Genomic DNA, 72089 nt, shown 5'->3' on the forward strand with positions numbered 1-72089 from the left:
AGCAGGGGTTATCGAAGGGTGTGATCCCCTTGCCCTGACTAGAAAAGGTGTGTCCCTATTTGTCAGAAGTGCATACCTCTGCCAACTAGAGACAGCCAGTTCTAACATTGGATGCAGCGGTGAGGATTTGGACCTTGCATTTATGACCCATGTACAGTGATTAGTGTGCGCTACATAGTGAAAGCAGACCATAGCGCAGTCACAATCTAATTGGGAAGGATCCTATTTTTTGTTCTCTGCTTTTCGGAAGCTTGATTTTTTTTTAACACTGCCAGTTTTGACCATGAGTGACACCGGAGTCACTACCCCTGTTGTTGTTGTGGAGGAATTCTACAGAGCGAAGATAAACGACTACGGCTTGAAGAAACTGAAAGCCTTCTGCAAGCAGTTTAAAGTTCCTACCAAAGGCCTCTCGTTGAAGGAGGAATATCTCAAAGCTTTGGATGCCCGGTTGGAATCCAGAGATCCCACTGATCCGGTGGTGGTACCGCCAGTGGAAGGGGATGAGGAGGCGCCAGCGAATGGGCCTGAGTCCTCTCCCGGAAGCAGTGTTTCCTCCAAAGGTCTTTCCCCTGAAGAACGAGAAGAAAGGGCGAAAGAGCGAGCATACAACATGGAAATGGCAAGGCTAAAGATAAATGGGCAGTTGGAGTTAGAAAATGCAAGAGGTAGAAGAGAAGCTGATTTGGAGACCAAAAGGTTAGAGTTTGAACGAGAGAAGTTAGCTTTGGAGCGTGATACCAAGTTGAGGGAATTGGAGATCCAAGCTAAGAAGTTAGAGTTGAATCCCTCTGGTGGCAGCATCCCATCTGGGCCAGCAGAAAGTAGGTTTTATTTCCCGAAAGATGTGATAAAAGATTATAATAGGAATGAAGATATTGGTCAATGGTTTAAAGCATATGAGTTAGCATTGTTGGCCCACCGGGCCCCTGAGAAGGATTGGGGAGCGGGGCTGTGGGGTCGCTTTGTGAATGAGGGGAGCGATACCCTGTTAGACATGCCTGTGGAGGATAGGATGTTGTATGCTCATATGAAGGATGCTTTAATGTTACGGTATGGCCTAACCCCCGAGAAGTACAGACAAGCTTTTAGAGAATGTAAGAAGTTGCCTGGTACGACGTGGGTTGAATATGTGTCTTATTTTTGCAGAGCCATGGATGGTTGGGTAAAGGGCAGCAAAGTGGAAAGTTATGACGCTCTTTATGATTTGTTTGCTTGGGAGCATTTGTCGAATAACTGTTTTCCAGAGCTGCGCCAGCACCTGATTGATAGCAAGATATCTAACCCTAGAAAACTTGCTGAGGAGGCGGACCGCTGGGTCAGTACCAGGGTCCACAAGGGTCCAGTGGGAGACTCAGCCAAAGGTGGGCAGGGTCCCCAGCAGAAGAGTAGGGGGGACAAGGGTAAACAGAAGGAGTCTCAGAAAGGGCCCCAAAGTAATCCCCAAGGGAACCAAGGGAAAGGTTCCCAGCCTCCCCCTGAGAAGAAGCCAGGGGCCCCGACGGGTAAACCTGTTCATAGGGGCCCCCTAACCTGCTACGGTTGCGGGCAGGTGGGACACCGGTTTTACGACCCCCAGTGTCCCAAGAAGGATTCGAATGCACCACCGCGTGCACCCCCCCGTCAGTTGCCTTGGGAGGGGAGGAGATGGTTGTCCATGGTGGGAGGGGTCCCGCAGAAATGTCCCTGGTCTCGCTAGGAGACATGCAAATGGTCCCTCCACCCCCTCTGCCTAGTAACACTAGTAAATATAGGCAGTGGGTGACCATTAATGGCCATAGAGTGGAAGCTCTCAGAGACACCAGAGTGAGTGTGACAGCTGTCAAGTGTCACTTGGTGTCCAGAGAGCAGGTGGTTCCCCACGCATTCTACCCCGTGATAGCTGCCGACAACTCCCAGAAAGAGTGTGAGGTAGCTCAGGTTTCCTTTGAATGGGGGGGAGTTTCAGGTACTCTTCAGGTTGCTGTGAGGCCCGCCATGCCTGTCGATTGTCTCCTGGGCAATGACTTAGAAGACTCCCCTTGGGCTAAGGTGGAGAGGGAGGCGCACTTGAAAATGTTGGGTGTGCCAGAGTGGGTGTGTGCAACCACTCGATCGATAACAGCGAGTAAGGGTGTTGATGGGGTACCGGAGCCTGAAAATACGGCCCAGGACCCAGCTGTGAAGAGAAGAGGCAGGAGGCGCGGGAAACCGGCCCCCATAGTTCCCGTGGTCCAGGAGGAGGTAGACCCTGAGGGGGATGCCCTGGAGCCCACAGGGGAACAAATTGCCGAACTGGGAGACCTGCCCGAGCTGACCCATTGGCAGCAGGATGGTGGTCCCTCCAGGGAGGAATTCTGTGCGGAACAGAAGGAGTGCCCTTCTCTTGTGGGCATGAGGCAGCAGGCCTCAGCCCAATCCTCCGGTGATCAGTCAGGGTCACATTTTGTGTACTGGGAGAACGACCTCCTGTATAGCGAGCCTAAGGCTGCTGAGCCTGGGTCAGCCCGTGTGCTGGTGGTACCCCAGCGCTTCAGAGCCTTCCTACTGGGTTTGGCTCATGACGTTCCGTTAGCTGGACATCTGGGGCAGGGCAAGACCTATGACAGGCTGGTCACCCATTTTTATTGGCCTCAGATGCGTAGGGATGTAGAGATCCATTGCAAGACTTGTCGCACTTGCCAGGCAAGTGGGAAAAGCGGAAGGAAGCAGAAGGCTCCCCTCCAACCTTTTCCAGTGGTCAGCACCCCCTTTGACCAGGTGGGTATTGACATTGTTGGGCCCCTGGACCCCAAGACAGCCCTGGGCAACAGGTTCATCCTGGTCTTGGTGGACCATGCCACAAGGTACCCGGAAGCCATCCCTCTCAGAACAGTGACGGCACCCGTGGTGGGACGGGCACTGATGGGTGTTTTCTCCCGGATGGGGTTCCCCAGAGAGGTGGTGTCGGACCGAGGCACCAACTTCATTTCGAACTATATGAAGTCTCTGTGGAAGGAGTGTGGGGTAACCTACAAGTTCACCACTCCTTGCCACCCTCAAGGAAATGGGCTGGTTGAGAGATTCAACCAGACCCTTAAAGGCATGATTATGGGTCTCGAAGAACCAATGAGGCGGAAATGGGACGTCCTCTTGCCATGCCTGTTGTTTGCTTACCGTGAGGTGCCGCAGAAGTCTCTAGGGTTCAGCCCCTTTGAGCTCTTATACGGTCACCCGGTAAGAGGGCCTTTGAGTCTGGTCAAGGAAGGCTGGGAGCAATCTCCCAGGAAACCTCCCCAGGATGTATACAGCTACATGCTGGCCTTTCGGAACCAGACTAGGCGCTTCAGAGAACTTGCTCAGGCAAATCTGGAGGCCAGCCAGGAGGAGATGAAGCGTTGGTATGACCGGAATGCCACTCTGGTAGAGCTTCAGCCTGGTCAGGAAGTGTGGGTCATGTCCCCTGTGGAATCTTGTGCGCTCAAGGACAGGTGGACTGGACCGTTTAAGGTTGTGGAGAAGAAGAGCGATGTCACCTACTTGGTGGACTTGAAATCTCCCAGGAACCCCTTGCGGGTCCTGCATGTCAACCGTTTGAAGCCCCACTTAGAAAGGTCCGAAGTGGGCATGCTCCTAGCTACGGATGATGGAATGGAGGAGGAGAGTGAGCCTCTTCCTGATCTCCTGTGTGCTAAAGAGCAAGATGGGTCAGTGGATGGTGTTGTCCTCTCTGACACACTGACCCTTTAACAAAAACAGGATTGTCGCCACCTGTTGGGACAATTCCCGGATCTGTTTTCCTTGGTTCCGGGTGTCACTCATTGGTGTGTCCATGACGTTGACACCGGAGACAGCCCTCCTGTGAAGCACAAGGCTTACAGGGTGACTGACAAGGTCAGAGCGTACATTAAGGAGGAGGTCTCCAAAATGTTCGCGTTAGGGGTGATTGAGTCCTCCAGCAGTCCTTGGGCCAGCCCAGTGGTCTTGGTCCCGAAGGCTGCAGCGCCTGGTGCTTCACCCGAACTCCGGTTCTGTGTGGATTACCGAGGACTCAATTCGGTCACGAAGACTGACGCGCACCCCATCCCCAGAGCTGATGAGCTCATCGATCGGTTGGGGGCTGCCCGGTACCTTAGTACGTTTGATTTAACGTCTGGGTACTGGCAGATCGCCTTGACTGATGGGGCAAAGGAGAGGTCAGCATTCTCCACACCAGATGGGCTATACCAGTTCCGGGTGATGCCCTTTGGGATGAAGAATGCCCCTTCCACCTTCCAGAGGTTGGTCAACCAGGTCTTGGCTAGACTGGAGGATTTCAGTGCCGCCTACCTGGACGACATCGCAGTGTTCAGCACCAGCTGGGAGGAACACTTGCGCCACCTCCAGGAAGTGCTGTTGGCCCTGCGCGGAGCAGGCCTCACAATCAAAGCCAGTAAGTGCCAGATTGGGCAGGGTTCTGTGGTGTACTTGGGGCACCAAGTAGGGAGCGGCAAGGTTGCCCCCCTGCAACCCAAGATTGATACCATCCTGGCTTGGGCGTCGCCCAAAACCCAAACGCAGGTGAGAGCCTTCTTAGGACTCCAGGTTTATTACAGGAGGTTTGTCAAGGATTACGGTAACATTGTGCACCCCTTGACTTCGCTGACTTCCAGGAAGCAGCCACGAAATGTGATCTGGACTGATGCCTGTCAAACGGCCTTCGACACCCTGAAATCTGCAATGTGCACAGCACCTATACTCCAGGCACCCGACTTTTCAAAAGAATTTATTGTCCAGACGGACGCTTCGGAGCATGGCTTGGGGGCTGTTCTAGCTCAGGTGAATGAAGAGGGCCAAGACTTGCCTGTAGCCTTCATCAGTAGGAGGTTACTTCCCAGGGAAGCGAGGTGGAGTGCGATAGAGAGAGAAGCCTTTGCTGTGGTGTGGGCGCTGAAGAAGCTAAGACCCTACCTGTTTGGGACTCACTTCCGGGTTCAGACAGACCACAGGCCCCTCAGATGGTTGATGCAGATGAGGGGTGAGAATCTGAAACTGTTGAGGTGGTCCATTTCTCTACAGGGGATGGACTTTACGGTGGAACACCACCCTGGTACAGATCACGCCAATGCTGATGGTCTGTCCAGATTGTTCCGCCTTAGTGATGAGGACTCCCTAGGTCAAGGGTAGTTCTCCCCACATTTCAGCTGGAGGGGACACGTGTTAGACCTGACATCATTGGCTTGAGTCTCTCCTCCATTTTTTTCTGTTTGCCTCCACTGTTTTTCGATGTTTTTCTGGTATATGCTTTGGGCGCTGTGCCACTGCTGATCAGTGCCACAGCGCAAGTGCTCCCTATGTTAAATTGATGTATCTATTGTATCCATGTTTGGCTTATTTGGTTTACTGTCAGTCCCTAGTCTAGTGCACCAGGAGTGCCGGGGCTTGTAAATACAAATGCCGCTCGTGGGCTTGCAGCACGTGTTGTGCCACACACAGGAGCGGCCTCGTAAAAGAATGTCTACGGGTCGGTCATTGCGAGACCCACGTGCAGTCTGGTACTGTCACGCCGGCTGCGCAAGTATACCTACTGGCCAGCCCCTCAAACCTTCCCTTGACTTCATGTTGGTCACCCCTATGGAAGGCCCACGGGCCGGGTGCATTGTAAGTATAAGGTAGGACACGCCTGACCAAGTTGGCCTGTCCTAATAGTGAACTACGGCCATCTTCGCTCTTCACTATTGCGAGGTAGCCTGCTCTCCATTAGTTAGAATGGGCCGCCGGGATTATTAATGCTATGATCCCAGCTGGCTCGGGGAGCATGGTGCAATGTCGAGTTTGGTATCCCTGAACTCGGGGTTTAATTACGCATCCGTTGGTGTGGATGGTTTTTGGACTCTGGGTTCGAAATAGCACTTTTAGAAAGTGTCTATTTTTTTGTCTAACCATATCTGGTTCCTGCTGGTCTTGCGTGTGTGTGACAGGAGCCGGGTGGCTCCACAGGTCTGGATGAGTCAGGGTGGGATGAGTGGGACATTTATGTTGAGAGTAGGGGGAGAGTAGTTGTTGATAGCCTGCCTTGCCTGATACAATGCTGGCTCCACCTCCTGCCAAGCGGCTGATGGCTCTGTGCCTGCCATGGACGATCCTAGCCCCACCTCCTGCCAGGAGGCCGATAGCTCTGCTCCTGCCAGTGACAATGCTGGCTCCACCTCCTGCTGGGCGTCTGAGGACCCAGCCCTGCTCAGTGAATAAGCCAGGTGCTTCTGCCTGGCTCCACCCACAACAGACCCAGGATGTTGGGAAAGTCCCCGGCATGGACAAAGGGATCAAAGACGAAAAATGGTATAAGAGAAGGACCCCTGAACTAAGAAATCAGATCACTTCTGACAAGGAACCCTGTAACCAAGGACAAGAGGCCTGCTGATCTGAGGACTTGCCTACCCCTTCTGCCAGTGTGCTGTTGTTGGGGGAATCCTGCAGTGCTTCTTTATTTTTGCCAAGGAACCAGGAGAGAGGAACTGTGTGTGTACTCTCACGCTTGCTAAGAAAATCTCCAAGGACTGGAAGAGTGCCAGTCTCCTGCTGAAGTCACAGGGCTAAAGGACTTCATCTGCTTAAAGTGCTATTTGCTGGAACCTGTGAATCCAGCACCTCTGAACGAGTCAGCAATCTCGACGCCGACGGACGTCGCCGAATCCAGCTCGACGTAGTGGATAACGGCCCCAGTGTCCCACTTCCTCGACGACCGGCCGCCGGGCCCGACCGACGCCAGCAGCAACGCCAGTGAGTGGGAGTACGGCTCTAGCTCCAGAGGACCTCGTGTCTGCACCGCTGCTGATCGCATCAACTGTGTGCCCTTCGACGCCGTGAGCGCTGCTCACTCTGTGCAACCGCATCATCGACGACACCTGCTGAGGCCTGACCGGCACCGAAGACGCGACGCCGGATTGCTCGACGCCGCTGATCAGCGTGTGCTTCCTTTTCTTAAAGGTACTGTGTTGTTAGGAGTCCGTGTGACTCCGGGCTCGACGTAGCGCTCCTCGCGGTCGACGCCGAACCTTTGGATTAACTTTTGCCTCGACGTCGTGTAGCCCCCGTGTGGGTTACCTTGTTGCTAAGAACTGTGTTTCCAAGAAGAAGATTTGCTTGATACGAAAGACTTTTTGCTAAAGAAGAAACTACCTTTGAACTATCCATTTTCCTTCCCAACATATTTATTCCGATTGTGTACAGTTTTGTCGTTATTTGGTCTTGTGCTAAGCTTTATATAAAAATACTTATTTTTATAATACTACTGTGTCGTGTCCATTTGTAGTGTATTCACTTTATTACTGTATGTGGTCATAATTGCTTAACACACAGCCTCTGAGATAAGCCTGTCTGCTCTGCCAAGCTACCAAGGGGGTGAGCAGGGGTTATCGAAGGGTGTGATCCCCTTGCCCTGACTAGAAAAGGTGTGTCCCTATTTGTCAGAAGTGCATACCTCTGCCAACTAGAGACAGCCGGTTCTAACACATTATATTAAGCTTTTTGCATTTTTTAATAAACGAATATGAACAGATCATATATACATCGATATTTAAATATATATAAGTGCATAAAACATAACTTCTTTTTTAAATGAAAAAAAATTAAAAAATCACAAAACACATTCACTAAAAATGTTAATAAAAATTTACATTTATACATATATTTATATAGTATATATTCAAATAATATACAATTGAAGAACAACACATCATAATATTACATATGTTTAAACAATGATAAAAAACACTAAACTAGGCAAAACGAGACATACTATTTCCACTCCAAAGGGGTAACATTTACAATTCCCTCTTCAGTCTGTGCAACTGTAGGGAAAGTGTTGCACTCCTGAAGGGTAAATTTGACTAATCGCACTCTAATCTGTGCAACAGTATGGAGAGCGTTGGGTTCCGAAGGGGTGAAATATATACTATTCCCATTCCAGTCTGTGCAGCAGTAGGGAAAGCGTTGGAAGGGTCAGAATTAACTATTCCCACTCCAGTCTGTGAAACAGTAGAAAAAGTATTTCAGTTTGAAAACATACTTTATTACCAATAATATTTAACTAAAATACTAAATTATAAATATATTTTATAAATAAATGTGTATCTTTTTATTATTATGAATTAATTATTAAATACATTCATTATTAGTTTTAAATTTACAATTTTGTAATTAATTGATATTTCCAAAATCTACTCCTCAAACATAGCAACACAAAAATAAAATGTATTTAAAATTACAAAATGACACAATTAACATATTAAGTAATATGTCAAAGAAGTATTAGTAAATCATTAGATATGTGTTAATAATTTGCAATTGAATAACTTCCCATTGTATTCCCCAACAAACACAACAATAAAAGTATAGTTGCTAAATGTTTCTGATAATTCTTAATTAATTAAACATTTAAATAAAAAACATAACTAATTGGAAATTGATTATTATAATTATTTTCCCACCCTATACCCATACAAACTAAAGAACCAACACCTAATAAATACCATAGAAAAAATAAAATTACACAATGTATCTATTTAGTTATCAATTAACTTATTAATAATAAACAATTATTAGATTATTAATGAATTGTTACTGCACTGCCTTCCTGCCCTAAACCCCTACAAAGAGGATACCCACACCTAAAATATTACTTACAATTACACAGTCACATAATTAAATATCAATTAAATAATTAACAATAATAACAAATTAATAAATAATTAAGTATACTTAATTAACTTCCCACCCTGTACCCCTACAAACCTGACAACCAGCTACCATGCTATGGATTACTATTAACAATTACATTAAAAATTACAAATATTTATAATTAAAAATATATTTAAAAATGTTCCCAACAATTATACAAAAATATATACCATCTTAATTAGGATTTGAACTAAAACACTCAAAAATAATTTTTAAATGATTGTTTTACAACAATATTATTGCGAATGCTATTAAAAACATAGATATTCTTGTAAGCTATATTACTTATCTAAAAATCGATATTTATGTCCACGATATTTCTGGATCACGATAATAATGTATCAGGATAATAAAAACTTGATATTTGAGTAACTCGATATTAAGGATTCTGTATTATGTCAAAATACCAAAAATTCATTTCTCCGGTTTTACATATTGGATTTCTGTCATTTTGGTCTTGCTTTACTCATAAAATCATTGTCTATTTTCCTAAACCTGTGTGGAGTCTTTTGTGGTTTTTTCATTGGGTTATTGTGTTGTGTTGCATAAATACTTTACACATTGCCTCTTGAGATAAACCTGGCTGCTCTGTGCCAAGCTACCTGAGGGTGAGCACATGTAATCTTTTATGGGCCGATTACGATGTCGTTAGGAATGCTTTCCCAACTAAATGGGTTAGGAATTCTTTCCTAACTAATCATATTCGGGGAGTCCTAGCAACCGATTTTGATGTGTATGTATGCTTACGGATTCAGTTTGCTCGTATTCCCATTGACTTGAATGGGAGCCTGTGTACCACACGTGAACACTGTCTCCCATTGAAAAAAAGGGGAGGTTGGGGAAAACCTTGCATCCTGTGGCGTCCCGGGCACCCCATGGTGTCTGCCGCATTGTGCATACTTGGGAATAGACGTCCCTTGGGTATCCCCCCACCAGTCACATTCGGTCACCTACGGGAGAAGGGGGGCCTGCTGTGATTCCCAAAGCCATTTAATCTCAGTAAAACCAATTTGGAATGGCTGACTGAATCGGTCATCGTACCCCCTTGTTCATATACCATCTTCATTAAGCTGTACAATTCGTCTCTGATTGACTCGGGCTGCGTAAAGTGCATTCAGAACAGTTTCGGACAGCCTGGATGGTTTTCTAGCATTGTACTCGGTTGTCCGGAAGTTTGACCGATTCGGTCAGATATAGGGGTTCCCGATCGTATTCGATATTAACGAATCCCATCTAGAGCCCTTCCAAACAACATCGTAATCGGCCCCTAATTGTGTATCTGGTGTACCCTGACTAGAGTTTTGGTTCCCACTGGGACAGAGTGCAAACCTCTGCAAACCAGTAACCCCTGTTCTAACACACATGTTGTGGGAACAAACATTAAATCAACAAAAACAGCCTGTCGGAAACACAGGACCTGAAAGTAATTGGAGTGGCCAGCTTATTACTATAAATTATATCTGTCACAAATAGCAGAAGTAAGGGCAGCCTGGTTGGGAATTGTGGTCATTATTATGGAGATGGGAAAGAGAGTCCTAAAACTCGCTATCGCTAAATACAAAACCACAATTTGCTATTGGCAAGCACTGGCTACCACATTGGCCGTCACTGATGATATCAGTGAGCCAGGTATTGTTCCGGGAAGAATGCTCCAAACCACATTAGAGAGACATTATTGTAGTTTAGAAACCTAATCCACTGCCATTCAGCATTACGGCAACTCTGGGGCCTCTAGACAGGGGAGGAAGGAGAGGAAAACGCAAATCTAATGATGAAGAAATAGAGATGTTAGTGCAGTTGTGCATTGTGGAGAGCGATAGATGGCTTGTGAAGGTCACTCTCACATTTCCTGAGTAAACAAAAGGGCACATATGAGCCAGCATCCATCATAGTATTCACACTATTGGGTAACAAATAAGAGTCAAGACTAGATATGCAATTTCTGGTATGACCCCTGGTCCTGTACAAAGGAAAGCCTTGCTAACAGGAGTCAGGCAGCTGATGCCTCAGGATATGGACCACGTACTGACTCCAACCATCCACACACATGACGACATGATAGAGCTGATGGCTTGAGCATCAGACACATATTCAGCAGTACCTTTCACAACAGGTAAGTAAACCATACAAATATCAGGGAGGCAAAAGTATAAATTGAGGTACAGGCCCACATACATCTGTTGTAGCACTCACATGCAAACATACTAGGCCCAAACACCTTGTGTAAACAAAAAAGAGGCAACATTTATTCCATGTCAGAAGCTAACACTCACAAGTCTAATGCATCATAATAAATGTAGCTTATAAGCAAATGATTGCTCTGCCTACTCATACTCATCTCACAGTAGCTCTCAGAAAGCTATCTTCTGCAGTATTGCATCACTACAGTGGCAACTCACCTCACTCTCTTGACTAATTGTAACTTTTAATGAAAGCAACAGCATATAAGCATTAGAAATGAGGGCCCAAAAAGTTTGAAAGAGAAATATTAACTGTATTCTGTGTATGTTTTCTTGCATGTTACTGCTCTGTTGCAATACAGGGCCATCAGTTTGTGTGGAAACAGATGTGCAGCCCACTGAGGAGGAAGATAACAGCCGAGACAAATAGGCCACAGTAAAACACCAAGGTGATGGGTGGAATGCTTGCAAAATATCTCACCCACTGGTGGCACCTGTGCTACGTTTCAGATCATTGATTCTGGACCACTGCTCCCTTTCAGACAGAGAGAAGTCGTATACAAATCAGCTTTTGTCCTGAATCTATAGGAAGAATGCACTGAAGGGCCACATCCGCTTTGAACAGGAGCACAACAAAACTCAAACTAGTAGGCCTGAGGGCACAATCTGGGGAAAGTATCACATCAAGTCAACTATTGTTCCCAATTAACTGAGTCAATGGAGCATCAACTACAAGAGCTAGTGCAGATTCTACCACTACAACCTCTCCCTCTGTCAATCCTCATCACATTGCACTGCATCCAGTTCCTACAGGTAAAAGGCAATGTAGCCAAAGGACATCATTCAGTGAAAGTGTAAGTGTGGTAGGAACACCACAGCAGCACTAGTTCAGAAACTGCAGAAACACAAGACGTTCTTGCAGCAGAGTCAACACAAAGTCACGTGTGGATTGAACTAAAGGGTGGAGATCGTCAACCAAGCTGCAGTGAATGGACAATGGTGCTTCAAGTTCATGTTCACCTGTCAATAAATGTGTTAGTTCTATGAAAATTCTTCTTTTTGTGTATTATTTTCGTATTGTGATTAGGATAGTCGTCTCAAAGGCAGTGACTGGACATACTGTCCTGCAAGTCCTTACCTCTGTGGCTCTTGCAGTGTCTTGGCTAGATGGTGGTGAACGGAGGGCATTCATCATTGTCATACTTTCCTGTTGCTGTGGCAGGCACTTCCTCATGGCATGGAAATCTTCTGAAACCTTACAGAGGTTGTTATGATTTTTGCAATAGGTGTTAGGTTTATATTCCATTTTTGTATTTTCCCAGGATATCTTGCAGCTAGGAGAGTGATAATGCATGTAGCATTACATACCATTTGTATATTTAGTGTGTGCAGGCTCTTTCAAATGTTACACTTTTTTCACTTCCAAACAGGGGCATACCAGCATATGGGTGCTATCTGCACATCCTACCAGTTGTGGGCATTCAACCATTGGGTAAAATGAGATGGCTCAGTGACCTTAAGCTTGGCAGGGGTCAGGCCCCGGACTGGCCGTAGCGGGCACAGAGCAATCCCTCGGTGCGCTGCACAGGTGGGGGGCCGGTTTGGGACCCCTGGGGGCCGTTTTTGTTACAGGGCCGTTTGTGCAGCGTGCAAAATCGGCCCTGGCAAAGAGCTCAGTGGCACCCACAACCAGGGCCGGACTGGGAACCAAAACCGGCCCTAGCAAAGTGCTCGGCCGGCCCCCCTCCCCACTCGGGGGGGGGGGGGGGGTTGGAGGTGCGGCCGAGCGCTTTGCTAGGGCCAGTTTTCGGCCGATTTTGTTGCAAAAACGGCCCTGTAACAAAATCGGCCCCCAGGGGCTCAAAACCGGCCCCCACCCTTGCGGCGCACCAGGGGATTTCCCGGTACACGCTATGGCCAGTCCGGGCCTGCCCACAACCCCCTAGGGTGGAGGGGGGCCGGCCGAGCACTTTGTCAGGGCCGGTTTGGCAGGGGTGCTGGGGAATGAAATGTAGAAGTGAATTCTAAATACCCTGGGCTGTATTCACAAAGGTAAACTTACACTTTTGTGTACGTTTACAATTGTTTTCTAGTCACAAAGGAATTTGTGAGTAGTAGCTGTATGAGTGCGTATTCACTGCACATAAAAAGATAGGCATAAAAATGTAAGTTTACCTTTATGAATCAGGCCCCCTGTAGTCCAGAAAAATGCTAAACACACTTGAAAGGGCACTTTGTGGAATCCCACCTGTGACATCTACCATCTCATTGTAGCTACCCGAGCCAAGCAGATTCCAAAATTTGTGTTGGAATTGCTGGGGTGCATTGTGCTTGCCTGTTTAGCAAGGATGCTTGTCATTGATCAACTCGGATATCAGTTGCCTCCTCTGTCTGTACTTTGAATAAACCTATTTTGTCTGCTCAAATATTTTTACCTTTTGCCTGAAAATTATTTTTATTCCCATCATTCTCCCCTTCACCATCTGCCTTACCTTTCGTAAAGTGCAACTATTGTGAAAGTTTGCGTGGCATTTTGGGCCTCCTTTAATACTTTGCACCTGTTCATCCCCTGTCTCTACTTGATGATATGATAGTGGTCTATACCTCAAATTGCTGCTTTTGCAAATGTTCACTATTGGCGATGGCTATGTACGTGGCATTTGTGAATCGCTATTTCAAAATCACATTTTCGGAATCTCAATACAACTTTAACAAATGTAGGGGCATATTACCAACAACTAGCGATAATTTTTGTCTCTAACTTGTTTAGAGACAAAAATTATCGCCGCACATCGGCGATTTTTATCGCAGATAAACCTTGCTATTAGCAAGGTTTATCGCAAATGCGATAAAAAACGGCCGCAATGCATGAATATCGCTGAAAAGTCAGCGATATTCATGCATTATCGAGCAAATGCTCTTAGCCATGTTATCCACCTCCCATTGGATAACATGGCTAAGAACTGCTCAGGGCAGGTGTTAGCTTTTGGAGATATTCGCGCTTAGCACGAATATCTCCAAAAGTTGGTAATAGGGGATAGCGATGTTAGGGACTGTTTCCAGTCGCTAACATCTTGGCACGCCCACTTTGCATGTCATTAGTGATAAATATCACTGACATGCAAAGCGGGGCCCAAGATGGTCGCTATCTCCTTTTAGCTGTCACTAACTGGTGTTAGCGACAGCTTGGTAATAGGGAGATAATTTTATCTCCGCTTTCTTGGCTTTTAAAGCCAAAAAAGCGGAGATAAACCCCCTTGATAATATGCCCCGTAATTTTCTCACTTCACCGTGCTGTTTAAACAAACCCGTACTTCGGAGGCTTTTTTGTGCATGGAGGGCATCTTCCTACAATTGTAAGTTAGTTTGGAACTGCTTTATGATTCACAAAGATTTTGTACATCAAGGTCATTATTCTGTAGCACTGTAAACACTTTTTGAAAATCAAGACTTCATTATGTCGCACTGATGCAATTGAAAGTGATCAATTGCATAAGAAGCCAAACTGGGGAAGTGTCAGATATGATTATGGCCCATATGCTGGCTGAAGCACAAAATACAGCTGCACACATTTGAATTGCATATTCATTCAGAATGATAGGTAAATTCAACTGTTACAATTCTGTACACTCATGCCCGGTCCACACAGGTGACTAAGCCAAACTTCTTAACGTGAATCACATCATACCCTTTCAAAGGTGGAAGAGTTTTAGCACATCCTCTGGCATTACTGAGTTTATCTATGTAGTATTTAATTCTCTCTACCGTTGCCTCACCAGATTAGGCGAGTCTTTCTCGTATATGATTGTCTTGAGCTGTAGTGTGTTGTACAATATGGAAAAATTACAAACTATAGATATTAACCCGAAAGTTCAGGTACATCACACTCAGTTCCTGCTCCCATGACAGGACCAAGGATGGACATGAGGAACTGCCTGATGGAATCACTTAAGTTCCAAAGGATTTTTCTACCAATGACATCTGATAATGTATGTCAATGATTAAATTTCTGGCATACCAAATATGTTATCTTCAGTTGCTCATGCCTCCATTTCAGAGCATCCTGAACACACTTATATCTCACCCTCATGCAATACTTAAGGATTTGACCCATCAATCAACATAGTCCTTGCACAAACCACCTACAAACAATAGTTATTTTCTTAAGTAATTAATCCAATGGAGTACAATAAAGTGTGTGCTTTGCTGTTTACAATTCTCACAATTTGTTTAGACACGACCATAACGTTGTTTTGTTTATAGCTTCTTTTAAAAGTGAGAACAGATTTTCGTCACACTATACTTTATAGCACTGCAAAATAGCACAATGCATTTGACAAATTGCATATCGATCATGCATCCAAATAATAATTGGTTTATATTGATTATAGACCAGCAATTAAAATACAAAAAGTATGATTTACATTAATTAAAAATCCAGTGTTGACTAATTTGATTCATGCAACCCCTTGCATTTACCAACTGTAACATAGGGCTAGATGTAGAAAGTCGACAACGTAATGATTTAAATGTACGAAACCACTGCAATTCGTTGAAAACATTATATTGTCATTCAAATTCTCAGCTAACTATTATGTTGATTTTTCTTTCTTTCAGTGATTTTCTAGTTTTTTTTAACGAAAAAGTAATAACTTTTTGTCACACATAAAGCCTACCCCCGCCATGTGCGGCCTAGGGTTAGCCGCAGGGTCAGGCCGCCAGCCCCCTGCAGGCAGCCACCCCCACACTGCGCATGACCTTCAGCTTTGAGCTGCTTTGGGGTGGCGGCAGGGCATGGCCTGTGGCCAGACCCTGCATCCAATCCATTAGCGAAGCCTAACTCCACAAGCCACTTTGTACTCCAGGAAACCCATCGACTAAAACCTTTTAATGGGGATTAGATGTGCAGTCCCCCTTCCCGAGCCTCTTTGGGTCCCGGGGATCACATCCGCAAGGTAAAACAGATATTTGGAAACAGAAGGGGGTGAGAGGTACCCCTACCCAAACCACCAGGAGTCCAGGTGACCCCAAACCCCACTGTGTTTAAGGGGAAGAGGCACACGGCCCAGCTCCCAGAGCCAATAGAGGACCTGGGGACCCGATTCCCCCAGGCCATAACTTAAATATATGGGAGAAGGGGAGAGTGGCCCTCCACCTAACCATAATAGGCCCTAGGGACCCCATACCCAGGTCAGTATGCCATTAAAAAGGGAAAGGTCAGGGAGGCTGTGAGGGCCCCCTCTCTGAGCCTTAATAGGCCCTGGGGTCCAAACCCCTGGGCCTGGGTGGCATACAAAAGTGGAGGGGGACCCTTCCCGTAGCACTTATAGGCCCCAGGGACTCAATCCTCCAGTATCAATAGCCATTAAAAAAGCAGAGGGAGGCCATGCGGCCGCCCCTCCAGAAGCTCATTCTAGCCCCAGGGAAACTAGTCTCTGAACCCTGCATTTCTTTTAGGTGGGCCGCCTTGTGTCCACCCAGGGCACCCACAAAGGAGAAAGTTTGGGGCCAATGGCCACCGTGGTCCCAGCTGGTTGCCTGGATACTGCAAAAGACATCATTAGTCCCACCTGGAGAAGCCATTTCTTCATCCTCCCCAGCAGGTGGGAGTACTGCGTGTTTCTTCGTCTGAGGGAGAACAGACAGGGAAAAAAGTCTTCTCCCACCTGGAGGGAGCAGTTTTTAAATCTCCAGCTGATTGGGAACAGGCTTTCTTTCCCTGCTCTTGCGGGCCGGAAAGGCATGTTTGCTTTCCCGGGTTTGAGTTTTAAAAATACTCCTGCTGGGTGAGAGCAACATTTGTTTCCCTGCCTGCGCTGACATGGGCAGAAAAACTACTGAGTCCCGGGGTGAGCTTCTTGGGACATAATAATTGAGCCAGACCCAAGGGATGGGATCCTGGGTCCTTTACTGGCTCTCCTCCCTTTAAAATTGTGATTGGTCTAGGGGATGCAGTCCCCAGACTCAAATATGTATTGGGGAGGGGATCTGAGTGGCACCCCTCCCGTTTATAATGTAATTTGGACCCAGTGGATGGCGTCCCTGGGATCTAATAAGGTTCAGGATGGGGGCTGTGTGCCCCTTCCCCACATATTACCCCTCAGCCCTGAGGGATAGCCCAATGGCTTCACAGAAGCTCGGTGAGAGGGCCTAATGCCCCACTCCCCAAATTAGATATATTTTGCCATCCTCAGGACCCTGGCCCACTGCAGCAGCATAACTGCAAAAAAATCTGGGCCCTAGGCAGGGTACCACTGAGAACCCACCATCAGGTCTAGGGCGTCAGGATATCCTACCTTGCCCCCTAATGTCTTTTTTTATTTTTTTAGAACTGGGAATGAGTCCTCATTCCTAAGATGGCTGCTGATACATCCTTGTTGATACAGCAGCATCAGTTCAAATCTGCCCAGAGGCAAACACAGAGTGCATACAATAAAGGCGGCCCTGATTAATGCTCACTCGGTCGCTAATCATTCCCAAAAAATGTTTATCTACTCACCGACGAGCCTTTAGACTTGCTCTTTCTCACAGAAACCTGGCTAATGGAGCACTCTAACCCTGTGATTAAGATGGTCATCCCTGATGGCTTTAAAATCTCCAGAGTAGATAGGAAATCTGGGCATGGGGGTGGTGTAGTTGTGGTAGTGAGTGAAGTATGGGAGTGTCAGTGAAGTGAACTTAAGGAGCTGCTAAATGTTAAAGCCCTTAACGTCTGCATCAAAATCTCCCCTCACTATTCTTCGGGGGGTATACTGATGTGTAGACCTTCTGGTCCTACTGGCCCTTTTCTTAAAACACTCAATGAGGTGATCACCCCTCGTGCACTCCGCTACTCTCACTTTGTGCTCCTTGGAGATTTCGACATCCATGTGGAGAATGTTGAGTCAGGGGAAACACATGATTTTCTTAATTCTCTGCAGTCGACCCACTTCATCAATGTGTTCCCTCTCCCACATATAGCAAGACCCACATTCTGGTCCTAATCTGTTCTAGCATCCCACTCACTGTGGCTGCCCCCTTGCCAGTATCATGGTTAGACCACTACTTGATTCACTTCTCATGACAACCCGAAATTAATCTATGCTGACTTGGCCACTTATAGAACAAAAGGGTGAAACTGTCCATAGAATTCACCCAGTGGCCCTCAGTCTCGCTCTAGCCAAACCACAGCCCATGGTCACTGACGATCTGAATATTGCACTGAGTAATTTCAATAATTGGATTCAGAAGGCGGTGGCGCGCCTCACCTCTGAGTCGCGGCCTAGGCACTTTAAAAATCCTCACTCAACCTTGCTTTTCTAACTCCTTGAAAATGCAGAAACAACAATGGACAAGGCTGGAATGGAAAAGGAGACAGGATTATTGCCCTATGGCCAGAACCTCCCTTCAAAAGGGACAAAAACATTAATATGCCACCATTGCTCAAACTAAAAGCTCCTACTATCCTGAGCGTATTGCCATGGCGGGCAATGACGCCAAAGAAATCTTTAATATCGTTCAAAGCTTTGTAGCTACTAAAGGAAAGACCGGCAGCCACACCCCATCTCTTCCCTAGTGTGAGGAACTGTCTAGATTTTTTATTAACAAAGGTTTAGGCTCTGTAATCCTACTTTGGTGAACGGGATCACCGTCCAGTAGCTATGGTACCTGCGCGGCTGCCGTTTCCTCCCTCCCTTGTCAAACTTACAGCCTTTGAACCCATTCCTGCGGCGGACATACTAATTGCTCTCACCACCCTCAAATCCGACTCACCGCCAATCCGTGCCCAGCCACACTGCTGGCCGGCTCCTCTGTAGTGATTAATCCAATGATGAATGAGCTGACGAATGCATCCTTAGCATCTGCTACAGTTCCTCTTTTTGGAAGCAAGAAATGAATGTGCCACTTCTTAAAAAAATTTCACTAGAGCCCAGTCTTCCAGCCAGATATCACCCTATTTCTCTTATCCCTGCTGTGGCCAAGGTTTGTGAGAATCTAGTCAATAAACAGTTGTCTGCTGTTGTGGAACAGCATGACCTTCTGCACCCGGCACAATCAAGTTTTAGAGCCTCTTACAGCACGGAATCTGTGTTGGTGGAAATCTCTGAGTCCATACGCAAAACATTAGATGCTGGGGCAGGGCAGCACTGGTCCTTTTGGACCTGTCGGCAGCATTTAACACAGTTCCACACGCCCTGCTCCTGTCTTGTCTTCAGGACATTGGCATAACATGTACTGCATGGAATTGACTGAAATCCTTCCTTGAAGATAGAGCTCAGAAAGTCTGGATCCCAACCTTCACAGCTAACTCCCAGAATCTGCTGACCGGGGTTCCACAGGGCTTGGTCCTGAATCTGCTATTGTTCAACATCTATTTGTCTCCCCTCATTCGGATGACAGAAGATTTGGGTGCCAAAGTCATCGCATTTGCTGATGACACTCAACTTCTTTTTACTTGGAAAAAAAATGAGACGTCCTCCTCCAATGTCAAAACCTCTATGACAGCAGTGTCTCCACGGCCTATTCCTAGTTGTCAACCCATTAAGAACTTAGGGATCTGGTTCAATGGAAAGGTAAACTTCAGCCCACAGATCAACAAGTTGACTGGAATGTGCTTTGGCATTTTCAAATCACTAAAAAGGTTCCTGTAGTTACTCCCTCTTTCTGCAAGGGAAATGGTCAATTGTGCACTCATTACCTCTCGCATTGATTATGCCAATTCATTATATATAGGTGTGCCTGGCTATCTACTGGACAATTTTCAGGTAGTGCAAATGTCAAGACCAGAACCCTTCTCAACCTCCCTAGGAGGATCAGTGTAAGGTAGCACCATCGTAACCTGCACTGGTTACCAGTGAAGTTAAAGGTGAAATTTAAGTCCCTGGTAATGGCACATGCTGCCCGTTATGGGCTCGGCCTGGTGTACTTAAGGAAACGGTCTCAGTTATATGCTCCTACTAGGCAGCTTTGCTATTCCACAATGCTGATGGCCTGCACCCCCAGGTTCTACCTTAAAAGTGTAGGTGGCAGCTCCCTCGCGTACACGATGGCAGTGGCCTGTCACCAACTCCCTTGACTTACTAAGCCTTCAGGATCCTAAAGAGAGATCTAAGACCTTACTTTTCAGTTAAGCTGTCTTTCCTTTTCTTTTTTCTCTGTCTCCACACTGAGCTCACACCGGGACACTGAATGGGGACAACTGATTTGGGATTACCCATTTTTCTTAGCCCCCACTTGACAGATACTCCCTGAATATTTCCAGGATGGAGCTGAGGTGAAAAAAAAAGGATTTTTGAAAGTTTTGTGAAGATTCATCAAATTGCACCAAACATCTAAGCAAACATAAAAATGCATTCCATATGAAAATACGATCCTATAACTACCCAATGGGGATATATATATATATATATAGAACTTGGTGAGCATTGTGATAACGGCAGACACCGCCCACTGGGGATTGCACTTGCCGTAGGATGTCTGCTCTTCGAGAATCCATCCCGGGTTTTCGTTATCTCAGTGCTGTAATCACTTGGAGTGCCCTGTCCTATCATATTTAAAAAGAGGGTCGGAGAACTATTTTAGTCAAACCTCAGCAGCAGTGATGAAGTTTGCAATGAACGAAATGCGTCTGCATTTTGCCACAATAAAGGATTTGTTTGCAGCTTTTCCTGGAGTCTGTGGATGTTCCCCTCCTTGCAACTTTCAGGGGGACTGGTGCATATATATATATATATATTCACTGAAAAAACCATAGGTTATAGTCGATATATAGTTAGGAATTTGCATTTACAAAACCTTGAAAATTCAATGAAAAAACCATTGGTTTTAGGCCATATATAGTTAGGGATTTGCATTTACAAAACCTTATTTTACTCGCATAAAACCATTGAAATTCCATATATAGTTAGATGCGCTAACTATATATCGCGCACCCGCAATCCACTGCTGATGATGTCGCATATTACATCATTCATGACATGGTCAGTGACATCACTGATGACATCACTGATGACAACATCCAGTGACTATGTTTCTGTAAAGTTTAAATATGTTTTACATATTGAAGAATGAGTGGATGTATAAGTGTCTGGATGAAGAATTTAGTAGGTGCATGACTGACTGTATGAAAGAGTGATTAAATGTGTCTCACTGAGTGCATGGGTTAGTGACTAAACTGTCTTAATTTGTGCATCAGTATGTCTGTTGTTGTGTAAGCTACAGCATGTGTTGATCAGTAGCTATATGAATAACTATATGGGTTATTGATTGGTTGCTCAAGTATTTGTATGGGAGACTGAGTATGTGTGTGGGTGGCTGGGAGGTGTGTCAGTCTGTGCATAGATGTGTAAGCAGTTGATTCACTAGGTGTATGAGTTCAAGAGTGCATGTGGAAACAGCTATATGGGCGGTTGACTGTGCATGGGTGTCTTGGTGAGTGAATGGATATCTCAGTGCTACATGTGCAAGTAAATACGTATGTAAAACACAATACATCTGAGAGTTGACATATATAAATAACTGTGGATAAGAGCCAGTGAATGTGTGAGTGGCTGTATGGATCACTGTGAGCTTGTATCAGGGATTGTATAAGAGAGTAAATATGTGTTAGAATATGTTTGAATAAGTAAGGTGTGTATAACTGTATAGTTGAGGAAATGGAGGTGTGATTGATTCTTTCCATGACTGACTAGGTGTGTGAGTAACTCCATGGATGAGTGACAGTCTGTGAGTGTCTGTTTATACTGAGTGTATGTAAGATTATATTAGAGTCTGAAGAGGTTCATTGTATTATCACATGACTGATGTCATCAGTGATGTGATCAGTGATGTCAAATGAGATGTCATCAGTGATGTAATTTGAGTTGTCATCAGTGATGTCATCAGTGATGTCACTGACCATGTCATGAATGATGTAATATGTGACATCATCAGCAGTGGATTGCGGGTGCGCGATATATAGTTAGCGCATCTAACTATATATATGGAATTTCAATGGTTTTATGCGAGTAAAATAAGGTTTTGTAAATGCAAATCCCTAACTATATATGGCCTAAAACCAATGTTTTTTTCATTGAATTTTCAAGGTTTTGTAAATGCAAATTCCTAACTATATATCGACTATAACCTATGGTTTTTTCAGTGAATTTCAATGGTTTTTTAATAGCAAATATGAAAAGCTTTAAAATGTCAAGTACGTGATAGATAAAAACTTTTTCGTGTTTATGCACGCTGATGTGCTTTGAACGCTGCCCCCCTCCCCTCTTTTCTCTTAGTAGTACTCTCTCTTTGCAGATACTGAAGAGTAGTTAACGCAGGCCTTTACCCCCGTTGTAATCCGTCCTGCCTGTTTGTCTCTCCATTTGATTGATTATTATCCAAGCATTTACTGTTTTACAATTGATTCTCTTTGGTTCATTCTCTATTTACAAACAAGCACAAAGTCGCAATACTCTGTTTAGTCTTTGCAGATCGGGAAAAATCGTGTAAAAAAATAAAAGTAATCGAGCAAAATCAGTACGCCACTAATTGGATCTTTTTTTGACCTCGCTAAAATAGAAATATTATAAACAACCCTTCATGAGAAATACGAAAATAGTGAGATGAACTGAGCTCCACACCATGAGGGCTGCAAGACAGCTCGGCTCCATCACCCATCCCGCCCAAAATAACGACAAACCCTATGCAAATATTAAAAATATAGACAACACACCAGCAAAGAAACAGGGTAAAACATTTTATTAAATAACTATTTACATAACGTTGGTTTATAAGATGATGTCAGTAGTGGACCGATGTGTGAATAGGTCGGAAGCAGCACAAGGCGCCAAGATCCGGATGGCAAGTCCTGGATGTTGGGTGCCATAGTTCAGAGTTCTGAGTTTGAGCCTTTTTCAATGCCTGTGCTTTGTTGTTTCCCCTCCATCAAAAACAAAAAAAATATATAAAACTGTGCAAAAATACAAAAAAAAACAAAATATGTTTACAAAAGCAGTGCTTGTAAGACTGTCTGAAGCTTATTTCCACCTACTGCAGCTTCACTATTCTCAAAGTAAGTGAGGGTCGTTTGTGGACCTGACTGCATTTGAAAACAATGTTATATGGTACCTCCCTAAACCGCTTGACGGTGTGATGGCACGGACTCGGAGAAGACGCTTGGCTCCGACCCCCTCCCCAAGTCTTATAGCACTGGTGTAGCCTGAGATCGCCCCCGACATAGGCGGCCGGCTCCCGGGTCCGGCGGAACTTTTTGCCTTTTGATGACTCTTCTATTCTGGACTTTGTCCCACAATCCGTTTCACCTGAAGACACGCTGTAGTGGGGCGCCCCTTTACCGTTTTAGTTGCCATTCCGCCCGCTTTTGCTACACTGTGCATCTTCCGCCATTCAGCTGTTTACCGCCCGCTCTTGCTACTACAGCGTCTCGCTCACCATGTAGTTAAGTTGCTCCCGCTCTTGCGGTGCAGCGATAGGCGGCTGCCACAGGACTCTCAAAATGGCGACCGGCTCTTCGGTTTTGGGCCTGGTCCACTAAAATGGCCCTGGGACACCTTGGAACTCGGACGCTTCCCTGATAGGGCTTGGGTCCCATTCTCGAAAGCGTCCCCTCAGCCGTGAAGATTCTACAAAAGTCTTGGGGGCCCCCGACTCCCGCAGGCTTCTGGTGGGGAGCGGCTGCCATGTCTGCTCGTGGAATGGCCACAACGGAGCTACGAGATGGTAGTGCTCTCATGCTGACGCCAGCTTTAGTCTGAAACATCCAGAAACACTGTAGACTACCAATTCGATCAGTTCCGGTAGCGCCCCAACATGACCCGGAAGAGAAGAACTTGCCCTCCCCTCTTTGACTGATGGTTCTTGTTGCCTGTCCCCTCTGTTATCATTTAACAGAACTTTTTGGACTGCTGAAAGGGGTTGTGTTCCGAACGCTGGTTGGTGGAGACATTTTGACTATATTCTTGACCTACGTTGTCGCGTAATGCGTTATATGACACGCCGCGTTAGCACACCCGGAAGTGATCCGGGGCGCGGCGCGCAGCGCGCAACGTAAGCATAACAGGTCATGTGACTTGTTAATAAAACTTTTTATTGGTTCATTTTACTTTTGTTATTTTAATGATGAAAAGCTTGGTCATATGACCTAAAAATTACGCTTTTTATTGTTTTCGAACATTAATTTTTTTTAAACATATAGGTTATAATATTCCAGGCTAATGTACTTTCCCGGAAAATTTACAACTGTCCTGCAAGTAAAATATATTCCTTTTTCGAGAAAAAGGGCGTTTCTTCGTCCCATGACGGAGCCGTTGAGCAAAAGAGGCTCGGCCTGCTGTCTTAGTCGCTGATACGCCTGAATATCAGATTCTTATCGATCACTTTATGTTGCAGGAGTGAAAAACACAACTGCCCTTGACCATTTATCTTTACTGCGTTCCTACATATTATACCTTTTATCCGTCATGTAATTGGACTACTTTATTTCACTTGCCTTTTACTGATTCGAAAACAGTGACTAAAAGTAAAAACTTTACCAATGTAAATACTACTACCATGTTTTGTTTTAAAAACCTTTATTGTGAAAATGTCAGTATACAAATACGGGCCTATAACCACGTGGGCCGGCCACGGAGCAAACTGGAATCGTATATGATGAGGAGACATTTACATTGTAGAGGAACGTAACGAGTGGGCCATTAGGTTGCAAGAACTAAGGTGTCTAACAGTTGCGGAATCGGTGGACGTACATTTTGTAATTAAAATACGACAGGGCCACTTTCAAAAAAGTTATCTAGATATACATTTGCGTGCAAGTACCATGGGGGACGTTAATTCGAACTTTCAATAGTACAGTAATCAATAACACATCAGAACTTAATATCAATAGGGATGTCGAAATATTCAATCAATTCTCGTCCCCGCCCGCCATGAGCATCAAAACTGCATTCATATCTCATGATATCAAGGTTGTTCACCTAGTACACAACAATGAGTTACGAGTCCCATTTATACCGGCGCCATTTTGGGCGAGTCCGGGCAGGTCCAAGATATAGTCAAAATGTCTCCACCAACCATCGGCCAGACCAGAATCCCTTTCGGCCCTTTATGCTACAAGATGGTGTCTTCCATTCAGAAAAAATTGTTGGCAGCATTTTGAAAGGAAACAGAAACAGCCGTTCTCCTAGTGAGTTTCACATTGTTACATTTAGGAAGAATGTTGAAGAGTAGTATGTGGAAAATCTGAAGCCATTTTTCTACAAACTCTCAATCAGACTTGGATGGAAAAAAAATCCTGAAGAATGTACAAACTGAAAACCAATTTTTGTCTGTATAGCATCAACAGCAACGCTTGAGTCAGCTTTGTGTCAAGCCGCCATTTTCATTCAATCAATAGCGTCCCCCTGCACACATTCAGGGACCTGGTCGTGTCTTCAGATGAAACGGATTGTAGGAAAAGAAGCAGAAAGGAAAAGGAAAAAAGTTCCGCCGGACCTCGGGAGCCGGCCGCCTATGTCATGTGCGACCTTTGGCCACACCAGGGCAATAGTGAAGCTGCAGCAGGTGCAAATAAGCTTCAGACAGTCTTACAAGCACTGCTCAGAACTCTCAACTATGGCACTCAACATCCAGGACTTGCCATTCGGATCTTGGCGCCTTGTGCTGGTTCCGACCTATTCACACATCGGTCCACTACTGACATCACCTCATAAGCCAACGGGGCACCCCACGCCGACTTTCGGCGCAGCATTGTAGGATGGCCACACCAGTGCGGCAACTTGCTGGACACCACCTCGGTGCCATCCGGATCTCGGCGCGTTCGAGTCACTGTACCGCAAAACTGACCGGAACTCAGCTGGACACGCCGTCTTTCGGCGCAGCATTGTAGGATGGCCACACCAGTGCGGCAACTTGCTGGACACCACCTCGGTGCCATCCGGATCTCGGCGCGTTCGAGTCACTGTACCGCAAGAGTGACCGCAACTCTGCTGGACACGCCGTCTTTCGGCGCAGCATTGTAGGATGGCCACACCAGTGCGGCAATTTGCTGGACACCACCTCGGTGCCATCCAGATCTCGGCGCGCTGTGCTGCCTTCGGCCTACTGTAGCCGCAAGTGCGGATGCAACTCAGTTGGACGGCGAGTGAAACGCTAAGGGGCGCCCCACTGCAGCCGAGGAGCCTCCATCTTGGGGGAGACGCACAGCCCCCACTGACTGACGCGACCTCACAGGCCAACGGGGCGCCCCACGCCGTCTTTCAGCGCAGCATTGTAGGATGGCCACACCAGTGTGGCAATTTGCTGGACACCACCTCGGTACCATCCGGATCTCGACGCGTTGTGCTGCCTTCGGCCTATTCGCACATCGGTCCGCTACTGACGCCGCCTCACGTGCCAACGGATTTTCTACGCTTTTTGTAGCCCTATGCCGCATAACAGGTCATGTGACTTGTTTATAAAACTTTTCATTGGTTCATTTTACTTTTGGTTTCCTAAAGATGGAAGGCTTGGTCATATGACCTAAAAATAACACTTTTCATTGGTTTAGAACATTTTTTTTTCCCAAACGATGAAAGCCCCACCTTGTTTCTGGATCATTCAGACTGAAGCTGGCGTCAGCATGAGAGCACCACCATCTCGTGGCTCCGTCGTGGTCATTCCGCGAGCAATCATGGCAGCCGCTCCCCACCGGAAGCCTGCGGGAGTCGGGGGCCCCCAAGACTTTTGTAGAATCTTCACGGCTGAGGGGACGCTTTTCGAGAATGGAGCCCAAGCCCTAGCAGGCAAGCGTCCGAGTTCCAAGGTGTCCCAGGGCCATTTCAGTGGACCAGGCCCAAAACCGAAGAGCCGTCTGCCATTTTAAGAGTCATGTGGCAGCCGCCTATCGCTGCACTGCAAGAGTGGGAGCAACTCAACAACATGGTGAGCGAGACGCTGTAGCCGCAAGAGCGGGCGCAACTCAGCTGGATGGCCGCCACCTGGGGAGGCCCGTTCACGCCGCCTCCCCCACGCCCCCCCCCCCGGGCCGCCCCACGCCAATTTTCGGAGCAGCATTGTAGGATACCAAAACCAGTGCGGCAGTTTACTGGACATCACCTGGGTGCCATCAACATCTCAGCTCGTTCTGCTGCCTTGGGACTATTCGCACAACAGACCGCTACTGACGAGGCCTCCCCCCGCACCACCCGGGACGCCCCACGCCAATTTTCGGAGCAGCATTGTAGGATCCCAAAACCAGTGCAGCACCCAGGCGACATCACCTGGGTGCCGTCCAGAACTCTGCACGTTGTGCTGCCTTGGGACTATTCGCACAAAAGACAGCTTCTGACCATTGTTGCTTTTTTGGGTGAAAAATGTTTAAATGTTTTTACAGTTTTTGTTCCGTTCATTATATTTAAAAGTTAATAAAGTTTTATAATCTTACTTTGTTGGAGTGTTATCTATTTTTTTTAAAACGGGTGAATGGGGCCTTGAATCGGGTTATTGTCATGTGTGGGCTTTGGAAGTGTGCTGCTGCAGGATCGGACATTTCAAACTCAAATGCACGTTCTTTTTCTTACCTTTCCGAAGCATGGAGCGCAATAGCAGGCAGAGAAAGGGTGATGCACGTGTTGAACACTACCTGACCTGGCAAGTTGCTGGCAGTGCCCCCCCGCCCGCTCCTGAAAGAGGGCACACACACACCGCCGCCCCGAGTACTTCACAAATCTTTAAAAGACCATGCGCTTGTTCATGAGGCTTAAATGGTTTATCACCTCTTCTAGAACCCCTGCATCGACCCTCTGACGTTTCCTGGAAAAATTACCACGTAACACAATACCAAGCCCTGTCAGCTGAAACCCCCGAGGAATCGTGGGGCATATTATCAAGGGGGTTGATCTCCGCTTTTTTGGCTTTAAAAGCCATGAAAGCGGAGATAAAATTATCTCCCTATTACCAAGCTGTCGCTAACACCAGTTAGTGACAGCTAAAAGGAGATAGCGACCATCTTGGGCCCCGCTTTGCATGTCAGTGATACTTATCACTAATGACATGCAAAGTGGGCGTGCCAAGATGTTAGCGACTGGAAACAGTCCCTAACATCGCTATCTCCTATTACCAACTTTTGGAGATATTCGCGCTAAGCGCGCATATCTCCAAAAGCTAACACCTGCCCTGAGCAGTTCTTAGCCATGTTATCCAATGGGAGGTGGATAACATGGCTAAGAGCATTTGCTCGATAATACATGAATATCGCTGACTTTTCTGCGATAATAGCAAGGTTTATCTGCGATAAAAATCGCCGATGTGCGGCGATAATTTTTGTCTCTAAACAAGTTAGAGACAAAAATTATCGCTAGTTGTTCGTAATATGCCCCCGGGTTTTTGCTTGCAGAAATCGGGAGGCGGGAGACTAGCACTGAAATCAGTAGTCTCACGCCTGAATCGGGAGGGTTGGCATGTCTGGATTCTCTACAGCTGGGGCCATAAACTACATCCGCAGGGGTAGGTGATAGCCTGGGACCAGCCTGGCATCTAAAATGGCTGCCGTGCACGACAAAATTGTGGCATTGGAAAAAAGGCAAGATGGCGCAGACAATGTTTATCAATAAGGATTCATTTATAACAAAATATTTTATCGCAGTGACAAATTGGCGGTCAACACTTCCTGATTTCCATCGAATCGAACGTTAACAGATGACAGGCAGCAAAAAAAAAAAAGCTCACGCACATCCGCTGGAAGAGATGTATCAACATATATGAGCCTCCTCAGCCACCCTCAGGAAACATAGGGGATTAGGATACGTCTCCCGCACCCCCTTATACCTAGTAATTTAATTAAAACAAAGCACAAAATGGCGAATTCCCGTTTCGCTACCAGTTTGCGGCCCAGTTCGCGGCCCGTGAAGCGCTTCTACCGTGAAAAATAATTATTTTTTATTTTCCCCACGGGACCCTTTAATAACCCCAACAACATTCCTAGGAGGTCAAGAGGGGTATACCTTGCCCCCTTTCATTAAATTCCCCCTTCGTTTTTCACCTCTTCTTCTCTCTCGATCCTACTGAGAGATAAGATGGCGGCCGCTCCGGACTGTCACGCAGCAAAAAAAAAAAAAGCTCACGCACAGCCGCTGGAAGAGATGTGTCAACATATATGAGCCTCCTCAGCCACCCTCAGGAAACATAGGGGATTAGGATACGTCTCCCGCACCCCCTTATACCTAGTAATTTAATTAACGAAGCACAAAATGGCGAATTCCCGTTTCGCTACCAGTTTGCGGCCCAGTTCGTGGCCCGTGAAGCGCTTCTACCGTGAAAAATCATTTTTTTTTTATTTTCCCCACGGGACCCTTTAATAACCCCAACAACATTCCTAGGGGGTCAAGAGGGGTATACCTTGCCCCCTTTCATTAAATTCCCCCTTCGTTTTTCACCTCTTCTTCTCTCTCGATCCTACCGAGAGATAAGATGGCGGCCGCTCCGGACTGTTTAGAATGTTGACAGACACCGGAGAGCCAATCAGCTTTCTGCACGCAAAGTTCCGTTTCGCGAAAAGTAAGCGAACCGGAGCGCAGCCTGGAGCGCTGTTACAGATATATATCTTGTTTTGAACGTTAATTTCTCAAAAGCTACTGGAGCACATATATTGAGACCTAGCAAAGGCACATCGGGCTAACAGTCCCTACAATTTTGCCAAGTTTCGTGCAAATCCATTCAGCCGTTCGAGCTAAAAGTGAGTCCAACCGCCCTATGGAAATTAACATGGGAAAAACGCGTTTTGGGACCCCCCTTTTTTCTCGGCCCCCCCTTGATGAAACCCCCCCAAATTTTCAAGGGCTGCTCAGAAACAAAATGTGCCATTTTCCTGAAAATTTCAGCCGATTCCGTCCACAAACGCCAAAGTTATTAGACATAGAATTTTCAAAAATCCCATAGGGAAATAATCCTAACTATATGTACCTACTGGCGATAGCCATTAGGTAATATATGTATACACACACATATATATATATATATATATATATATATATATATATATATATATATATATACATCCAGCTCGAGTCCCTGCAAGTTGCATTAAAGAGATCCAATCTACTGATCGATAAAGACCATTCTTCCGTGGATAGAAAGAACGAACAAGGAAAATTCCGGCTGGTAACTCCTTATTCGGCGGAAGCAAATTATCTGAAACGCATGCTCAGAAAGAATTGGCATATTTTAAAAACTGACAGTTGTATCAAGGATGATATCCCTGAGTACCCCTTGGTAACCTTTAAGAAATCAAGATCTCTTAAGGACATGTTAGTTCAAAGTCACCTAAAGAAAATCGAAAGGAAACCCAATACATTGGCAGATCTAAAGGGCTTCCATCCATGCCATCATTGCAAAGCGTGTGCGCACATCAAAAGAGTCAAAACCTATGAGATTCCGAACACTGGAGTAGTGAAAACAATCAACAAATACCTCACATGCAACACCTCCTACGCAGTATACTGTCTTAAATGCCCGTTTGGACTAATGTATATCGGGAGCACGATTAAACCCTTGAAATTAAGGATTTTAGAACACTTGAGAGCTATTGACAAAAATGATCAGTCATATCCTGTTGCCCGACATTTCCAGCAAAAACACTCAAGCAATAGACACCAATTGCAGTATTTCGGATTAGATCATATACCGGAAAATCCCAGGGGTGGTGACAGACTGCATAGTTTGAGGAAACTTGAGTCTCGATATATTATCGATTTAATGACCAAACATCCGAATGGTTTAAATGCAGGGGAGGAATTGGCTTCTCATATAGGTCACTAAAGGGAATAAGTTATTTGAAAATGTACAATCTACAAATAACCCTGAACTGTTTCTCTGTGTGAATGTCGTAGAATACCAAAGCAGACCAAATGGCATGTGATGTTCAAAATGTACGAGGAATTAACATGAAAAATATTATTCCAAGTGAGGTACTAGGAAGAAATGATAATGTCGTGAGGATATAAATAATTTGTGCAGCTACTGAAGGAAAACTAGTAGTCAACTCTAATGGTCTATGTATTAATAGTTTTTTCGTTTAAACTTTGCTCTTTTGTAGAACTTCCACAGTGTGAATTTTGAAATTATGAAAGGATATTGTTATTTAAAGTTTAGTAATGGGACGGAACAAAAATGAATCAAGGGTGACTTGCCGATCCACGGCGTTATGTCTTCTACTCGTCACTTGTTGTGTTATAGTACAATGGCTTGTAATTTATTGACATAGTGATTTAAAAGGGAGGCGTAATGCCGTCCCAATATGGCTGAGAGGTTGCCAGCAAAGCGAGATCCTTAAGCCGATACACGGCTAGATACCATGAAATGTGACAGCTATTATTTTTATGCAAATCATGTTTTCTCTTAATTTAAATCACGGCTGTCAGTAAATATGCTCGAAATTACCGTGAGCATTTACTGGGGCTAAATGAAGTAGGAAAGCCTTTACATTGTACATTAATTCACAACGTGCCGTATATTGTGAACAACTTCCAATATGGTGTAATGATTTCTAGTCCCTTGTTTGTTTCACCCTCTTATCACGAGTGCACGCTGTTAAAAACATGGCGCCCACCATCAATGTTTGTAACATTGAGGAAGGCGGAGCGCCGAAACGCGTCTGTTGCGAACTTAAAATAAATCAACTGAAAACGACCCCGGAGTGCGTGGTTTATTTTGCGAAAACTGGTGGAAACTGTGAGCTGAATATATATATACATATATATATATATGTATATATATATATATATATATATATATATATATATATATATATATATATATATATATATATATATATATATATATATATATATTCACTGAAAAAACCATAGGTTAGAGACCATATATAGTTAGCTGGACATTTTATTGACATAAAACCAATGAAATTCCATATATAGTTAGTTGCACTAACTATATATCGCGCACCCGCAATCCACTGCTGATGATGTCACATATTACATCATTCATGACATGGTCAGTGACATCACTGATGACATCACTGATGACATCTCAAATGACATCACTGATGACATCATCTAGTGTCTGTGTGTTTTTGTAAAGTTTAAATATGTTTTACATATTGAAGAATGAGTGGATGTATGGAAGACTGAGTGTGTGTGTGGCTGGCTGGGAGGTGTGTGACTCTGTGCATATCAATGTGTACTTGTATCAGTGATTGTATAAGAGAGTAAGTATGTGTTAGTATATGTGTGAAAAGTATGGTGTTCTGTGTTTAACTGTATAGATGAGGAAATCGAAGTGTGATTGATTCTTCACAGGACTGACTAGGTGTATGAGTGCATATGATAGTGTTGTAATAATGAGTGACTGTATGTATGAGTGATTGTATGGGTGAATGAGTGAATGTGTGTGTAGACGTAGGAATCAGTGAGTGCGTATGTAGTAACTGGTATTGGTGTGTCATGATATCATCAGTGATGTCATTTGAGATGTCATCAGTGATGTCATTTGAGATGTCATCAGTGATGTCATCAGTGATGTCACTGAAGTATGGTGTTATGTGTTTAACTGTATAGATGAGGAAATGGAAGTGTGATTGATTCTTTACAGGACTGACTAGGTGTGTGAGTAACTCCATGGATGAGTGGCAGTGTGTGAGTGTCTGCATAGGTGTATGAGTGCATATGATAGTGTTGTAATAATGAGTGACTGTATGTATGAGTGATTGTATGGGTGAATGAGTGAATGTGTGTGTAGACGTAGGAATCAGTGAGTGCGTATGTAGTAACTGGTATTGGTGTGTCATGATGTCATCACTGATGTCATTTGAGATGTCATCAGTGATGTCATTTGAGATGTCATCAGTGATGTCATCAGTGATGTCACTGACCATGTCATGAATGATGTAATATGTGACATCATCAGCAGTGGATTGCGGGTGCACGATATATAGTTAGTGCAACTAACTATATATGGAATTTCATTGGTTTTATGTCAATAAAATGTCCAGCTAACTATATATGGTCTCTAACCTATGGTTTTTTCAGTGAATTTTCAAGGTTTTGTAAATGCAAATTCCTAACTATATATGGTCTATAACCTATGGTTTTTTCAGTGAATTTCATTGGTTTTTTAAAAGCTAATATCTATAGCTGTAAAATATATTCTTTATTACGTGACGTATCACGTAGCCACGTGAGACGCCTCATGACGCGTCGCATAACCGTGACGTATCGGTTCTGCAGCGCAAACAAAACCCGTAACGTAAGCGTGCCGGAGCACGCTTACAGATATATATATATTTTTTAACCTTAATTAGACAAAATCCACACGTGCACATATCTTGAGGCCTTGCTAAGGCACATCAAACAAACAGTCCCTACAATTTTGCCAAGTTTGCTGGAAATCTATTCCCTTAATTTTTTTTTTACTGTTTCTCTTGGTTTTCCCCTTGTTACGCTTACCGGGACGCTACCCGGTACGGGAACCGGACGCTCCAAAAACACAAGATGGCGGACTCCCGTTACGCTGCTGGTTAGCTGCCCGGTTCGCGTACCGGGAAGCGCCTCTACCACGAAAAATCACGGGGGACTTTAATATCCCCCTCATCAATCCTAGGGGTCAGGAGGGGTTTACCTTGCCCCCTTTCCTTCATTTCCCCCTTCTTTTTTCACCACATCTTGTCTCTCGAACCTACCGAGAGACAAGATGGCGGCCGCTCCGGACTGTTTACAATGTTGACAGCTACGCTGCCGGTTAGCTGCCCGGTTAGCTGCCCGGTGAGCTGCCCAGTTCGCGTACCGGGACGCGCCTCTACGGCGTAAAATCGCAAATTTTTTTGCCCCGCGGGGCACTTTAATATCCCCCTCATCAATCCTAGGGGGTCAGGAGTGGTCTACCTTGCCCCCTTTCCTTCATTTCCCCCTTCGTTTTTCACCACATCTTGTCTCTCGATCGTACCGAGAGACAAGATGGCGGCCGCTCTGGTTTGTTTAGAATGTTGACAGACACCGGAGAGCCAATCAGATTCGCTTCGCGAAGTTCCGTTACGCGTCAGGTACGCGAACCGGTGCGCTAACCGGAGCGCTGTCACAGATATATATTTTTTTTTAAACGTTAATTTCTCAAAATCCACTGGAGCACATATATTGAGACATAGCAAAGGCACGTCGGGCAAACCATATCTACAATTTTGCCAAGTTTCATGTAAATCTATTCAGCCGTTCGAGCTAAAAGTGAGTCCAACCGCCCTATGGAAAAATGAATGGGAAAAACGCGTTTTGGGACCCCCCTTTGTTCTCGGCCCCCCCTTGACGAAACCCCACCAAATTTTCAGGGGCTGCTCAGAAAAAAAATGTGCCATTTTCCTGAGAATTTCAGCCAATTCCGTCCACAAACGCCAAAGTTATTAGACATAGAATTTTCAGAAATCCTATAGAGAAAAAATCCTAACTATATATACCCACTGGCTATCGCCAGTAGGTAATATACATATATAAACATATGTAATCTGCATATCTATATAAATATAAATGCATGCATACATATACATATATGCATACATATGCATGTTATTTACATGAAAGTTTTAAAAACACTAATAAAAGCAAAGCTAAAAAGCCACCTCATTACAAACAGAATGGCTTTAACTTAAACGAGGGCGAGATCTATTGCATTTTCAATGCTTGTTTACTTTGGTTCTATCAAGAAGGCATTCAGATGTGTCACACATTTGCCATAAATTCTGAATGTTAGCCCTCTAGTTGCTCATTAGATCACTGTAGTAAAGCTAGTGCTCACCAGGGAAGTCTGCTGCTAATCATGGTTTGCAGCCATTTTCCCGCATTTTTTATCCCGCAGACTTTCAGTCCGCATACCATTATCCCGCAAGGTCATTGAGCTCGCATACCATTATCCCGCATTTTTTCAAAACGCATGTGCATTTATCGCGCATGCCTTTACAAAGAATTACGTTTTAAAGGCATGTATGGTAAATGCATTTGCGTTGTGAAAACCACGATGACGAGAGAGGTAAGTGGGTTTGTGTTAATTTTTTCGTAGGTTAGTGATTGTGTAGTGTAGTGTAGTGTTGTGTAGTGTAGTGTTGTGTTAGTGTAGTGTAAAGTTGTGGTGGTTGTTTAGTGTAGGGTCATGCTGGGGGTAGTGTTTTAGGGTTTAGGGTTGTGTTGTAGTGTTTGCGTAGTGTAGGGTCATGCTGGGGGTAGTGTTTTAGGGTTCAGGGTAGTGTTGTAGTGTTTGCGTAGTGTAGGGTCATGCTGGGTGTAGTGTTTTAGGGTTTAGGGTTGTGTTGTAGTGTTTGCGTAGTGTAGGGTCATGCTGGGGCTAGTGTTTTAGGGTTTAGGGTAGTGATGTAGTGTTTGCGTAGTGTAGGGTCATGCTGGGCGTAGTGTTTTAGGGTTTAGGATAGTGTTGTAGTGTTTGCGTAGTGTAGGGTCATGCTGGGGGTAGTGTTTTAGGGTTTTGGGTAGTGTTGTAGTGTTTGCGTAGTGTAGGGTCATGCTGGTGTGTAGTGTTTTAGGGTTTAGGGTAGTGTTGTAGTGTTTGCGTAGTGTAGGGTCATGCTGGGGGTAGTGTTTTAGGGTTTTGGGTAGTGTTGTAGTGTTTGCGTAGTGTAGGGTCATGCTGGGGGTAGTGTTTTAGGGTTTTGGGTAGTGTTGTAGTGTTTGCGTAGTGTAGGGTCATGCTGGGGTGTAGTGTTTTAGGGTTTTGGGTAGTGTTGTAGTGTTTGCGTAGTGTAGGGTCATGCTGGGGTGTAGTGTTTTAGGGTTTTGGGTAGTGTTGTAGTGTTTGCGTAGTGTAGGGTCATGCTGGGGGTAGTGTTTTAGGGTTTTGGGTAGTGTTGTAGTGTTGGCGTAGTGTAGGGTCATGCTGGGGGTAGTGTTTTAGGGTTTTGGGTAGTGTTGTAGTGTTTGCGTAGTGTAGGGTCATGCTGGGGGTAGTGTTTTAGGGTTTTGGGTAGTGTTGTAGTGTTTGCGTAGTGTAGGGTCATGCTGAGGGTAGTGTTTTAGGGTTTAGGGTAGTGTTGTAGTGTTTGCGTAGTGTAGGGTCATGCTGGGGGTAGTGTTTTAGGGTTTAGGGTAGTGTTGTAGTGTTTGCGTAGTGTAGGGTCATGCTGGGGGTAGTGTTTTAGGGTTTAGGGTAGTGTTGTAGTGTTTGCGTAGTGTAGGGTCATGCTGGGGGTAGTGTTTTAGGGTTTAGGGTAGTGTTGTAGTGTTTGCGTAGTGTAGGGTCATGCTGAGGTGTAGTGTTTTAGGGTTTTGGGTAGTGTTGTAGTGTTTGCGTAGTGTAGGGTCATGCTGGGGTGTAGTGTTTTAGGGTTTTGGGTAGTGTTGTAGTGTTTGCGTAGTGTAGGGTCATGCTGGGGGTAGTGTTTTAGGGTTTTGGGTAGTGTTGTAGTGTTTGCGTAGTGTAGGGTCATGCTGGGGGGTAGTGTTTTAGGGTTTTGGGTAGTGTTGTAGTGTTTGCGTAGTGTAGGGTCATGCTAGGGGTAGTGTTTTAGGGTTTTGGGTAGTGTTGTAGTGTTTGCGTAGTGTAGGGTCATGCTGAGGGTAGTGTTTTAGGGTTTAGGGTAGTGTTGTAGTGTTTGCGTAGTGTAGGGTCATGCTGGGGGTAGTGTTTTAGGGTTTAGGGTAGTGTTGTAGTGTTTGCGTAGTGTAGGGTCATGCTGGGGTGTAGTGTTTTAGGGTTTTGGGTAGTGTTGTAGTGTTTGCGTAGTGTAGGGTCATGCTGGGGGTAGTGTTTTAGGGTTTAGGGTAGTGTTGTAGTGTTTGCGTAGTGTAGGGTCATGCTGGGGTGTAGTGTTTTAGGGTTTTGGGTAGTGTTGTAGTGTTTGCGTAGTGTAGGGTCATGCTGGGGGTAGTGTTTTAGGATTTAGGTTAGTGTTGTAGTGTTTGCGTAGTGTAGGGTCATGCTGGGGGTAGTGTTTTAGGGTTTAGGGTTGTGTTGTAGTGTTTGCGTAGTGTAGGGTCATGCTGGGGGTAGTGTTTTAGGGTTTAGGGTTGTGTTGTAGTGTTTGTGTAGTGTAGGGTCATGCTGGGGGTAGTGTTTTAGGGTTTAGGGTAGTGTTGTAGTGTTTGCGTAGTGTAGGGTCATGCTCGGGTGTAGTGTTTTAGGGTTTTGGGTAGTGTTGTAGTGTTTGCGTAGTGTAGGGTCATGCTGGGGGTAGTGTTTTAGGGTTTAGGGTAGTGTTGTAGTGTTTGTGTAGTGTAGGGTCATGCTGGGGGTAGTGTTTTAGGGTTTAGGGTAGTGTTGTAGTGTTTGTGTAGTGTAGGGTCATGCTGGGGGTAGTGTTTTAGGGTTTAGGGTAGTGTTGTAGTGTTTGTGTATTGTAGGGTCATGCTGGGGGTAGTGTTTTAGGGTTTAGGATAGTGTTGTACTGTTTGTGTAGTGTAGGGTCATGCTGGGGGTAGTGTTTTAGGGTTTAGGGTAGTTTAGTTGTTTAGTGTATGCTAAAGGCATATTCGTTCTAAAAGTTTTCGTTATTTTAATTTGCGGCCTAATAGTACATGCGGGATTTTTTTTGCGGACTGATGGTATGCGGGATTTCGTCATATATTCGCTAATCATACTTTCTATGGCAAAATGAACCCCCTCATTTTGTTCCTTTTTAAATTAAATGTTTTAAGAGTTACCACTTTATTCCAATCAAGATGGCTTCAGGTGTGCCATACCTTTGTAATAAGTAGGACTGTTAGCACTCTAGTTGTTCTTTAGAACACTCTGGGACAATCTGTCATTGGGCTATAGTTGGGCTACATCTGGCTGATATTTGGGCTACATTTGTTTTTTTTTGTCTCTGGTGGCCATCTTTGGGCTACATTGGGCTACATTGGGCTACATTGGGCTACATTTGGGCTCCAACATATATATAGCCCAATGTAGCCCAAAATATATTTTTCAAAGTTAATTTTCGTAAAAACCACTGGAGCCTATATCTTGAGACATAGCAAAGGCACATCGGGCTACCAGTCCCTACAATTTTGCCAAGTTTGGTGTAAATCCATTCAGCCGTTCAGGCTAAAAGTGAGGCCAACCGCCCTATGGAAAATTGCATGGGAAAAACACGTTTTGGGACCCCCCTTTTTTCTCGGCCCCCCCTTGACGAAAACCCCCCAAATTTTCAGGGGCTGCTCAGAAACAAAATGTTCCATTTTCCTGAAAATTTCAGCCAATTCTGTCCTCATAAGCCAAAGTTATTCGACATAGAATTTTCAAAAATCCCATAGGAAAAAAATCCTAACTATATATACCTACTGGCGATCGCCAGTAGGTAATATAGGGGCAGAGCTTGCTGGCGTCCATGCCGGACGTGTGAGCGTTGAGCTCCTCGCTGTTGCCCCGACACAATCCTACATAACTATCCTAAAAGTGCCTTTACTGCCTTATCTGTGGTGGAGGGCTTCCCTGCTCCTCACAGTGCGTCCGGACAGACCAAAATCGGGCGGCTCGGCGGCCGCGAGCAGCACCACGGAAGAGGACCCAGCCGGTGGCTGACCAGGCCTGAAGCCGCGGCCTTTCCTGCGAGAGCGCTCCGACGACGTCACTCTACGTGCGGTCTGTGAGGCCCTGTGCGACTCGGACAGGAGGACCCGAAGTCGGAGGTGGAGCATCCAATTCCTCAAGCTCTCTGCGCTCCTCGCCGAGAGTCGCAACGGCGGCGGAAACCTACAGTGAGGCGACCCGGACTTTGGCAGGTGATTGCCGGGGGCGGCTGCGGGGCTCCTGGGGAAGCTGCTACCGGGTGGCGTTGCCTTGATCCCCCCATATGTACCGCTCCTAATGCCTGATCTGGCCGTGAATGGCCTATGACCGCCGGTGCACATAGCTGAGTGCTCGGCGCCTGCAACGCTCCGTTTTGCCTGTGACAGACTGGTGCCTAGACCTGGGACGCCGGCGATCGGCGATTGGGACAGTGGGCACCCTGGGGGTCTCGTTGGGCCCTGCGACGCGGGAGTGAAACCTTGTCCCCCCAACCGACCCTAATCCTGGACACTGCGACCCCCGAACCTCACTAGGGGCGGCAGCCCTACCGATCACAGAGTTGAGGGGCGCTGTGATGGTGACAGGCTGGCATACTCTGGGGCAAGTGAAGGCCGCCATCTTGAGGTCGGGTCTGACCCTGAGGCGGCCATTTCCTGCAGCGTTCAGAGTTGACTTTGGCTGCACTGCAGTACTAACCACACGTAGGAGGTCTGGACCGGCACAGTCAGGTGTGGAGGGAGTGACTGGCTTGGGGGAGCATCTGCCAACACTCGGGGCCTGAGAAGGGGTGAGGCTTCGAGAACACCTAGCCCGGGATCTGCTCTGTACCCTCATCGAGACGGGCAACACGGCATAGGGAAACACTGCACAGGCACTGCAGTGAGCTCACTGGCAAGGACTCGAAGTGGGCCACAGCTTGAAGTGTATGGGGGGGCGTACTGCTGTAGTGAACCCCAATAACCCTGGTATTGCGAGGAAGCTGAGCACTGTTACCTGGGGATTGGAGTCTGCACCGACGCTGAGAAGAACACTAGAACGCGCTGACGCACTGTAAACACCAGGGGTGTAGTTCGCTTGCATGTCCACCAGACTAACCATGGGCAAAAACGATAGAACACAATCTAAACTCACTTTTGAGCAACGGCGAGCCAAGGGGTCTGAAGTGCCGGCTCCGGAGACGTCCCCCAAAAGAACGACCTCAATGGGTCCCATAAGCTCGGATATCCACGACATGCTGGTTGCGATGGAGAAAGGGATACAGGACAGTATAGCATCGGGTGGGACTAAAATTGATGCCCTGTCCTACCGCATGGATCGCATGTCGGAACGAGTGGATAAACATGCCGAGCGCCTGGACATGGTGGAGCGCCGGCTGACGGAGGCGGAGGAAGCTCAGTCGGAGTGGGACAAGGACCGCAAAAAATTTGGAAGGCTCCTGCAGGTGATCCAAGACAAATCGGAGGATTTGGAGGTGAGGTCACGAAGATCCAACATCTGCATCGCAGGAGTGGCGGAGACTACACAGACCGGCAAGATGGAGCTCTTTGTGGAGAAACTCCTCAAGGTCCTGCTTGGGGATGAGGCCTTTTCCCCCATGTTCATTGTGGAGAGGGCCCACCGCTCTCTAGGTCCCAAGCCGAAGCCGGGCGCAAACCCGAGACCCATCATAGCGAAGCTCCTGAACTACCGGGACAGAGACACCGCACTACGCTTAGCTAGAGACAAGGGCACGCTGCAATACGAAGGGATGGACATCTCGCTCTATCCGGACTTCACTGCAAAGGTCCAGGAGGAGAGGAGGCAATTTGCACCTTACAAACAACAGCTGCGTGATCTTGGATTGGACTACGCGATGCTATACCCGGCGAAGCTTCGGATTAACAGACAAGGGCACTCGCATTTCTTCACTGATCCCAGGGAGCTGCAGAAGTCACTGAAGGTGTGGTCGAGGGAGCGCAGGAATAGCCCTAGTAAAGACCAAGAAGACCTTGCTTCCTCTTCGTGGCTGGAGGAGCAGGATTGAGCGCTCCGCATTAGTCTGGTTCGGTCACGGCCTTGCTGTGATTGCCGCTACACTGTTGGGTAGATGCTGCCCAGCGTGGTGCAGCATACGGAGTGACAATGGTGTTGTATGCCATCAACACGGATGAAGCCCTGGCTTTGAACTTGGAATTTCCGGCTGGGTGAGATCTTACTGATTTGTTTCTGCACTGTGGGGATCCGGGGGGGGGTCCCCCTTTTTTGGAGTGGCAGGGCCACGACACAATTCTAGCTCTCTGAGTGGAGGGGCCGTGCAGCAGTTGGTACACAGGGGGGAGCTGCATTTCCGGAGACAGAGGGGAGTGACACTGCGCGTTTCTCAGACTAAACCTTATGTTGGCACTGAACGTTTGCAAGGGGCATGGCACTGGAGTGAAGTAGCAAGGTGGTTTTGGACAGATACCTACTTGCTTTGCTGGCAACGTCTGCCCCTGTGCTTTTGGCTTACAGGCTCCGTAGAGAGTCATTTCAGGGACTGTTTTGGTTGGGTTACTGGGGTGATGGAGGGTGGTATTGAGATCTGTCTGACCAGGTTGGGGGTGGTCGGCTGTGGGCGGGGGGAGGGGGATTCTTGTCTGATTTGGTTGGGGCTGTTCTTTTTGATGAGTTTGGGAACTCTGTTTCAAGGGGGGGATGTGCCGGGTGTCAGGTGTGATGTGGCAAGCTCTGTGGTCCGGACTACAGAACCCAAGAGTTCTAGATTTCTTAAGTATAACTATCAACCAGTACGGAACATAAATGGAAGACAATGAAGCCCTAGGTTTGAATGGTGGCCCGGGTCTTTTGAGAGTGATGTCATGGAATGTGAGGGGGTTGAAGGATTACAGGAAGTTACGGAAGAATATGAGCTATCTACGCAGGCACTGCATAGATGTTGCCCTACTTCAGGAAACACACCTCCCACTCTCCAGTAAAATGTTGGCTGCTAGAGGTCTGGGTGGTTGCAGTGTGGCGCTGGTTTCACTACTCACTCGCGGGGGTGGTGACATGGGTGAACCCCGGCTCGAACCGAAAGCTGACTCCCGTATCTGCCGATCCGGAGGGCAGGTACCTCATTGCCCGGTGTACGGGTAAAGGTCAAGATTTGCTGTTGGTAAATGTTTATGGTCCGAATTTTGACAATCCTGCTTTCTACTCAGCGTTGGCGGATATGTGCAGAATGCATGTTGGTTCCAGAATGATGTGGGGGGAGATTTCAGCTTTGTGATGCACCCAGGACTGGATCGTTCAACGGGGTCAGCCCGCAGCCCTGCGGCGGCTGCTGCTCTCATGCACTCGGAACTAATCAAGTTAGACTTGGTGGACATATGGAGACACAGGCATCCAGGGAAGGGAGGGTACACGCATTACTCAGCCTACCATGATATACACACTAGGATTGACTATTGGTTTGTGTCGACCCCGCTCTTGAGATCTGTGATGAATTGCACAATTCTCCCCCGCACGTTATCAGACCACTCACCACTGCTTTTGTCCCTCACTGCACCTGCTAGGAAAATTACCCCATTCACATGGCGGTTTCCCCTGTATTCTTTATTGGACGAGGTATTCAGAGGGGAGACATAGACACGTTCTTTGCAACCAACTTGGGATCAGTGGATTGCTTTCAGACGGTGTGGGACACCTTTAAGGTCTATATCCGTGGGATGACGATAGCAAAACACTCTGGGGTACTCCGTTCTATAAGACATAGGCTCAAACAGCTTGAAACGCAATTGGCAGATTTAGAGAAGCAGCATAGGCGTACGTCGGACAGAGACACGGAGGAACAGATTAAGACCCTACTTAAGGAATTCAATGAGGAGGCGGACAGGAAGGTCAAACATATGGGGAAGTATGCCACAGCCCGAGCATATGGAGAGAGGGATCGCCCGGGGGCTTTGTTAGCCAGGTTGATGTGAAATGGCAGGCCCCAACTTGTGGTGGAGGAGCTGGTTACGTCCTCGGGTGAGGTAGTCACGGAGGAAGCTGACATAGTTGCGGAATTTAAGGACTATTACTCTAAACTCTACAGTTCTAGAGTTGGGCAAATGGAGGATGAAATTGACGACTACCTGAGTTATATCAGGATGCCCTTCCTAGAAACTTCCAAAGAGAATTCCTCATGATGCCCATCCAGCGAGATGAGATACTAGAGGCGCTGGAAGGCATGAGGCCATCCAGTTCGCCAGGCACTGATGGTCTCACAGTAGCTTTTTATAAGGCCTTTAAAGATACTCTCATACCGCACTTAATGTCCTTCTTTGATGATATATGTCAACAGGGTAGTATGTCAAAGTCCATGCGTGAGGCCCTTCTTGTCACAATCTCCAAACCGGGGAAGTCCCCTAGGGAGTGCGGTTCTTACAGGCCGCTTTCTCTACTGAATGTGGACGCCAAATTATATGCGAAAGTACTAGCGGCGAGATTGGCTATAATTGTCCCAGAAATGGTCGGCCCGGAACAGGCGGGCTTTGTGCCTGCTAGGAACCTAACGTATAACCTCTGCACGGTTCTAGGCACCATTCAGCATGTGAGGCAAGACACCAAGGCACTGGCTATATTCCTGGACATGGAGAAGGCCTTTGACTCCGTGGAGTGGCCCTTCATGCTACGGGTATTACGGAAGTATGGGCTGGGGGAACCCTTCTTACAAATGCTAGGTGCCCTTTACTACAAACCCTTGGCACGGTTCAAACTGGGAGATACCCCATACCTATGGAATTGGACTTCTTCCGGCGCTTGAAGACCCTGATGCTGAAATTTGTGTGGCAGGGGGGCCGGGCTCGGCTTCCATTTGCAGTACTTCGTCGGCCACGGGGGGAGGAGGGGGTGGGGTTCCCCGACATGCATTTATACTACAAGGCGGCGCAATTAAGAGTGCTGGTGGAATGGTCACAACCCCTTTCGGAGAAGCATTGGCTACATATGGAACGTAGTGTAGCTGGGAGATCCATCTGGGATTTGGCCTAGAAACCTAAGGTGGACCGACCCAAGAATGCCTATATATGCACTCCTACTAGTACTGTCCTGAAAGTGTGGGACACGGTCACTGGGGATGATCGTTGGACCACCTTTCCGTCACCGTTTACCCCTATCCATAGGAATCCGTCCTTTCCGCCGGCAGAACGAGATGGTCCGTTTACGCAGTGGAGTGAGGGGAGCTGCAGGGCGCTTACTCACCTGTTCCATGGGGCGGACCCCCTTACCTTCCACAACTGCATGAGGGACTACGGGGTCCCGCCCACTGAACGGTTCCATCATACTCAACTCCTACACTGGGCTACTTCACCCGAAGTGTGAGATGCGGCCACGAGACAGCGGACGTCCTTCGAGGCGTTTATCATCCGCACTTCCTGTATGAAGGGGACGATCTCCTTCATATATAGACTGCTCCTGGACACGGTGATATTCCCAAGACCCCGCTATATGGAGCACTGGGAGAATTGTCTTGAGCGGGACATTTCGAAAGCCGAGTGGGAGGGGTTATGGAGAGATATCAAGGCCCACAACCACTCGATTGGCCTTAGGGAGGCTCATTTGAAACTTATGTATGACTGGTACCTTTACCCGTCCAAGCTGCACCGCATTTTCCCGTCGACCTCCGACAGGTGCTGGAGGGGGTGCGGCTTGCTGGGAGATTTCCGCCACATATGGTGGGATTGCCCAATCATCAAGCCTTTCTGGTCAGAGATACTAGCTCACATTAAAGAGGCGATTGGATATCCGATCCCGGAGTCCATGGACTATGTCCTGCTGGGGCTTCGTGATCCGATGCTGACGCACCAGACTAGAGCTGACAAACGGATTATATGGTTGTGCCTGGGTGCGGCTAAATTGACACTGGCGGCGGCGTGGAAGAAGCAGACGGCGCCGGCGACCTCACTGTGGCATGCGCGGTTGTGGCACCTACTGAGTTTGGAAAGGGTGTCCGATATCTTTCTGGGCAATTTTAAGAATTTCATGTTTACATGGGGCCCCTTGGTCAGGTTTCTGTCCCGGGGTCTTCCATCAGCTTTATGCCCATCAGCATTGCGAGCACTACACCTGTTTCAGATTTGATTGAAGAGACGTATGCTTCCAGGTATGAATGAGTAATGAGCTGCCAAAACGGGTGGGGGGTGGTGGGGGGGGGGGGTTTGGGTTGGGACTGTTGATTTTACTTGTTTACGCGACTTCCGGCAATTGGTAATGGATTATAGAGGACTCCGGCGCTGAGATGTTCCTAGATGGAGGCTTGGCCTATCGCTTACTGCATCTGATGGAGATCTGATATATGCCACTATTGCGAATGGACACTGACTTGGCAGTCACTGTGCGGATTATCCTTCTTGCATTCCAGTGCTTTGGTGGGTGGGCATTCCCGGAGTCCCCCCTATGGGAGCTTTTGATCTTTGTCGCTATGTTTGATTGTTTTTTTCTCTGTTTTTGAAATCAATAAAAATAATTTTGAAAAAAAACTGGGAGATACAGTCACTGACCCAATCGACATCAGCAGAGGCACCAGACAAGGCTGTGTCCTGTCACCGCTGCTGTATGCACTAGTGGCAGAGCCCCTGGCGTGTGCGATCAGGGAATACCACGAGCACGAGGGAATCAACTTCCCTGCATATAAGATCGGTATATCCACGTATGCGGATGATACATTGCTTTATGTCAGGGAACCGGAGGCTAATCTTGCTTCAGTTCTGCGGGAGGTGGTGAAATTTGGAGCGCTTTCCGGTTTACGGGTGAACTGGGACAAATCGGTGGCATTGCCGCTCACTCCAGTCACTGCCCCGTTCACTATGGAATATCCGCTGCAGTGGACTTCGGATCCAATACGGTATCTGGGGATCCGTCTACACACTGACCCCGAGCTATTGGTTCGGGAGAACTACGGGAGGGCATACAGCAAACTTGAAGACGACGTGGAGACTTGGAATAGATTACAGCTGTCCCTGATGGGGAGAATAGCGATAATGAAAATGGTGGTACTGCCTCGGTTCCTGTTCCTCTTTTCCAACATACCTGTGGTTCTCCCCAAATCCTTCTTTCGAAGACTCACGCAGACCCTTATTAGGCTGGCGTGGGGTGGCAAACAGCCCAAAGTTCAATGGAAGACACTTCTACTTCCCTATGAACGGGGGGGCCTGGGAGCACCGGACCTAGAACAGTATTATCGGATCGCGCAGGCGTCGCATCTACACACGTGGATCCACGAAGCTCCTGACATACCACATGCTAAACTGGAAAGGCTGTTTGCGGAACCGGTTCCTCTCCCGGCCACGGTATGTCAACCGGTGGACCGCAGGACGGGGGTCTTGGATTCCATCACGGTTACGAACCATGCATGGCATGAATTACTGAAAAGGCAGGATGGTGTTAGGCTGTACTCCCCTCTTATGCTGGTGGAATGGGCGGTATGGATCCCCCCGCTCGCGGACAAAGGGGTGGTGAAGGCACTGCAGGAACTCGGAATCGCAAAGTTAGGGGATCTGTTCTTAGACGGCACCCTGAAGACGCTCCCTCAGATTCTCCAGTCGCAGACGGGGAAGTCGCTCCTCCACAGCTTCCAATATCATAGGGTGCGCAGTGCCCTGCAGGGACTGCTTGGCCCGGAGCTGGCGGAACCTCAGGAGATGCCGGAACTTACCTATGTTATTAAGAACCCCGCATCCAGTAAACTGGTGTCGAGGCTTAAAAAATGGGGGACAAACATAGGGCTTGTCTGCAATCTCCGTCTAGGGTGGCCTGGCAGACTGATCTCCAAACGCAGATCTCTGATGAGATGTGGGGCTATTGCTGTTCCAACAGCAGGAAAATATCTCTGAACAATAGACATAGATTGATACATTTTAAATACTTGCAGCGGGTCTATTACACCCCAGAGAGGCTGCTTAGATATGGCTTGAGGGGTTCCGCGGAATGTGAACGCTGCCGTTTCCCAAACGCGGACTTCATACACATGGCTTGGTCTTGCCCCGGCATCCACAGGTTCTGGACGGAGGTATTCGCAGAATTAGGCCTGATCCTAGGCATTGACCTTCAGCCTGATCCCGCCATTGCATTGCTGGGTTATTCCAAAAATCTCCCGGTGGCGATGCGTAGATTGGCAGATATTGCCATGCTGACTGCCAAACGCACGGTAGCCATGTGCTGGATGAGAGGGCCCCTTCCGACGAAGAAGAGGTGGGAATCTGATCTGCTGTACTGAAATATGCAGTCGATGGCTTATAGCGAACTGCTTACCCCCAAGAGTCGCCCCAAGAACTTCTGGGGGCTGTATAGGGCCTATCTGGATGCTAAAGATGACACAGACCCGGAATCTGACCAGAGGACGTAGAGGAATGTGATGCTCGGGAAGAGGAGACTGGGCACCTGGAGTGCGCTAGCGCGCTTCATTGAGGAGGCAGCGGGTATATAGGGGGGGGGTCATTCCTACCGGGGGCCAGGTGCTGCAAAGGGGGAGCCTGACCTGTACGTGAGTGGGAGCATGATGCCGGGAGGGGGTGGAGTATGCTGAGGCCTGGGTCCTACTCTGAGCTCATTCTGTTGGGTGGTCCACTAGGACTGATACATCAGGCGCACGGACGACTCGTCCATCGCGACACACGCTGAGGAGTCTGGCACACTTTGGGTGGGAGGGTTCTACTGGGGAGGGAGCGGGTGTTTGGTTAAGGGGGGGTTCTTTTTTTTTTTTTAGTACAGGTTTCTTTAAGGTACGCTAACTCCTGGTCTACACACTCGAAGCTTCCATCGTATCTGAGCACCATCATCGGCGAGGCCGGTGGTGGCACGCACATCATGGACACACTATGTAACACCAGGGAATGATGGTTGTGGTCCGCCTTTGGACATTAAGGTATTCTGCATTCATGTTCTTAGCCCTCGTTGCCGCCAGGCCCCCGGGATGCTGGCATGCAGGCTGTGTAAACTCTCCAGGGGTTGAAGTGCTGTGATGGTGTGGTCTGCTGCCGGCCTCAGGGTTGTAGGCTGTATAAGCTGTGTGCCAATTGTATATGCAATAAAGTATAAAGTTAATTAAAAAAAAATATATATATATATTTATATATGCTCAGAATATCTGGAGTGTGGTGCATATTTTTCGTTGGTGGTAAATATATACATGTATATATATATTTACCACCAAAGTGACATATGCACCGCATTCCAGGAATTTTAATTCATCACTGTCAATCCTTTATTCCATCATCACCAACATGTTTCATCTACCAAGGCCATGAACACAACCTTGCTGGTCCAAACACAACAGGTTCATGAGTGCATGTGCAAACGTTTTTTTTTTTTTTTTTTGGTAAACCTTTATTCGTATTGCAATCAAATACAGGTACGGGCCTACAACCTTCTCGGCCGGCCGCAAAACAGGGTAAAAAGTAGCAATCAATACAAAGAATCAGAGCAGTGCAAAAGCCGGAACGACATGTACCCAGGAAACAACACGTAGGCATACGGTCAGGTCCGAAATCAGGATTACAGAGGTTCATTTTTACTACAAGGAACTGAAGAAGTGCCATACAATCACACGTGGTCCTACAACTCAGCACGCAAATCAGGATATCCACTATAAATATAAACACCGACGAAGTAGTGAGGTTACGGCACATAAATCAGGAGAGACATTGGCACAAATCCGATGAAGAACAATCCCCAACCCCACCCCTCAAAGCAGTACACGTTACAGGAACCACGAATGAAGACGACACTATAGAAAAAGACGAAGACTAAAGGGCCATGGAAACAAAAAATGGACAAACCCCATCCCCCTACCCCCACCCTGCACACCCGCGGAAGGCCAAGGCCTACACCCCCAGCCGCGTGCCTGTCGCCCTAATGGAACCCGAAATTTAGAAAAGAGAAAGAGAAAGGACAAAGAGCGTAAATGGAGGAGGGCCCTCAAAATCGCCACCCGGCCCCGCCCATCACCCCTGCACATGGATGAAGTCCAAAAGCAAAATGGAACATCGCGGAGAGCGTCAAGTACCAAGCACATCAAAAATACAACCCCAGTACAAACACACCCATAGCACTGTCAGTTAACGTGAGGGCCACCGAAACCTAAAATGCATCACCCCTGGCCTCGTCTATCAACAAAACCACCCAATGATCCCTTGTCAATCGAGTTACAGTACTTTTTGGAGGATCTGAAGGATCCAAGCGAATCAGTCCCGAGTAATACCAAAAAGGGGTTCAGCAGCTCGAGTCCATCCAATATCACGCCACAGAGTCCAAGCACAGTAATACCCTCCATGAAGTGGAAATATCACTGTCCGGCGAATGCCACGGTGTTATTGGGGCAGCCCGAAAAGGAGAACAGCAGCGCGTCCCTAGGATCAGGATAGGCATGTGTCCCAAAGAGGCACTCACGTGTGCATCCGCGCTGTCCAGGGAGGACGAAGCAACCAGGTCTCTCGGTAGTTCACGGAATCCAGGCGGGTCCTGAGTCCTCCCCAAGGAAGTAGAAACGGGTACAGAGGCACTCCATTGAATTCGGACTATGTCCGCACTGGGCGGTGAAACAACAATGGCGGCCAATTTTCGATTCAGGTCCCAAACATTGCAAATCAGAGACCCGCGCAGATCCGTTAGGGCGGCCAGGACGTCTTTGGGCGTGGGCTCCATTGTGCGCCGCAAGCATCCCACGTCCATGTCTACGGCAGCCATCCGACCGGGACATGGTCCGTGATGAGGGGTGTCAGCCGCCATCTTCGTCAGTTCATATAAAGGGGGGTCCCCGTAAGGATAGTGTATTGTAAGGGACATACACTGAAGTGAAATTACCAAAGAAACAATTAGACAAACATAAGTGACAATTTAAGAATTGGTATACGAAATTTATTACCAAAACACAGCGTGATTGCTGGTAACAATTAATGAATCAACTTATGCGAATTGACAAGCCCCAAGAAAGGAAGGGAGGGTAGTGCTCAGGGAGGTGAAAAAGAATATGGAATGTTGACACAGTGTTAAGAAGGATAACATCCAAATTCAGTGACAGTACACATCAATTACAATGCAAATGCCAAAAAATTAAGGCAAAATTCCAAACATAGTCAATAAATCATATTCGACGGTCACATCTAATTGCTTGATGGATCGGGGGTGTGCCGGAACCTCAAGAAGGGAAAAGTTGACGTTTCGACCCCTATTGGTAGGCTAATTAAAGTCCTTAAGCGGGGTCTTCATCAGGACGTCAAATTGGAGAGGGGGGGGCAGATCTGTGTGAAAAATAATTAGACTTTAGTACGTTATAAGGACGACAAATGTTCATCCTATCTATTGGGGGAAATTTTTTTTATTTTATTAAGTGAATTACCATGGAGTACGGCCCAGCCGGGCTCTGTACAGGATAGGGACGCCACACCAGAAAGTCGTGGTCAGTCCAACGAGGTGGGAACCTCAACTACAGAGGAGACAAACATAACTGTAAGATAATAAAATTGGCTATTTCTGTTGAAAAAGCTTCTGTCATGAAGGGTCGGATAACACTCATACTCATGAGGGAAACCGGTTCAGGAATATTATTAGATGTCACATTGGGACATGGGCTGTGTAGGAAATTACCTCTAAATGATGTAATCCTGCCTGTCAACCACGTCTTTGTACGATGCAAGGAATTAATTAATAAATATGGCGCTGCTTCAGTCTCCAATAATCAACTGGAAGGAGAGAGTAGAATACTAAGTGTGATAAACATGCCTAGTAAATTCCATAATCGCTGCAAGTGTGTAACCAACGAGCGAGTCTCGTGTTTTCACATATTCAAATGACTGATACTTACAAGAAAATGAGGCGTGAAGCCTAAGACATTTAGTCGATCTCCGTCATGCAAGAGGAGCGGAGTTGTAAACACACGGACTGAATCAGAGCGGGGTAGAACCACCGGCGCTCGCGTGTTAATGTACTACATAGCACCCAGGTCCCCGTGACTGCATGGGTTCAACCCCCCTTTTGTGTAACATATTCTGAGCAGGTGCTGACCTGCAAGGTTTTTCTTAAAGTAAATGTATCCATACCATGGTGGAATCAGAGCTATTGTCCTACACTGAGGAGTACATCAACCAGCTCACTAAAGATTTGGCTACCACCTTTCTATCTACTTCTGTCCCGACAATTGACATCACTTTAAATGATAAGATCTCCCGTCTAGAGAGATTAGAGAAGAAGCTTATACGAACTCGGCTACATGGGCACCTCTTCACGAGATATCTGCAAGAAAATATCATCCCTGTTGGGCTGCAAATCAAAATCGAGCCTGTGATTTTCGTAGATGTACCTAAGTTCAAAGAGGGGTTCAGTTACGTGGCCAATAACTGCTCCCGGCACTGGATGGTGCTGGGAGTCGAGACGGCTGCGGAACAAGTTGTCTCTATAAGTAAAGAAATCGCAGACCTAAAGGCTGAAATCCTGGGAGATACCACACTTACTAAAGCCAAAGAAGCCATAGATAATTTGGAAGTCACAATCAAAGACTTTGATACTACAGCCCAAACAAAAAAGCTGGAAAAGTTGGCACGAGACCTCCGATTGTTTGATAAAAAATCAGTTTATCCATATCTACAGCCAGATTATTATAAACAGGACAATCAGGGTCGTTTTACCAATCGCGGCCGCGGGGGGTACAGAGGACGAAGGAATTTTACTACTTTTTCCGACTCCTCATATAGTTCGGGCAGCGACGGAGAGGCAGGACCCAGCACCTCTTACTCCTATCCACCCTACCCCCCTCAAGACCCTTTCTACCAACAATATCCTCCACAATTCCCACCTCATTTTTTAGACCGAGGCCGGGGCCAATGGCGCCCTCCACGGGGCCGTGGGAACAACTGTCCCCGCGGCCAAACAAGAGGACAGCAACAGAATCAGGCGGGATGGGATGCCGGACGAGGCAAGCAGCAGAAACAGGTGACCTTCCGCCCGGAGGCACACGGGGAGATCTCGACCCGCAGGAACACATACAGGTGGTAGATACTGACACCAGACATGACCCCACCATGTCGACTACCACCAGTCCAGTGATTAACATCTCTAAACATACCCTCCAGGAAGAAGAACTTAAGGTCCTCGGCCGAGGACTCTCGTATGTTCCCACTGCTTCGGTGAACAAATTTCTGCTCAAAACTGAATTATACAGCTTCTTCAGGAAGATAAGGCTACAATATTTTTTCCGAAATCAGACCTCAAGACCACAACATTCGGTCACTGGCCTTAGGACACCGTCCACCTTTTTTCCACCAACGTATGCCATGAACAGTCGTATTCTTGCTTTTGAGGAAATTGTCACCTCATCTGTAGACCAATCTCTCAAACAGCACACATTTCTGAGGCTCAATCTACCTGGAACTGAGAAGAAGGCCCTGACTTCTTTAAGCAATAATAAAGATGTAGTCATCAAACCCGCGGATAAAGGCGGCGCCATTGTGGTACAGGATCTTTCAGACTACAAGGCAGAGATCTACAGACAATTATCTGATGGCATTAGTTACCGTCTGTTACCCAGTGACCCCTCGCGGGAACTGGCTAGCACTATCCTGAGAGTCACACAGAAAGGACTGGACACGGGTTTTCTGAGCAAACAAGAATTCGATTTCCTCAATCAGAAGTTTCCAAGACTAGCCACAATTTATACTCTTCCGAAGGTGCACAAGAACCTCAACAAACCCCCAGGACGCCCCATTGTATCTGGCTGCGGATCACTGTTGGAGCCCCTGTGCCAATATGTGGACTTCTTTCTTAAGCCCATTGCCCTTAACACAAAGGCTTACCTACGAGATACTACTCAGGTGATCAACCTGATAGACGAAAGACCGTTTGACTCTCAACAGACACTCCTAGTCACTTGTGATATCATATCACTCTACACCAGCATCCCACAGCAAGATGCCTTGGAAGTGATGCGAGAGCCTCTAGACACTCGAATTGCGCCTGTTCAGGTTCCCACACAATTCATTATTGAACTATTGGAGATTGCCATGATGCATAACTTTTTCATTTTTCAAGAAGACTTTTATTTACAGACTAAGGGGGTAGCCATGGGGGCTACTTTTGCTCCTAATTTGGCAATAATTTATATGGATCATTTCGAACATCAACATATCTTTCCAGAATCCAACCCTTTCAAAGCTCATCTGCCACTCTGGGTCAGATATATTGATGACGTTCTGTGCATCTGGGAAGGAAATCAAGACCAACTTCAAATTTTTCACGATTGGCTGAACACCCGGAACCCTCACATCCAGTTCACGATGGAATCCAGCAATAAAACCATACCTTTCCTAGATATTTCGATCTATGTAGAATCAGATCATCTACAAACAACACTGTTCAGAAAGCCGACAGAGCGCAATTCTTTATTACAATACCAGAGTCATCACCCGAGGGGCCTCAAGGACAACCTCCCGGTAGGGCAATTCCTACGAATTAGGAGAAACTGTTCTACAAGAGCCAACTACCTCAAAGAGTCGGAGGTCCTAAGTCAACGCCTCATATCACGAGGTTATCCCTCCAGGATGGTAAAACGAGCCAGAAAACGGGCCTGGAATAATCCCCGTGACTCACTACTTAATCCCGAGAATCTACCACGTGGAGCGACTGACCGTGTCATCTGTGTAACTACCTTTTCAACACGTAGTAATGACATAAAAAAGATTATCAATCACAACTGGCCTTTGGTGGCCGAGGTCATCAACCAAACTGAACTGCCTCTTCACTCCTTCAAGAGAGCCAAAAACATAAGAGACATGGTGGTCCATTCTTATCTAGAACCAGCAAGCCAACCCACTCTAACATCACTCTGGAATTTGCCCCCGTTGGTTGGCCATCACAGATGCGGAACTTGTACCGCCTGTGACACGACCATCCAGACAAAAACTTTTGACCATGGGGGTAGAACGTATAAGCTCAAACACTACACGAACTGTAACTCAGCCGGAGTCATTTATATCATTCGGTGCCCATGTAGCCAGTTATACGTGGGCCAAACTCAACAAAAAATTAAGTCAAGGATTTCATCCCACTGCAGCAGATTAAGATGCAAGGTGACAGGGGCCCCCCTGGTTGACCATTGGTTAACAGCAGGACACACAGTCACAGACCTACGCTGGCTTGTGATTGAGAAAGTTACCTTAGGGAGAAGAGGAGGGAACTTCGTAACAATACTAAACACACGTGAGTCAAAATGGATGTCCCTTCTGGACTCCATTAACAATGGCCTGAATGAACAGGACAGTAGTCTAGCACAGTTAGCAGCACTTGGACAACGTTAATACACCTCTAACTGTTGCCTAATTAAATTGCTCACTTCCCTTTCTTCCTGAGTACACATATCTGCTGTAAAATGACGATTTTCCTTTTGAAATAATTGATCAGAGCATGTGCTTTCGAAAAAAAGAAAATTTTTTCCACCTTTGACCTCGTGTGCTGAGAGTCACGTGGGTTTCTCTACAGTACACACATGTGTTGCAGATTGGTTATTGTCTTTTGATTCATTGTTCCTTAATTTATTGTTGTCTGGTTTTTATCCTCCTGTGTGTGAGATACACCAGCGAACGTTTTTCACTATGAATGAACTATTCCATTTGTTAAAGTATGCTGGACAGTTTAAGTCCACCTTAATAATTGTTCCCTCAAAATCGTGTCCTCTGGTCTTCATCCTCCTGTGTGAGAGATGCACCAGCGACTGTGAGTTTGTAATCTCTACAATACGTTCGACATAATTCTCATATTAATTCTATGAAATTACAGCACAATTGTAAATCAATCGGGATAATGTACGAAGGTACACCCAGGCCCTTAGCGACCTTTGGTGAGTAACTCCTTCATTTCCATGACTCACCTCCTATTTGGCCACTCCCCCAACTCCGCATTCAAGCTGTTGCGGAGTTCATGGCTATACCGATGCAGACTACGCTGCCTGCTTTTTCTGTGAGTAACTGTCTCCTCAACCACTGCCCTCATTCAGTGTTGCCGTGACCATTTAGAGATCTTAGCACTGAAACGATACATTTGTAACCCTTGCCTTTAGGATTAATACACGAGCGCCGGAGGTCCAACCCCGCTTTTTGAGACGGCGCTGCCCGCTTCAATTCCGTGTGAGTATTTGTCAATCCCAGCATTGGGAAAGCACGCGACTCGCTTGTTGCTTAATTTTAAAACGATACAAATGTATCCCCCATTTCAGAATTAACATGCGAGCGCCGGTGGTTCTACCCCGCTCTGATTCAGTCCGTGTGTTTACAACTCCGCTCCCCTTGCATGGCGGAGATCGACTAAATGTCTTAGGCTTCACGCCTCATTTTCTTGTAAGTATCAGTCATTTGAATATGTGAAAACACGAGACTCGCTCGTTGGTTACACACTTGTAGCGATTATGGAATTTACTAGGCATGTTTATCACACTTAGTATTCTACTCTCTCCTTCCAGTTGATTATTGGAGACTGAAGCAGCGCCATATTTATTAATTAATTCCTTGCATCGTACAAAGACGTGGTTGACAGGCAGGATTACATCATTTAGAGGTAATTTCCTACACAGCCCATGTCCCAATGTCACATCTAATAATATTCCTGAACCGGTTTCCCTCATGAGTATGAGTGTTATCCGACCCTTCATGACAGAAGCTTTTTCAACAGAAATAGCCAATTTTATTATCTTACAGTTATGTTTGTCTCCTCTGTAGTTGAGGTTCCCACCTCGTTGGACTGACCACGACTTTCTGGTGTGGCGTCCCTATCCTGTACAGAGCCCGGCTGGGCCGTACTCCATGGTAATTCACTTAATAAAATAAAAAATGTTTCCCCCAATAGATAGGATGAACATTTGTCGTCCTTATAACGTACTAAAGTCTAATTCTTCTTCACACAGATCTGCCCCCCCTCTCCAATATGACGTCCTGATGAAGACCCCGCTTAAGGACTTTAATTAGCCTACCAATAGGGGTCGAAACGTCGACTTTTCCCTTCTTGAGATTCCGGCACACCCCCGATCCATCAAGCAATTAGATGTGACCGTCGAATATGATTTATTGACTATGTTTGGAATTTTGCCTTAATTTTTTGGCATTTGCATTGTAATTGATGTGTACTGTCACTGAATTTGGATGTTATCCTTCTTAACACTGTGTCAACATTCCATATTCTTTTTCACCTCCCTGAGCACTACCCTCCCTTCCTTTCTTGGGGCTTGTCAATTCGCATAAGTTCATTCATTAATTGTTACCAGCAATCACGCTGTGTTTTGGTAATAAATTTCGGATACCAATTCTTAAATTGTCACTTATGTTTGTCTAATTGTTTCTTTGGTAATTTCACTTCAGTGTATGTCCCTTACAATACACTATCCTTACGGGGACCCCCCTTTATATGTACTACATAGCACCCAGGTCCCTGTGCCTGCATGGGTTCAACCCCCCTTTTGTGTAACATCTTCGTCAGTTCGGCCCTGTCCCACTGCACCTCATTGTGGGGACCGGCCCCAGCACAGGGCGCTGCTAAGTGTACGCCCGGAACACAAAGTTATGAGGCGGGTTTCCCAGGGAGAGCCACCAAAAGGCTAAACAAATGACCCTGCCACTCCCTGGGGGCTGCCCGCCTGTCTCGGGGGCGATCCTTGGTCCGAAGAGGGGGGCCAGGAGTCACGCACCCCCCTCAACTCCAGTAAGCCTCTCGGCCCCCAAGGCTCTTCGACAAGGGACCTGGCTGATGCTGCCTTCAGCGGCACTCCGAGACAACGGCACCCTCCGACCGTCTCCACACCACCAGAGGCGGCCGCCGTAGTTGCAGTCGCCGCCGGCCGCCCGTTGCAATCGACACCCCGGCTTCGTCACTGCACGGGCCGCAGAGCAATGGGTGGGGAATTCTCCGGCTTCACATCACGCAGGAATCTCAGGAGCAGGTGGTAAGTGAACGCTCCCCTTCTTTTATCCAACTATACCTTTGTAGTTCAGAACGAACAACAGGATGGGCATGCAGGGAGAGAGGGCTCACGGAGCCGAGCGGCTATGCGGCCATTTCGGTTGCTGGCTTGGCCCCTCCCCGTGCAAACGTTTTTTAACTGCCAATTCCTAACTACAACGTCCCTGAAACCTCAGTTTTTTTCTGTAAATTTTTAAATGCTAATTTCTAAATATGCCTACATAGGTAGGATATGTGAAGAAAGAGGAAAAAAAGGTGCAGAAAGAAACAAGAGAAGTTGAGAACGAACCAATAGAGGTGCAGAAAGTGGCCTACTTTGACTGTACCTTACAACAAACTCATACAAAGTAGCCTAATCACTAATTCTTCTCCCAAGATGTTTTAAACCTCACTTTGCTCTTGAAGGTTCACTATCAATCGACTGCTCAGAATGTTAGGCCTACCTACCAAATATAAAACAGCAATCCTAAGCATATCACTGTTGTAAGTCTGACCAAGTTTGTGAAGGTATGCATGCATGTCTCTGCTTTTACAGAGTGACATGGTACATAAAACTAAACATACAAATACTTGAATACCTGTGTTCCAAACAGCATACTCTGTAAATATGTGTACATGAAGGTGTATGTATTCCTTTCTGCTCATAAAACGGCACATGGGTATTCAATAGTATATTTGAGGGGCTCTATAACACCTATATACATAAGACATGTCTGCCTGTGCAACTGAATGACAGAGCAGAACTGAGGTATTTACCCACCTATAGAATAAGTTACCCACTTTTTAAGCTACCATCTTCAGATGCATAACACAAGTGAGAATGCATATATAAGTAGACGTATACCCCTGTCAGAATAGCATGCAGACCATTAAACTTGACAGCCTTCACTTCCCATGCAGAAAGAAGGAAGAGGGGTGCAGAAAGAGGTAAAAGGGGAGCAGAAAGAAGCAAGAGAGGTACAGAAAGAAACAAAAGAAGTACAGAAAGAAGAAACAGAGGTGCAGAAAGAGTGAGGAGGGGTGCAGAAAGAGGAAAGAGTGGTACAGAACGAGGCACAAGAGTGAAGAAAGACGCAAGAGAGGTGTATAAATAAGTAATAGATGTGCAGAAAGAAGAAACAGTGGTGCATAAAGACGGATGAGGGTGGAGAAAGAGGCAAGCGAAGTGCATAAAGAAGCAACATAGATAAAAAAGGGGGTAAAGGGGTAGAGAAAGAGGCAAGTGGGGTGCAGAAAGACAACAGAGAGGTACAGAAAGCAACAAAGGAAATGCAGAAAGAAGCAACAGAGGTGCAGAAAGAGACAAGAGGAGTGCAGAAAGAGGGAAGAGGGGTGCATTAAGAGGCTTCTGCGGTCCGTGGTGGGAGTTCTGGTGGAGGAGTGTGGCTCACTGATTAGAGCGGCAGACCCTGATGCAGAGGTCTGGCCCGGGACCAGGGTTCAATTCCCGACGCGGCAGGGTCCTGAGCCCAATAATGTCCACGGACTCGATAATTCTCGCCTCGGTGCATACTCTAATCGTGGGGTCCCACCCTGCAACTCTGGGCAATAGCTTGCTTTATCTCCACTACGGCGGCCCACCCGCTGCGGGATGCCTGGCTTTCACCTTGGGGATGCCCAGTAGGGGTTATCTCACAGGGAAAAAGCCAGGACGGGTTCCCAAGGCAAGCGCCTTGATGCCTTCGGGTGATTCGTGCGTTATATAAGTCGCAATACATTTACATTTACAGGCAGGCGGGGCGGAGGAGGGGCAGGGTGGGGGGTGATAAACATCGGAATATGGATGATTGCAGGTAAGTAACCAATTAAATTAATAAAACGAATTTCGTTCCATGCCCGACTAGGTCCAGAAGTGCTCCTCAGTGATTCCTTTTTTTTGTCTCATTGAGTTCATAGTTTAGCTTCTATGGAAACGAGGAAGACTAAACCTGAGGTTACCACTCCACAACACAGAATACCAGACCACATAATTACTCTTCACAACACATAATCCCACTTTACATAATTCTTATACACTAAATACCACATACTTTTTATCCACATATTTTCACTCCACAACATACCACATAATTCCACTACACACAACATACATCCACCCCACTCCACTCCAAAAAACATTGGTAAAAACATTTACATTTACAACGCCAATAGCTCTAACTCTAGCAAATGGGAGACCTAGTACATTACAAATGATTCTTTAACTAGTAGTTGCGCTTGCAGAGTGTTGGAGAAAGGGTGCTGGGCCTCTGACCAGCTCTCAGGAATTCCACTGTGTAGGACTTACAGGCGGTACCAGGAGGGCTTCTTGGCCCCCAAAGTCCCTCAGGAGTAAAGTGGACTTCATCCCCCAACCCATAGTGTGCCAGGCATCGCATTTGCAGAGTGGTGGAGAAAGAGGACGAGGCCTCTGAAGACCTCTTAGCAAACCAACTGTGTGGGACTTACTGGATGTAACATGAGGGGTAGTCGGCCCCTTAGGACATTGATGGGGGCCAACTACCCCTCCTAATACCTCCAGTAATTAAGTAGCAGGATTTTGGATGGGGATTAAAGTCCCCTTTGCTGTTGGGGGTACTTAGGGGCCAAATAGCCAACTGATACCTCTAGTATGTCCCAGATAGTGGGATTGCTGACAGGTGGACACAGGCCATGTCCCCTTTCTCCACCACTTTGCAAACGTGCATCCTGGTGCATTCTGGGTTGGGAGATTAAGTCCCATCGAATCCCGAGGGTCCCTGGGGGCCAAGTAGCCCACTATGTACCTCCAGTGAGCCCCACACAGCTTGATTGGTTGGAGTGGGCTGAGGCCATGCCCCTTTTTTACACCACTCTGCAAACGGGCCCAGGGGTTGAAGTCCACTTTAGTCCTGCGGTCCACAGAACACAAGAGGATCGCATTCGCCGAACCAGCAATGCTCCTCCCAACATAAACACAGCTTGGGGGAGGTGGCAGTTCCTGGGGAACCACGTGGCCCCGCACATATGATGCGCATTGCCCTCGGGACCTGGCCCATCCAGGTGAGTCCTGCCCAAATATATATTTTTAATGCTTTTTTGGCCCCTGATCAGGCCTAGGGAGTCAGGGTGTTTTTACCCTGCCCCCTTTTCTTTTTTTGTGACTCAGTTGTACTGAGTAACAAGATGGCTGCAAACACGTTTTGGTCTTGAGTGTTGACAGCCAATCAGAATGAAGCTTGTGAGGTTTTGCGGATCCTTCTCCGTCACCAGATATCGATATTATTTATTTTCGAATTTCTCGGGAACTACTGAATAAATTTACACCATTTAACAAACAGCACGCTTTCTGAACCAAGAGATACCTTTTTGCCAAATTTGGTGTAATTCGGTTGAGCAATTCGCGCTGGAGCTTTGTCTAAAGTTTACTATGGAAATTAACATGGAGAAAATGCGTTTTGGGACCCCATTTTTTCTCAACCACCGCTTCACAAATCACCCCAAAATTTTCAAGACAGGATATGACCTGAGCGAACCATTAGGTTTTAAAATTTTGCAAAGATTTGCCAAATGGCAACAAAGATATTGGCAAAAGAAAAAATGCTTTTCCTATGGAAACTGGGTCCTAACTATAACTACCTACTGGCGACCACCAGTTGGTAATATAAACATATATAATACATAATATACATCAATCAATCAGTCATTCAGGGATTTTTAAAGCGTGCTACTCACCAGTGAGGGTCTCAAGGTACTGGGGGGATACAAGCAGCTCCATACGTCATCAGAAGAGCCAGGTCTTGAGATCCTTTCTGAATTATTTATTTATTTATTTATTTTAGTCATTTGTAAAGCGCGAACAGCTACCCCCAACGGGGGTGTCCCGGCGCTGATAACGTGTAAAGTCCTAGAGGGTTAGTGCAGTGTTGGGCGTAGTCAGATGCAGAGGGGGAGTTTGTTCCAAGTCTTGGCTGTGATGTAGGAGAAGGATCTGCCACCTGTTCTGGCCCAGTGTGGTGGTCTTGAGGGACCAGTTGATTATTTGTGGTAGTTTGGGTGCGATGGCGGCCCTTTGGAGGATATGCGGTGGGCAGGGGTCAGTAGGTGCTCTTGAGTGGATGCTTTTCGTAGTCTTTGTGGTATCTTCTGTGGTGAGAGAGGTCTGATTAAGGAGGGTCTGCTGGAAGGCTTCACTGGTGGGGGTGTTGGGTCGGTGCTGTAATCTTGGTCATCAAAGTTGTCATAGAGCGCCTTGATCTTGAGGTGGATGAAGGAGTTGAGTTTGTTGCTGAGGACTTGGGATGGAGGAACGTTAGTAGTTTTGCTGTTGGGTCTGGTGTATTCTTATGTGATGGCAAAGAGTTCCTTGGAGTTGTGGGCGTTGGAGACAATTCTGTTTTTCATTAAGTTTCTCTTTGTTAATTTGATGAGTTGGTGGTGTGCTGTGGTGGCAGCCTTGTAGGTGGAGCATGCTTCTGCAGATTTTTCTGTTTCTTCACGTTTTCTCCAGTTGTCGGCAAGAGTGCTTGGATTCTCAGAGCTCCGTGGTTAACCAGATGGCTTTCACGTTGTGTCATCTGGTGGGGGTCTGGAGGGGGGCGAGAGTGTTGGCACACTTGACGATCCATTGGTGGAGGTTGTTTGCTGCTGTGATGGTGTCTGTCATAGTAGGGGGAGGTGTCCAGCTGAGGGCAGATGTGAGGTGGTCTTCAGTGATTTTTTTCCAGTTTCTGCATGGGAGGCGTGGCATAAGCTTGTGTGCAGTGGGTTTCAAGAAGAGAAAATGGACGCAGTATTGGTCCATCCAGAGTGGTTCTGTAGTGTGTCTGAAGCAAAAGTGTTGTTTCTTCCAGAGAAGATTGGGTTGAGAGTGTGTCCTGCTGTGTGTGTGGGGGTGGAGATAAATTGCTTCAGTCCACTGCTGGTGAGGTTCTCCAGGATGGCTGTGGTGCTGGGATCGCTGAAGTTGGCTAGGTAGAAGTTCAGGTCTCCAAGAAGTATGTAGTCTGTGGAGGTGAGGGCATGGGGAGAGATGCAGTCTGCAATGTCATTGGTGGAAGGGGAGCAGTGTCCGGGTGGTCTGTAGGTGAGTGTTTCACAGAGCATTGTCCTAAGGTTGGGCAGGATCTGGAAGTGGATGTGTTCCATGAGGGGGGAGGTATCATCTGAAGTGGTGGTTGTTAGTCGGAAGGAGCTTTTGTGGACTATGGCGAGGCTTCCTCCTTGGTAGTTGGGATGGTGTTTCCTCAGGATCTTGTATCCGTCTGGGATGGCGGTTGCAATGTCTGGGTTGGAGCTGGCATTGGTCCATGTCTCTGTGAGGAAGGCGATATCGTGCGAGTGAGTGTTGAGGAGGTCCCAGATTTCTACAGCATGTCTGTGCAGGGAGCATATGTTGAGGAGGATGCAGCTCAGGGGCTTGTGTAAGGTGGTGTCCAGTGGGTTGGGGTGGCTGTCTGGGTCCGGAGGTGAGTGAAGGTATTGCAGCACTGACGGCAGGAGGACGGGCCTTGAAAGTTGTTCAGAGTCGAGAGCTGGCTGTTGTTGTTGCGTCCCAGGTTGAGTGCATGAAGAGTGCTGGGGTCATCACGGTTTATGGGGGGCGGGGGACCAGGGTTCCTGGCACTGGTCTCAGTCGGGTCTCAGACAGGCACAGACCGGCTTGCCTTTGGCACACCTTTGGCACGCCAGCAGAGTGCCTGCGGCGCGCAGCCCCTCCATTAAGTAGGGGTCGGGGATGGTGAGTGGGAGCATGCTGGGGAGAGAGGCTGTGCGGGCAGCAGCGGCGGGGAAAAAAGAAAACGCAAAACAGGAAAACAGAAAAAAAGACAGAAAAATGCATAAAAGGCAAAACAGGCAAATAACAGGAGAGGCAGAGAGAGGCAAAAACAGAAAGAGGAAGACACACATATAGCGGAGTAGAGGAAGACCAGGCTTTTCCACTAGATCGCCAAAGATGAGGCCACCAGAAGGGCCTCAAACACCTTACCTGGATCACCAGTGCCTTAACAGTGGAGCTGTGCGAGGGAGGAGTAGTTACACTGACCAGGAGGTGTTTGTATATATGTATGTATATGAATATGTATATATATATATATATATATATATATATATATATATATATATATATATATATATATATATATATATATATATATATATATATATATATATATATATTGTCGCTCCAGGTTGTCCAGCTCTTGGGTAGCACACGAGCAGCAGCTTAATTTATGTGTAGGTGAGGACGGGGATCCGCTTGTAGATGCCGCTCCGTTATGGATCATATAGAAACAACAGTGGTCCCTGGCAAGGAGACGGATGATTGAAAATGAATATAGACTCAGTCAGTTCTATATTAGCAAAGGCATGCCCAGCTGGGCAGAGGTCCTCAAGGTTTATATTTAAATCAAAGTTTGCAAGACACAATAACACCTTCAACAATTCACGTGCGTGGGGCACAAGCCTGTACCCAACCACGACAGTACACAGACAAAAACATACACAAAGGGCTTGTAAGGCAAAATCAACAATCTCTGTAAAGTTCCAATTTTAGACAGAGAATTTCTTGTAGGTACCATTACGTAGTTTTGTATAGTAAATCATTACATAAGTATATGGTACACAGTGAGTCGACAACGTTTCGGACCCCCTTACTAAATGATGGGGTCCATCATCAGGACAAAGCAATGGTTGCCTTTTAAGTTATAAGCCTCTTTAGCCTAAGGGGAAGAAGGGAGGACAAAAAATATACATTAAGTTTAACTACACGCATAATGATAGTAACATTGTGCAGTGGTTATTCAACTAATTCGCTTATATCCTGGCGGAGACAGCGAGTGGTATTAACGTTATGGTGTCAGCAGGCATGTGACTGAGTGAACAAGCACATACTGTTGGTGACTTGGTAAGTGGCATACAGCTATTCTGCACAACCTAAGAAAAGTGTCAGTGAATAGTTCTCAAGATTAAAAACAAAAGGGTGACAGCACAGTCAAGTAAAAAAACGGCGCAGTGGTGCGATTCAATTGCAAGGAGAGAGGATACCACAGTGGTTGGAGGTGCAGTGATACACTTATATTACAAAAAGAGATGTTGAGCTCACCAAAGGGGCATATAGTTTGAGAGCTCACAGGCGAGCGTACAGATGAGTGATTTAATCAGGACCAGAATTAGATGGCTTGTCCGAAATGTTCGGGTTATCTAAAAAAGGGGGAGGGAATAGCAGCGATTATGACGGGAGAAAGCCATTATTATATTCGGGCGGTAGGTGAAAATGAGGCGGCTTACCAGTAATTCGCAAAGGAACAGTTCTGAGGTCCAGGGGCGGGGTAGAATTAATACCACGTTTCCGCATGTACCTGTATACAGGGTTTATGTTTTAAAAGGGGGGGAAATCCAAGAATAGGTAACCAATGGCACATTACAGTGAAGCCGAGTGGGGCTTACCTTGTGATCCGGGTAATACCGGTAGCGCCGTGTCGCGCTGGGGTCCTGCAACCAGGAGGGCCTGCGGGTAAGGAGAGGAATAGCGGCCTGGTAAGGCAATTGGGCAGGATGAATTGCGGGGCCATAGAAACGAGCGAGGAGCGCGTCTTGAACTTACCGGGTCAGTCGGCAGCACTTGATTTCCTGGTTGAGGAAGTCATGTGATCGCGACCCATATAATATGCTCGGCCATTGGCTGGGTTAAGAGCATGGGAATAAAGGAAGGACCAAGGCCGGACGGCCATATTGGGTGAGGCGAGTAAGAGACTTAGGTAGATCAGGACAGCGTGAATAGGGAAAAGTGCAGAGTGGTGACATTTGCGTCTTTTCAAAAGAGGAACATATAGAGCAAGGTCAAATTAGTGTAGTCCAGTCCTCTTGCTGGTTAAGACCAGAGTTCAAACTGTCTGTCCTTATTATCCATTTTAACTCCTCTTTGTTGAGCAGGAGATTGAGGTCACCTCCTCTTGGTGGTATTGTCACTTGGTTTATCACCGTCCAGTGAATATCATTTTCAGTGTGCTGCTTGGAGGTGAAATGCTCAACCAACGGAGCATTAGGGGTCCTACAGCATATTCTGCTCCGGTGTTGGGAAATCCGCAGCTTGACTTTTTGCTTGGTTTGCCCCACATAAATCAGGTCACATGGGCATAAAATTGCATATACAACATTACAACTGTTGCATATGGTGAATGTTTTCAACACATTTCTAGTTTCCTTGTACACAAATTCTTTACTCTCAATAGTGAAGTCACATACCACGCATGTTCCACATTTAGCATGACCCCTAAGAGGTGTCGTGGCCGAATGGTCATTAATCATTCTTTTTAGTGGGGTTGGGGATGGTAAGGCTGCTCTCACTAGATGGTCTTTGATATTTTTGCTTTTTTTGAAAGCAAAAAGCGGGCGTTCCCAGTTCAATTGCACCGAGTTTAGAATATGCCAGTTTTTCCTAATGGTTTTCGTGACTTTGTTGGACACACTGGAGAAGGTTGTGACACAAACCAGTTTATTTGTAGTTGGTTTAGGTTTATTTACCAAGAGGGTCTCACGTGGACAATACCAAGCTCGCTTCATAGAGTTTTTAATGAGGCGACGAGGGTAGCCTCTTTGTCTTAATTTGGTAGCTAGAATGCTAGCTTCATGAAAGTAATCCTCTTTGTGGAAATTGTTCCTTCTCAACCGGAGGAACTGTGAGTAAGGTAAGCTATCTTTCAGAGCCCTAGGGTGACAACTATTGTAGCTTAGAAGCGTGTTTTTCTCAGTAGGTTTGTGGTATAAAGAGGTATAGAGTAGGCCATCCTGATGCTGGATGTTTAAGTCCAAGAAGGGGATGGATGTTTTGCTGTGAGTCAGTGTGAATGTCAGCCCACTGCAATTATTGTTGAGCCAATGTAGTAAGGCTGGGAAAGCGTCAATGTCATTACCCCATATCATGAAGACATCGTCTATATAACGTCTCCATGTTAAGATGCCTTGGTAGAATGGATTGCTATCAACGAGAATCGTATTACATTCCAACCAGTCCATGTACAGAATGGCCAAGGTAGGAGCAAAAATGACTCCCATGGAGGTTCCACGGACCTGCTGGAAATACTGATTATCCTATGTAAAGAAATTTTGTGTAAGGCAAATTTCGAGGAGCTGAATTATGAAAAGTGTGGGGACCCTATGAGGACGAGTTCTTTGGTCAAGGATAGTCTCCATTACGGACAGTGATTCTCTCTGGGGGATGTTCGTATATAACGATTCAACATCGAGAGTACAGAGGGTCTCAATGTTATGATTAAATGGATAGTTCTCAACAAGGTTAATCATGTGAGCGCTGTCTTTTATATAGCATCTGGTCGCTGGAACAAAGTCCTTTAAAAAGAAATTAACGTAGTGGCCCAAGGGTTCCAAGACCGAACCGCAGCCCGAGACGATCGGGCGACCTGTAGGTTGGTCAAGGCTCTTGTGTACTTTGGGCAGAGTATAGATTACTGGTGTTCTGGGGTTAAGAGTATTAAGAAAATCATACTCATGTTTACTCAAGTATCCATTATCCAGAGCCTCAGTAGTGATAACTCTGATTAAGGCTTGTATTTCTTTGGTGGGGTTGGTGGGGAGTCTACAATAGTGGTCCGTATTTGATACTTGGCGTAGTAGCTCACCTTTATAGTTGTCAATATCTTGCAATACAATTCCTCCTCCCTTATCAGCTGGCTTGATGATTAGACTGGGATTATTTTTAAGTGTGGAGATGGCAGATTTCTCTTCTACGGAAATATTGTACGGTACAAAAATGTGAGATTTTGCCAGATCGGTGGTTTCTTTAAGAACCACCTTCTCAAATGTAAGGATTTCCTTAGGAATCATGCCCCCCATGGGGGAGAATCTGGAGGGTGGTCTGAAGGGTGTGGACACAGGTTTGGGATCAGTTGGGTTAAGTTCAAAATAGGCCCGTAACATAATTTTCCGGAAAAATGTCATAAATTCAGACTGCAGATCAAGGAAGTCTGGGTAGGTAGTAGGGACAAAGGATAAGCCTTTGCTCAGGACAGAGATTTCATGAGAAGACAATATATGGCTTGACAGATTAAACAGAGGAATAGTAAGTTCTGTGTTTACAGCCTCTGTCACCATTGGTAGAATCTGTTCCGGGTCTGTCGCTCTCCCGGGGGGTTCTGCCATCGTGTTTGCTGTTTCACAAGGCCTTTCTTGGGGGGGTTCTTGCTGGCCTCTGGCTAAAAAATGGTTTTGGTGCCGTTGCGGTCCGCCACTCGGGCCTTCCCCGCCGTCTGAATTGTCTGAGGAGTCGGCTGATGAGTCAGTGAAACCGACAACCGTGTTCCTTCTATTAAAGCAACCCCAAGGCCTAGGTGTGAATTGGTTTTGGTTGAGGTTACGGTTGGTGTAAAAATCCTTCTGAAGGTAGGGGTATGCGCGTTCAGAAGTAAATGATTTAATATCTTTTTTCACTTTGTTGTCCTTCTTATTTTGTTCTATTCTGTGAAATTCCTGTACCGTTCTATCAATTTTTTCAAGGAGTTTCTTAGCCTCAGTATTAGTGTTCTTATCCGTTATTTGCTTCTCTAGATCTTTGATTATCTCATCTAATTTTTTGAGTTCCTCAGAGGCGGTTTCAATCCCAAGGACTAACCAGTGCCGAGAGCAGGTAGTCCCTATATTGCTAAATCCTTGAATATACTTCGGGTTGTCAGTGAACACCCCTGGTATATTTCTAACCTGGAGACCCAACGGAATCGTATTGGACCTTAAATAATCAGTAAGCATAATAGTCATAAGTTCCAGTCGAACATATTTCTTTTTTTGTTTTTCTAAATCCTCACTTAGATTGGTACTTGCAACTGCTGTTGGTTCCTCTAGATCAGTGAATAGGGAAGGGCCTTCACAGATTTTCTTAATGTACTCTAGGGAATAAAGGGGGGTGTCGTCAGACATAACAGGGTGATTGGAGGGGACACAAGGTGTTGTGGGCAGTGATGTGAACCACAGGGAAGTGGGAGGGCAGGGAGGGGAGGACCCACTTAGGTGAAGTGGAAGGGAACGAAGAAACCCTTGCAATCTAGCGATTGCGCACAGTATCTATTTTAAACACACCCGCCGATGGGAGGCTCCGATGAGACTGTGCATTATGGGAAGTGTGGTGCGGAAAGCACACAATCAAGTCCTGTATGGACCCCACAAGTGGGCCCGTCCTCTATCCCATGTACGCCTGCCGTTTCACTTCGTGACCCCCAAGGGTAACGGGGTGGTGCATACTCCGCGACTGGATTGCTGCGTGTAAATTGTCGCTCCAGGTTGTCCACCTCTTGAGTAGCACACGAGCAGCAGCTTAATTTATGTGTAGGTGAGGACGGGGATCCGCTTGTAGATGCCGCTCCGTAATGGATCTGCCCGACGCGTTTCGAAGCTCCATCTGCTTCTCTTCAGGGGCTTTAACGGTAGCGGTGTGCGCACCCGCTGACACACTTCTCCAATTTCCATATGACACACCCGCCGATGGGAGGCTCCAATGAGGCTGTGCATTATGGGAAGTGTGGTGCGGAAAGCACACAATCAAGTCCTGTATGGACCCCACAAGTGGGCCCTTCCTCGATCCCATGTACGGCTGCTGTTTCACTTCCGTGACCCCCAAGGGTAACGGGGTGGTGCATACTCCGCGGCTGGACTGCCGCGTGTAAATTGTCGCTCCAGGTTGTCCACCTTTTGAGTAGCACACGAGCAGCAGCTTAATTTATGTGTAGGTGAGGACGGGGATCCGTTTGTAGATGCTGCTACATTAATGGATCTGCCCGACGCGTTTCGAAGCTCCATCTGCTTCTCTTCAGGGGCTTTAACGGTAGTGGTGTGCCCACCCGCTGACACACTTCTCCAATTTCCATAAGTCCTGTATGGACCCCACAAGTGTAGTATATACATATATATATATATATATATATATATATATATATATATATATATATATATATATATATAGATATATAGATAGATATATACGTATATATGTGTACAAAGGAGACAGGCGTGCCCCCATTACGCTGTACCGCAACGCTGCCAGACCCCGAGAGGAGTGCTTAATCCATGAGGAGGAACCAGGAGGAACCAGGAGCTGGTGATCGGAGGATCTCGGAGAATTTGTAGATTACTCGCGGTGAACCCCGGTAAGCTGGGTAAGTGAGGGAAGCAACAGGAGCCGGGCATGAGAGTGCCACTATTGTGAAGTATACTATTCATGATTAAAAAGAGCTACTATTTCAGCAGGAGGGATGATACCGGGTTGTAAAATGAGTGACAAAGAGTGTGCGGCTAGGCAATAGGAAGCCTTAAAACTTTTTGAAGAAACCGCTTTACCGGTGGTGAGAGACAGAGGTGTGTCAGCCCCCACAGGGATAAATGAACTGGGGAAACAATTGCAAGAGTATGAAAAGTTTAAAAGAAGAGAGATCTCACGATGGTGGGAAGTGGCATCACCACGCCAGCATCTACAAGTAGGGAGAGTCCCATGTGGGCTGCGAATCATGACTACCCCTACATATGAAAATCTGCAATCGGAGATGTTGTGTGAATGGGTGGAAAATAGTGCTACTAGCGCTACAAAAATTATGCTAATTTTAGTAAAACTAGCGGAACAGGAAGGACAGGAAGTAGTAATCAAGATAAAGGAACTGAATGAAATCTTGGAAAAAGGTGAGGATCAAGTTAAAGTAAATAAATTCAGGAGCAAAATTAAAGCCAGGCTGGAAAAATACGAAAAAAACGTATCAAAGATGGAAAGGCTACTATATTCCTTCACGACTGCCTTGATTATAAATCAGGGCGTATTTATACGTTTGAAAAAAAATTTGCCTCTGTTAGGAGACAAAAGATTCAGAGTGGTATTATCGAACAACAAGCAGTCTCGCAGAGCGAAGCAAGCTCAGACACGGGCTCAGAACAAGAGCAAGAAGATCAAAGTGGAAGAGGAATAAAAGATGTAAGGCTCGTTGTCACAGATGAGTTCCGTTTTATGCATCTGGAGGAACAAACAGATCATCGCACCATGATGGGTCGCGGAAGAGGAAGAAGCCGAGGAAGAGGAAACAGAGAAGCAGAGGAGAAGGCTATAGAAGGAGCTCAAGAGTGGCAAAAAAACAGATCCATGCACTCCAATGCGAAGAAACTAACAAAAAAGTAATCAATAACAAGATAGTAATAAATGTAAGTAAAATGGTTTTATCTAAAGAAGAACAATCGGTGTTAGAATTGGGACTCCCTACTGTGATGAAAATAACTTTAATTATCCTAATAGTAGAATGGACCTATATTGATTTATTAGAAAACTTACATTTTCCAAAATGCTTCTAAGTCATAACCCTCAAAACTCCTCTATACCGGCAATACAATCAATTACCCTAGACGAACCAAACATCTTGAGTGTGAATGATGTACCGGTCTTGGGAGAATTAATAGCACTATTCAATGACGCCAACCAAGAAATGGAAAATACAAGCGAATCACATATAAATAATGATCCAACAAAATTCCAAACCTTCATATAAGGAAGAGACGACCTTACTCCATTTTGACCACCTTCTAAATTTACACCGCAGTCTGCACAAGATAATTTGGACATTTGTGGCGAGAATGTAACCAAGGATATTAAACAATTATATCACAAAGCCTTTCTGAGGAAGAAGACATATAATCCAAAAAATTTCTATTACATAAAACCCTGGCTAAAATACAAAAAGAAGACGGTCTACTGGTGAAACCCTCAGACAAGGGGGAGAGTCGTGCTTTGGGGTTGAGAACTCTACAAAAAAAGAAGCACTCAGCCAATTGAATGATCGTGAATGGTATTGCAGGATCAGTATGTAAGAATATGAAGTGGTAAAGGAACAATTCTTTGCGAGGTTGGACATATGGAGACAAGAAGAGCTGCTGAGCTGGGATGAATTTAAATTCATTAAACAGGAAATAACAGTGATACTGGTCTTCTATATGCTCCTGAAGGTGCATAAAAGCACGACGAGCCCTCCTGGGAGACTGATAATTTCCTCATGTGGTAGCTTGTTTGAAAATGCATCAAAATATATTGATTATTTTTTAAACCCCATTCTAAGGACATTAACATCTTCTATCAAAGAGTCTACAGACCTTCTTAAATGTATATATGATATACGTTGGAATGAGACAAGTATGATACTGGTGACTCTTGACATTACTACTTCATACACAAGCATAAGGCACACTGATGGTCTTAAAGGGACAGACAGAATATTTTTTAAACAGAAGACCCTTGAGATTTGTAAAACAGAATCATATGATTTTGGAGTTAATGAAGTGGTGCTTGACAAGGAATATCTTTTTATTTGTTTGGGAATTTTTCCAGCAAGAGCAAGGGACAGCGATGGGCACCTGATTCGCCCCCAGTTAGGCTAATCTACATCTTGGCTGGTGGGAGAAGCAGGTTCTTGGTGGACCTCCCCTAGATCAGTGGTCAGAAAACATATTATTGTGGGTCAGGTTCATAGACAATGTTTTCGTGCTTTGGCTGACCACGGAAACGGAAAGAGGTCTATTCATAAGGGACCTGAACCAAAATACGCTTAATCAGAAGTTTGTGGGGCAGTATAGACGAACCTCCATAGACTTCTTAGATATCAGAGTAAAACCAATGGTAGATAACCATTTTCAAAATACCGACAGCTGGAAATACTATTTTCCACGCACATATCTCCCACCCGCACCATTAATTAGGAGTATACAATTTGGGGAGTTTTACAGACCCCGGAGAGTGTGCATGGAATGATCCGGAAGAATACTGTAGAATAGAACAGGAAATGATTAACAGGTTTGTCAAGAGAGGATACTCACCTAATGTCATAAATGGAGCAGGCACCAAAGACAGGAAGTTAGAAAGGCAGAAAATGTTATTTGAACCATCTAAGACCCAATTGAAGAGGGTTGAAAAGGGACTAGAACAACATAGATTCATAACAACTTTCAACACTGAACATTGACATTCGGTAAAAGATGATCCAATTTTGGGCCCTAAAGTGAATAAACACCCGGATATAACATATAGGAAGTCCAAATCATTGAAAGGTCTGATGGTAAAAAGTGAATTTCAGGAAAGGAGGGGGGGAGACCCACTTGGCTACAACAGAAAATGGATTTTTAAAAAGTGTTTTAAATGTAAGCCGTGCCAACATGGTTTGAATTTCACACATTTTAAGACATTTTTTAATAAAACTGTCACAATCAAAGGCTTTTTAATGTGTATTTCAAGTTTTGTGGTATACTTATTGCAATGTCCCTGTTCAAAAATGTATACAGGAGTTCTACTCTACCAATGTATAAAAGAATTTTGCAACACCGTAGATCAATTATCAACCAGGATAGGACCTATCCGATTGCCAGACACTTCGAAACCCATCATCCAAGCAATCCTTCAAGCTTGCAGTATAGCTGCATAGCGGGAATTCCCAGAAGCAGAAGAGGAGGGGATAGGGAAAAAGAACTCAGAAATCTGAGTATTAGAGTTCAAAAGCATAAAACCTCATGGATTAAATATCGATGAGGACTTGTATACTTGCTTAAATTGAACAGATGTAAATGAAACAATAAGAGAGAGTCTGCACACAATGGAATCATTTGTTTTTAAAATTATTTTTGTAAAGACGAAATACGAAGATTACCGGCACCTAATGTTAATGAAAACTTGAATTGACGGACTATTTTATAACTATTCAGTACATTTTTTATTTCACATTTTGGATCAGATTAGTGAGGATTGAAGTGGTTATTCTTTTGAACTGGAATGAAGTCAGTGTGAAAGGATTACACTGACAAGCACTTGCACTTTAGATTTGTGAGAAGGTTGTGGAATGTCAAAAGACGGACATTTGCCCCCCCTTTTTT

The sequence above is a fragment of the Lissotriton vulgaris genome, chromosome 9 (genome assembly GCF_964263255.1).
Source record: "Lissotriton vulgaris chromosome 9, aLisVul1.2, whole genome shotgun sequence".
Lineage (NCBI taxonomy): Eukaryota > Metazoa > Chordata > Amphibia > Caudata > Salamandridae > Lissotriton > Lissotriton vulgaris.